Source organism: Rattus rattus, chromosome 10, assembly GCF_011064425.1.
Source record: "Rattus rattus isolate New Zealand chromosome 10, Rrattus_CSIRO_v1, whole genome shotgun sequence".
Classification (NCBI taxonomy): Eukaryota; Metazoa; Chordata; class Mammalia; order Rodentia; family Muridae; genus Rattus; species Rattus rattus.
In genome coordinates, this window is record NC_046163.1 from 88,801,182 (window position 1) to 88,873,270 (window position 72,089).

The window sequence follows — 72,089 nt, forward strand, 5'->3', positions numbered from 1 at the left end:
TTCACTTGTGAGCCACTTGCTAACTAATTTCCCTTTCACTTTGCATATTACACCATGAAAATAGAAAGGAGTCTTAAGAGCACTTTAGTCCTGTAATAGAGGATTTAAGCTTGTATAGAAAGGTGTAAATGACACACAACGATATAATGCTTGAAAACCAAGTATACCTGTTTTCTCACAAGCAAGGGAAGTGAAGATAAGTTTTCTTTTCGAAACAAACCAGTGAATAATAAACAAAATAGCAGGGTTTATGCCTTCTGGACAGACTACACAAGGAAAAAACAACCAACAATGATCCATTGAGAACTGTATACTTTTACACATTGGTAAGGACAGATGCACACAGCTAGTCATGCAATTTATAAATATACTAAACAGAAAAAGAATGTTTGTGTTGTTTCTCTGTTCATAAGTACCAGCAATAAAATAATTAAAAAAAAAATTAAAGTACACACCTATATGTCATTACAGGTATGACAAGGAGCACCCAAAGCTGCATTTACATTTACATTTACAGGCCCAGAAAATGATTCTTGTTTTTAGAAAATTGTGCAATTTAAAAATCTACTGATTTTGTTTGTGCCATAATACAACAGGACTTGTCTCTGACTTCTAGGCCTGGCCAGCAAACCAGGATTTCAATAATCACAGTTTGTAAGTATCATACAATACTGATTCCACCTCCAGAAAATGTGAGGGTCATCTTGTTGTAGAGGGGCCAATGGGATTGGTTGATTTCCTTTAATCAGAGCTTTTCAGTTCCTTGTCACAAGTTATGATAGCTGGATTCAATTCCATTTGAATGTGATGAACTACATGAAACATGAGGCCTATGCTTAACATTCTGAAACCAAAAGACAAAATATCTACTAACATTGTTCTGCAATGATGTTTTTCATTCCCCTCACTGTGGTACCCAAGTAAGAATTCAGAAGCTGAATCAGAAGCAGTCCAACTGAAGATGTCATCAGATAGTTGTATAAGAAACATCAGTAATCAAAAGCACTGCATTCTGAAGCCCCAAAAGTATGAGAGTCAGCTGGGCCAGAGCCACCACCTTCAGGCTGTTTCCTCCCTCCTTGATGTGAATGACAACACTCAGTTTGTAGCCAGTTTGGACCCTGGCAGTCACTTTCAGATCACATAAAGATTATGTTGAGGAAGCCTAGCCCCACGAGCCCATCCCTAGTATGAAGATGTACAAGTAGCCAGCCACTGCATTAATTATGATATAACCCCTACATCAAGGGAAGGAGATTATGAGGAAGCCCATGACAAAGAACAGGACACTGAGCAGCTGAGCAATAAGACCTGGCAGTTAACAATGGGTTGGGGCCAAGGAAGCCAAGCACAGGGTGACCAGCATGCACACCAGCATGAGACTCCAGTAGGTGCCAGAGGCAGCAGCAGTGCCAGTTTCTGACCTTAGCCACCCGGAACACCAGACAGCTGCAGCTTCCAGAACAACCACCAGCACCCCAGCTGGCAAGTTGAAGACTGCAGGCAGAACTTGGTGGTCCAGATAGGCACCTAGCAGAAGCTAGAACTCCATTATTTATCACACTCCGTTATGTTCCTTTCATCCCTCCTTTAGAACACCTGACCATGCTTCTTTAATAATGTAATTGATGTGGTAAAAATAAGTTATTCACGACAATGTGTTTAAAATACACATTCTCAGGAAAATGAATATAAAATAGCATCTAAAACAAGAATCTACCTATTTAGAGAATGATCTATATATACCAAAATTTTCCTTTAAAGGACTGGAGATGGCAATTATTCACTTAAAATATTAGGAAAAATTTTATCTTTCATATATTTTATTATCAATTATGGATATAAATCCATGTTCATATCCACAAATGTGTACAAATGAACTATGGAAAGACTAAGAGATGTGCAATTTATTGTATTTTTGTCTCCCATTCCATCAAAGATCATATATATAATATGAAGAATAGTTAAAAACTGTGGAGATGCACCTTTTTACAGCTAATAAGTATGGCCTCTGAGTCTCTGAATGCATCAAACCCTGCTTCAGGAATAAAATACTTATTAAAAATATGCATCCATTACTTTAAGGAGTGATGAATGTCCCTGATTTTTAAACTCAAGTTAATGTTAAAAATGATCATTTCTCATGTTTGCATTTCTTTGCACTTCTGAGAAGCAGCTGCTGCCATAAGCAGAAATGCTAATATTCTATGAGAACAGCTGTTGTTACAGTATTTTGGACTAACCACTTTTTGGAAGTGTAAGTCTTGCTATAAGGGTCAAATTTTGTCTTAGAATTCTCTCAATTTCACAAACTTAAAATGTTTGAGTATTTAAGATGAAATTGTGACAAGCAACCTCAGCTTGATTATTTCTCTGAACTTAAACTATTCTTTAATTTTTCTGGTCTATTATATACCTCCACTGATAATGAATTAACATCATGTTCTAAAACAGAAGTCATGAAGATATCTAATATGCAGAAAATAAAAATTCCAAAATTGAAAAGGAGAAACCTTAGTAAAGGAAAATGCACCACTCCATTTTATTATTGTTAAAGTTCTGACTTACTTTTGATTATGTATATATTATTCAAACACATTTAACCTGCAATGTAAATGAAGTGTGTTTAAATTTCACCAAAAATAGATTTGTAAAACACGCAGAGGAAACCACCATATAACACAGCAGGTAACAATAGACATAAAAAAAATAAATGCATTAATATCACTAGCTACATGTGTACTGGTTTATGAGATTTTAATATGGCTTTGTAGGTGTCAGTGAATGCGTGGCTTTGCTTTTGGTGTTAATGCACATTTACCAACAAGGCCCAAGAGAATAACATGTGTTGCGGTCAATAAAGCTGAATGAAGTTGGATATAGGCATGAAGATACATAGTTGAGATTTTACCTAGCTGGTTTCAGTTTTGCTTTAGTCTAGTATTCCTTACTATGATTCTTTGGAACGGTATTATATATCCTTCAATGTTGTAGGAATGTGCTCTGCTCTTTGATCTTGATTTTATAGGGGATTACAATAAAGAAAGTATATGAATCTCAGAAGAGACTTTGAGCTTTGGACTTTTAAACATTGTTGAGACTGTGAAGGACTACAGTGAATTTTGAAATTGGACTTAATATGTTTTGCACTTTGCTATAGCTACATAATTCACCATAGAATCAAGGGCTTGATCATATCTAAGGAAACCCGGGTGTAGAATGTTTGGTCCATGGGAAGTGGCAATGTTTGATGGTTTGACCTTGTTGAAACAGGTGTGGCCTTGTTGGAAGAAGTGTACAAGTGTTAGAGTTAGAGATAGAGTTAGAGTTAGCATTAGGGTTAGGGTTAAAGTTAAGGTTACACTTAGGCTCAGGGGTAAGGTTAGGGTCATGTTACGATTAAGGCTTGGGATAGGTTAGGTCTGGGTCATGGTTATGGTCAAGGTCAGGGTACAGGTTAGTGTTATCTTGGGCTCCTCCTTGTTACCAACAAGGAGGTTATCATACACTACTGGCTTCTCAAACTTCTTGAGGTATCTAAGGCAACTTCGACTTGAAATCTTCTTGTTCTAATATCTAAGATCCTCCATGATCTCTTTGGCTTCTCCAAATGTCTTAGGTCATTTAGCAACTCTGCCCTTGTCACTCTCTAGGCTCCGCTTAACTCCATTGCTGCTGCTCCCTTGGTGGTCATGCACGGGGACCGTTGTCTCCAATAATTTGTGATCTTCTGCAGCTAGACTTTACCTATAGCCTCTTATAGTATCTCGTCATCTTCTTCAGTCCTGCACTATCATGTGCTACAGTGGTTATACCTTCTCCAATGGCATTTTTTGGCCTCTCACGTGCCATGTTTTATCTGTTCACCATATTACTTTTATGACATCAAAAATAGTATAACCTGGGTAATTATTTTATATTACCAAGTCTGGCTATAGGCATGAAGTCTATCTCTGTACACAGCTTCGTTGTATATTCATAAAACACTTTCCAGAGGTTTTCAGCTCACAGTGAGTTTCATCTCTTCTTAATTACCTATTAATTTTCAGCTCGAGCTAACCAAGATCAATTGTTCCAGTAGCCTCTTCTATTCTTGAGGATAAAGCCAGTGCTACATGGCAGAAGCTGTAGAATTCTGCTACTTTTTGGGGCTGAACCATGCCCTCCTTGTTTTACTATATTATTACCAGGTTTGGGTTGTCCAACTCCTTTACTGCCTATGCTACACTTTGCCCAGAACTTCTTCTGTGCTAGGCTTACCTTGAATTCAGAGACCTCCTTCCTTTGTCTTTTAGGATTAAAACTATGTATCACCACACATGGACCTAAGTTTTTCTTCAATTCCTTTTCACAAGATTCTTATAAGCATGGTCACTATGTTTCAAGATCTGAATCACAGGTGTGGCCTCTATTTCTGAATTGTAGTTCATTTCTAATACAGTCAATTTGACCATTTACAATAGACATCAAAATTTATTCCTTGTCAACTTGACTCACAAGCATATTTTCTTATATCTAAAGAAAAAGAATAACCCAGTTATAACAGTGCCTAATATGCCTAACATAGTGACTATCCCTCATTCAATTGCAAATAAATAAACAATAAACATAGCTAGATGGACTTAACCCTGAGGTCACCACCCCCTTAATATGTTTATTTTCTTTAACACAGCATTTAGCTCCATTCTACTACCTGGTGCCCATGTATTACTTGAGCCTTACATTTGCTATATTTCCTTTATGATCTTTCTAAGAGTGAACCACAGGACAATCTCTAAAATATGTAGTTTGTAGCAATATTTTGTCAATGCTATTAAGTTGAATTCTTTTACCTTAGCTTCAGGCAGATACATTGGTCAAATGCAAAATGACCCAACTTTCTTCAACCAGGTATCATATCAATGTTCTCTAGGCAACTTACTAAAGGTTTTGTCCTCTGACACCTCTTGAGCCATGCCCCCAGCATTCAAATTACTCACAGCACTAGGGTCTTCCATGCTTCTTCTGTAATGGCTTATAAAGCCCCACTTAAAGCATCCTACTTCTTTTCAAAGTTCCCAAACCCCCATTCCTCCAAACATAAGAATTTTTAAGCCTGCCACAATATTCCAGTCACTGGTAATAATTTCTGTATTAGTCAAGGTTCTATTGCTATGAAGAGACCTCATGACCAAGGCAAGTCTTGTAATGGCAAATATTTAATTGGGGCTGGCTTTCAGTTTCAGAGTTTCAGTCCATTATTTATCATCATGGAAGGAAGCATGGCAGCCTGCAAGCAGACACGGTACTGGAGAAAAAGTATCTGAAAGTAGCCAAGAGGGAAAGAGTTCCACACTAGGTGGAGCTTGAGCCAAGGAGTCCTAAAAGCTCACATACATAGTGAAGCATTTCCAAAAAAAAAAAAAAAAAAAAAAATCCACACCTACTCCAACATGGCTACAATTTCTCATAGTACCACTTCCCATGGGTCACACATGTTCAAACCAGCATACAAAATATTGACTAAATTCCTACTATACTTTTGACTAGTTGGAAAGTGTCTTTAATACTCCGCAAAAGAAAAAGAAACAAAGCTGTTTCTGTGTTGCTTGACTTTATCTCTTAATAGGAAGGGGGATTTCATAAATATTAAGTAAAACAATTAAGTAATTACCTCTGCAATGATAGATGACTCAAGAATGCAGAGCAGAAATTACTAGAAACTCATTAATATAAGTAGATCCACAAAACAACACTATGATGTTTTGTGCTGACTCAGTCCCAAATCACAAGATTCTGCAAAATTGATGCCAGGATTCAGTTACAAGCACTTACTCAAAGCACAGAGGTACCCAGAGTACCTGTTGTCAAATAATGTTTTAATACTCTGTTTTTTGAGTGTATTAAAAGCTTCATGACTATATTTATTAGCATGGAAAAAAACGGTTAATTTGAATGTACATTATCAGAGCTGATTTACATTTGCCACCATGCCTCTGCCTTCTCCTGAATTTTCTTGTTTTGTATTCATTTTGTTTTGTTTTTTAATAATTTATTTAGATGTTTTTGTATTGCTGTGATCAAGTGCCTTACAGAATCTATTCAAGGATAAAGTTGCATAGAAGGAAAGCATGGCAAGGAAGCCATCAATGATAGTGAGAGAGTGAGACAGACGTATCCACAGGGGAATTGGACAAAAAAATAGGGGTAGAGAAAGAAGGGTTGGATTTGAACATTCAAAGGTCCACAATTAGTGACTTGTGTCCTCCAACTGGGACTTACTTAAAGATGAAACCACCTTTGCAAATACTGCCAACAGGCTGAAAATTAGCTCTCACAAAGTGGATTTCAGGGTAAACATTCCAGGTTCAGAACATTATTGGTATCAATTCAAGACTTACGTGTAGTTACTACATTCCTTCATAATACTTATATGTAATTGAAGGTATTGCCTTAAATAGAGACCATATCAGAATTATCTCAATTTAAAGTACAAAGACATTATCAAAAATTATAATATTATAATAAAAATTGAGGAAGATCTCAGAAGATGGAAAGGTCTCCCATGCTCATGGATTGTCAGTATCACTATAGTAAAAATGATCCACTTAACAAAAACAATCTACAGATTCAATGCAATCCCCATGAAAATTCCATGTCTATTCTTCATACAGTTAGAAAGAACAATTTGCAAATGCATTTAGAATAACAAATAACCAAGGATATTGAAAAATATACTTAAAAATAAAAGAAATTCTGGGAGAAATCACCATCCTTGCCCTCAGCCTTTATTACAGAGAAATAGTGATAAAAACTATATAGTATTGGAACAAAGAGAGGCAGGTAGATAATGGAATAAAATTGAAGAACCAGAAATGGATCAAAGACCCATATAAAACCAGATACACTCACACTAATAGAAAACAAGTGGGGAATAGCCTCGAACCCATGGGCACTGGTGAAATTATCCTGAACAAAACACCAGTGGCTTATGCTCTAAGATCAACAATTGACAAATAGGACCATATAGCTTCTGTAAGGGAAAGGACATTATCATTAGGAAAAAGTGGCAACATACAGACTGGGAAAAGTTCTTTCCCATTCATACATCCAATAAAGAGCTAATATCCAAAAAATACAAAGAACTCAAGAAGTTAGACTCCAGAGAATCAAATAACCTTATTAAAATGGGGTACAGAGCTAAACAAAGAATTATCCATTGAGGAATATCAAATGGTTGAAAAGTACCTAAAGAAATGTTCAACATCCTTAGTCATCAGGGTAACGCAAATCAAAACAACCCTGAGATTTCACCTCACACCAGTCAGAATGTCTAAGATCAAAATTATTGGGAGCAATGCCTTTGAAACCCTCTATTATTGATGTTAATATTATGGTTAATGTTAAATATGACTGGATTGATGGAAAATATTTTTCTAGCCAACTGCAGAAGATTAATACACATCTAGTGGTCAGGATGAATAATGATATGATAAAGTTCTGACCTTGCTGAGAAATACATCTGATGTCAAGTTGCCCAATGTGACGACCTTTCTGAAAAACCAACATCATGCTGACTAAAAGATACGACAAACCTGTGACCTTTCTAAAATCCTGTTGATGTCAGCCGTTTGTATGACCACAAGAACTGTGTCCTTGGCCTGCATAAATGTTTCACACTTTTCTCCTCCCTCTGTTACATTTGTTATGGTATAAATTCAGCCTTGGGAAAAAATAAAATTGTCGCTTTGATCAGACTCTTTTCTTGGTGCCCTTCTTCGTGTCTCTTGTCCCCCATTCTCTTCCAGGTACCCTCTGTACCCTCCCTGACAAAAAATCTCAGGTGACAACAGGTGCTGGCAAGAATGTGTAAAAACAGGAACACTCCTCCAATGTCGATGGGATTAGAAGCTGGTACAACCACTCTAGAATTCAGTCTGGAGTTTCCTCAGAAAATTGGACATTGTAGTACATGATGATCCAGTTATAACACTCCTGGGCATATACCCAAATGATGTGCCAACATATATAACAAAGACACATGCTCCACTATGTTCATAGCAACCTTATTTATAATAACACGAAGCTTAAAAGAACCCAGATGCCCTTTAACAGAAAAATGGGTACAGAAAATGTGTCACATCTATACAGTGGAGTATTACATAGCTATCAAAAACAATGACTTCACAAAATTCATAGCCAAATGATTTCAACTAGAGAATTCCATCCTAAGTAAGGCAACACAATCAGGAGAGAACACATATGGTATGCACTTACTGATAAGTGGGTATTAGCCCAAATGTTCAAATTACCCAAGATGTAACCCACAGACCACATGAAGCTTAAAAGGCAGATGTTTCAGTCCTTCTTAAAAGGGGGAACAAAAATATTAATGGGAGAGAACATGGAGACAAAGTCTGGAGGAGAGACTGTAGGAATGGCCATTCAGATCCTGCTCCACAGGCATTCTAGACTATATATATATATATATATATATATATATATATATATATATATATATAGAGAGAGAGAGAGAGAGAATCACCAAAACTACATAATATTGATGAAGCCAAGAAGTGCATGCTGACAGGAGCCTGATATAGCTGTCTCCTGAGAGGCTCTGCCAGAGCACATCAAAAACAGATGTGAATCCTATCAGGAAACCATTGAACTGAAAATGGAGTCCCTATGGGAAGAATTAGAGAAAGGTTTGAAGGAGCTGAAGGGTTTGCAACCCTATAAGAACAATACCGACCAAACAGAATTCCCAGGGACTAAGCCACTACCTAAACACTGCCCATGGGCAGAACCATAACTCCACCTGCACATGCAACAGAGGATGGCCTTGTTTGGCACCAATGGGTGGAGAATCCCTTTGTCCTGCCAAGGCTGGACCCCCAGTGTAGGGGAATGTTGGGGTAGGGGCAGGAACAGGAGGTGGTTAGGAAAGGGCAATACCCTTATGAAAAAAGGGGAGAGGGATGGGATAGGGGGCTTATGGCCAGGGAAACAGGAAAGGGAATAACATTTGAAATGTAAATAAAAATACCTAATAAAAATAAACAAAACCACATGATCATTTCATTAGACGCTGAGAAAGCATTTGACAAAATTCAACACCCCTTCATGATAAAAGTCCTGGAAAGAATAGGAATTCAAGGCCCATACCTAAACATAGTAAAAGCCATATACAGCAAACCAGTTGCTAACATTAAACTAAATGGAGAGAAACTTGAAGCAATCCCACTAAAATCAGGGACTAAACAAGGCTGCCCACTCTCTCCCTACTTATTCAATATAGTTCTTGAAGTTCTAGCCAGAGTAATCAGACAACAAAAGGAGGTCAAGGGGATACAGATCGGAAAAGAAGAAGTCAAAATATCACTATTTGCAGATGATATGATAGTATATTTAAGTGATCCCAAAAGTTCCACCAGAGAACTACTAAAGCTGATAAACAACTTCAGCAAAGTGGCTGGGTATAAAATTAACTCAAATAAACCAGTAGCCTTCCTCTACACAAAAGAGAAACAAGCCGAGAAAGAAATTAGGGAAACAACATTCTTCATAATAGACCCAAATAATATAAAGTACCTCAGTGTGACTTAAACCAAGCAAGTAAAAGATCTGTACAATAAAAACTTCAAGACTCTGAAGAAAGAAATTGAAGAAGACCTCAGAAGATAGAAAGATCTCCCATGCTCATGGATTGGCAGGATTAATATAGTAAAAATGGCCATTTTACCAAAAGCGATCTACAGATTCAATACAATCCCCATCAAAATACCAATCCAATTCTTCAAAGAGTTAGACAGAACAATTTGCAAATTCATCTGGAAGAACAAAAAACCCAGGATAGCTAAAACTATTCTCAACAATAAATGGACTTCAGGGGTAATCACTATGCCTGAACTGAAGCAATATTACAGAGCAATAGTGATAAAAACTGCATGGTATTGGTACAGAGACAGACAGATAGACCAATGGAACAGAATTGAAGACCCAGAAATGAACCCACACAAATATGGGCATCCGATTTTTGACAAAGGAGCCAAAACCATTCAATGGAAAAAAGATAGCATTTTCAGCAAATGGTGCTGGTTCAACTGGAGGTCAACTAGTAGAAGAATGCAAATCGATCCATGCTTATCACCCTGTACAAAGCTTAAGTCCAAGTGGATCAAGGACCTCCACATCAAACCAGAAACACTCAAACTAATAGAAGAAAAACTAGGGCAGCATCTCGAACACATGGGCACTGGAAAAATTTTCCTGAACAAAACACCAATGGATTATGCTCTAAGATCAAGAATCGACGAATGGAATCTCGGGGTTGGGGATTTAGCTCAGTGATAGAGCACTTACCTGGCAATCGCAAGGCCCTGGGTTCGGTCCCCTGCTCCGAAAAAAAGAAAAAAGAGAAAAAAAAAAGAAGAAAGAATCGAAAAATGGAATCTCATAAAACTGTAAAGCTTCTGTAAGGCAAAGGACACTGTGGTTAGGACAAAACGACAACCAACAGATTGGGAAAAGATCTTTACCAATCCTACAACAGATAGAGGCCTTATATCCAAAATATACAAAGACCTCAAGAAGTTAGACCGCAAGGAGACAAATAACCCTATTAAAAAATGGGGTTCAGAGCTAAACAAAGAATTCACAGCTGAGGAATGCTGAATGGCTGAGAAACATCTAAAGAAATGTTCAACATCTTTAGTCATAAGGGAAATGCAAATCAAAACAACCCTGAGATATCACCTCACACCAGTGAGAATGGCTAAGATCAAAAACTCAGGTGACAATAAATGCTGGCGAGGATGTGGAGAAAGAGGAACACTCCTCCATTGTTGGTGGGATTGCAGACTGGTAAAACCATTCTGGAAATCAGTCTGGAGATTCCTCAGAAAATTGGACATTGAACTACCTGAGGATCCAGCTATACCTCTCTTGGGCATATACCCAAAAGATGCCCCAAGATATAAAAAAGACACGTGCTCCACTATGTTCATAGCAGCCTTATTTATAATAGCCAGAAGCTGAAAAGAACCCAGATGCCCTTCAACAGAGGAATGGATACAGAAAATGTGGTACATCTACACAATTGAATATTACTCAGATATCAAAAACAATGCCTTTATGAAATTCATAGACAAATGGTTGGAACTGGAAAATATCATCCTGAGTGAGGTAACCCAATCACAGAAAAACACACATGGTATGCACACATTGATAAGTGGCTATTAGCCCAAATGCTTGAATTACCCTAGATGCATAGAACACATGAAACTCAAGACGGATGATCAAAATGTGAATGCCTCACTCCTTCTTTAAAAGGGGAACAATACCCTTGGCAGGGAAGAGAGAGGCAAAGTTTAGAACAGAGACAGAAGGAACACCCATTCAGAGCCTGCCCCACATGTGGCCCTTACATATAAAGCCACCCAATTAGACAAGATGGATGAAGCAAAGAAGTGCAGGCCAACAGGAGCTGGATGTAGATCTCTCCTGAGAGACACAGCCAGAATACAGCAAACGCAGAGGCGAATGCCAGCAGCAAACCACTGAACTGAGAATAGGATCCCCGTTGGAGGAATCAGAGAAAGTACTGGAAGAACTTGAAGGGGCTCGTGACCCCTTATGAACTACAATGCCAAGCAACTAGAGCTTCCAGGGACTAAGCCACTACCTAAAGACTATACATGGACTGACCCTGGACTCTGACCTCATAGGTAGCAATTAATATCCTAGTAAGATCACCAGTGGAATGGGAAGCCCTTGGTCCTGCTAAGACTAAACCCCCAGTGAAAGTGATTGTTGGGGGGAGGGTGGGGAGGGGAACACCCATAAAGAAGGGGAGGGGGAGGGATTATGGGGATGTTTGCCCGGAAACCGGGAAAGGGAATAACATTCGAAATGTAAATAAGAAATACTCAAGTTAATAAAAAAAATAAAATATAAAAAAATAAAATAAATAAATATAATAAATAAGATCTGAGTTCGATCTCTGTCTTCTCAGCTGTTGTTTAAATCTTATGCACCTCGTTTTTTTCCATCTTAAGTCAGAGTTAAAATTATGTATCCATTAAAGGCAATACTGAGAATAATAATAGTAGTAGTAGCAGCAGCAGCAGCAGTAGTAGTAGTAGTAGTTGTAGTAGTAGTAGTAGTAGTAGTAAAAGAATAATAATAGCAATAATAATAATAAACCTTAGTTTAAACAGCCTTGTAATACAACATTTAATGCTCCACAGTCCCTAGGATAATCAGACTGTGGATCAACACTGAGTTTAGCAGACAGAATGTCAATCACACAGCCCTTCCAGTGTGGAGCTTCCTAAGTGATGGTGGTGAAAGTCGGATCGAAAGAACTTGAAAGAAACTGTAGGCCATAAAAGCTGTCTAATCTTCAAAACATGGGGGAGGGGGAAGGAGAGAGATATGTGGTATTTGGAGGGTGCAACAGAGTCAAGTGAATTTCTCAAGTGAATCAGTAAAGAAGGCTTGTGTAGGAGAGCTTGAGATGTACCCTTAGTACAAAGCATGGGTTGAGAAGCTGCAGACCCTTGCTTGATGGGTGTTTGATTTGTTATCAACATTCTATCATTATCACAAACCTTAGATTTCAGATTTAACATGTCCATATTAACTGAGTACTATTTGTGTTTTAAGGTACTGTATTTTTTTCCTAAGAAAAGAAATGATATAAATCTAATTGACAATGCTATAATATTTTATAGGAACCATATTCTTTGCATAATTTTTGTTCATACATTGAAAATATAAATATACAAACTTACAGTATTATCTATAATGAATCAACTGCAATATTTTTTATCATGAATAACTAGATTTATAATATGCTAATTATAAAAACTATGATCATTATAATACCATTACTTTTAAATTTTCTGTGAATAAAGGACAGTAATGACACGTTAGCTATCATAATGATTATTTTATTAATGTAGGTGCCCTTCCTTTTGGAGCCTAGATATTCAGAATTGAGAGTTCATCTTGGAGGATATTTTTCCTTTAATGAATATGAAGTGGCCTTCCTTATCTTTTTTGATAACTTTTGGTTGAAAGTCAATTTTACTTTATATTAGAATGGCTACTCCATCTTGTTTCTTGGGACCATTTGCTTGAAAATTGATTTTCAGCCTTGTACTCTGAGGTAGTGTCTGTTTTTTTTCACTGAGGTGTATTTTCTATAACCAGCAAAATGCTGAGTCCTCTTTATGTATCCAGTCTGTTAGTCTATGACTGTTTATTGGGGAACTGAGACCATTGATGTTGAGAGATACTAGGGACCAATGAATGTTGTTTCCTGTTATTTTTATTGTTAGAACCAGAATTGTTTGTGTTGCTATCTTCTTTGGGTTTATTTCAAGAAGATTACTTTCTTGCTTTTTCTCAGGTGTAGGTTCCCACCTTGTTTTGGAGTTTTTTGTGTATTTTTCTTTGTAAGACTGCATTTTGGAAAGGTATTGTGTAAATTTGATTTTGTTATGCAATATCTTGGTTCTCCTTCTGTGTTGAGAGTTTTGCTGGATGTAATATCTTGAAATGACATCTACTGAGGATTTTCTAGCTTTCATAGTCTCTGTAGAGAAGACTGGTGTGGTTCTGATAAGTCTGCCTTAATGTGTTTCTTGACATTTTTTTCCCTTACTGCTTTTAATAGTCTCTGTTTGTTTTGTGCATTTGTTGTTTGGACCATTATGTTAAGGGAAAATTTTCTTTTCTGGTCCAATCTTTTGGGAGTTCTGTAGGCTTTTTGTATATTCATGGGAATCTCTTTCATAGGGTTAGGGAAGTTTTCTTCTATAATTTTGCTGAAGATATTTATTGGCCCTTTAAGTTGTGTGTCTTCGTTCTCTTCTATTCCTATTATCCTTAGACTTGATCTTCTCCTTGTGCCCTGGATTTCCTGGATATTTTGTGTTAGGAGCTTTTTGTGTCTGCATTTTCTTTGGTGGTTGTCTCAATATTTTCTATGATCTCTTCTGCTCCAGAGATTCTCTCTTTTATCTCTTGCATTCTATTGGTAATTCTTGAGTTTATGACTCCTGATTTCTTTCATAGGTTTTGCATCTCTAGGGTTGTCTCCCTTTTCAATTTCTTGTTTCTATTTGAATTTTTAGATCATGGATGGCTTTATTCAATTTCTTCACCCATTTGATTGTGTTTTTATTTAATTCTTAAAAGATACTGTGTTTCCTCTTTAAGGACTTCTACCTGTTTACCTTTGTTATCTTGTATTTCTTTAAGGGAGTTAAATATGTCCTTCTCAGAGTCCTCTAACATCATCATGACTTGTGATTTTAAATCAAAATCTTGTTTTTCTGGTACGTTGGGATCTCCAGGGCTTTTTGTAGTGGAGGATCTGAGTTCTGATGATGCTAAGTGGCCTTGGATTCTGTTGCTTAGGTTCTTGCCCTTGCCTCTGGCCATCTGCTTATCTCTGGTGTTAGCTGATCTCTACACCTCTGACAGAGCCTTGACCCTCCTGTAAGCCTGTTTGTCAGCACTACTGGGACATCAGCTTTCTCGCAGTGGGATCTGGGTATAGAAAGCTGTGGCATAGAATTAGCTTTCAGCACAGGCAGAAACTGGAAGGGTCCTGGCCCACTCTATTCCTCCATTCCTGTGTCCTGAAGGCTCCAGACTGGTTACTTGGAGAAGAAGTGGTGGTTTCATCTGTGATCTCAGGTGTGTCAACACTCTAGGAGACCACCTTTGTCAAAGCGAGATCTGGGTACAGAAAGCTGTGGCACAGAGTCTGCCTGAGCATAGGGAGAAACAGGAAGGCTCTTCCATCACCCCACCACCCCCAGCTTCCTAATAAATTCTTTAATATGTATGTTCCTTTACCCATACTAGACAGGGTTGGGGGGACAGATACATACAAATAAAAAATTGCTATTAAAAGAAAACGAAACCATAGCAAAATAAATATAAATTCTTAAAACATGACAAACACATATCACATCAATACTTGGGAGATGCTGGAAGATCATAAGGAAAAGGTTAGTCTTAGCTATAGATAGAAATTGCCTCTAGAGTATAATTGATACTCTCTCTCAAAAACAAAAGGAAAGAATTACAATTAAAAACACACTAGAGTATTTTTCTGTACTGCTTTTAAAATTTATTTGTGAAGTGTATTAGCTATCAGATCCTGAAAACAAAGTAGCTTACAAAGTTTTCAAATGACCATGTATACTTTTTCATGTAGAGGAAACAATCAAAACTATTGATTGCTATCTATTTCTGTACATAAAAATGATCTATCTCAACATAATTCAATACTATTCTAGACCACAACTATGTCAATCAATATTTTCTCCTTTGTAGAACCTTGATCTCTCCTTATATTTATTGCATGCTCACTTATTTCATAGGTTTAAACTATTTCACCTTATTGGTTTTCAATCTGTGGATTTCAGCATCTTTGCGGGTCATGCAAGGTATTTTGAATAGCAGATATTCACATATGGTTAATAGCAATAGCAAAATCACAGTTATGAAGTAGCAACAAAATACTTTTAATATTTGGGGTCACTACACCATGAGAAACTGGATTTTAGGGTTGAGAACCACTCATTTAGAAAGTTCCTTTTCATAACATAATCTCATGTTATGACATGGCATTAAAAGTTTGTTTGCTCATTTTCTTATTTTTCTCTCATAGAATACATAGCAACTGTAGATTCTCCTCCCTACACACCTCGTTTTTCTGTCTATAACCACTACCATGTCACTTCTTCCTCAGATCCACTCTTCTTTCAATTACCTACAGAACAGAGCAGACCTGCCAAGGAAAATGACTAAACAGAGCACAACAGTGTAAAGTAAGATTAGGCAATTAGCCTCATATGTAGGCTGGAAGGGGCAACACAGTAGGATCAAAAAGATCCTAAGAACAGGCAAAAATGTCAGACTCCCCAATCCAATTGTTATGAGTCCCATAATCCAAAGATGAACAATAATTTTGTGTAATGAAATATGGGAGAGGCTGGGGATTTAGCTCAGTGGTAGAGCGCGCTTACCTAGGAAGCGCAAGGCCCTGGGTTCGGTCCCAACCTCAAAAAAAAAAAAAAAAAAAAAAAAAAAAATATGGGAGAGATGTTTGGCTCCATGATAGGATTGATTATTCTAGAGAGAAAAATCAGTGCACCAACCAAAATGTTTAATTTTAGAAAGGACTTAGTGCAGACTAAGGATATATGATTGCCATTTCTTTCTATGTGAGTAGCTACAGTCTCTGCTTAGTTGATTCTTTGGGTCATATTCTCCTGACTTTTTAGTGTCTTTGGCTTCTACAATTCTTCCTTGTCAGCGCTTAAAGCATAGGCTTAAAACCAAAATGATAAGAGAATAAAATGTCCTTTATATGAAATTTAGACTAGGACTATATGAGTAAGAATTGAGAAAGAATATTCATTTCATCTTACAGCAGTGGTACCATACTAGAGAGATTACACAGATGATACATTAATTCTACTTTGTTACTATTGGAATTCACTTCTTTGTACATTTTCTCCTTCGTCATTTATTATTGGATATTTTATTTACATTTCGATTGTTATCCCCTTTCCTGGTTTCACCTTCAGAAACCCCTTATCTCATCAAGCCTCCCACTAATTCTATGAGTTTCCCCCCCCAAAGCACTCCTACCTCAATGCCCTGGCATTTCCCTACACTGGGATAAGGAGCCTTCACAGGACCAAGTGCCTCTCCTCCCACTGATGCCAGATACGGCCATCCTCTGCTACATATGGAGCTGGAGCCATGGGTTCCTACATGTATATTCTTTGGTTGGTGGTTTAGCTCTGTGAGCTCTGGGAGTGTCTGGTTGGATGATACTCTTCTTCTTCCTATGTAGTTGCAAAAACCGTTTGCTCCTCAGTCTGTCCCCTAAGTAACTCTTCTATTGTGGCCCTTGTGCTCTGTCTGATGGATGGTTGCATGCATCCACATCTATATATTGGTCAGTCTCTGGCAGAGACTCTCATGAGACAGCTAGAGCAGGCTCCTGTAAGCAAGCAGTTCTTGGCATTGGAAATAGTGTTTGGGTTTGGTGGCTGCATATGGAATGGATCCATATGTGGGGCAGTCTCTTGATGGCCCGTCCTATAGTCCATGCTGCACATTTTGTCTCCATATTTCATTTAGACAGGAACAATTCTGATTTAAAATTTTGGAGAAAAGTAGGTGGCCCCAGTGCCCAACCAGGGACCTTGCCTAACCTCTGGATATGGTCTCTATAGGATCTCCCTCCTGTTGTTGGGCATTTCAGCTGATCTCTTCCCCATTGGGTCTTACGGGCCTCTTGCTTTTCTGGCATTTGGGACTTGCATATGGCTACCGCGTTTCTAATCCCCCATTGCTACACACGTTTACTGAAACTTCTGACACTGTATATCATCTCCTTCTCCTCCAATACCAGATCCTGCCCCTCTTTCCCCCTAATCCTCCGCCCTTCCTCCAAAATCCCTCCCACCCTCTACCTCATATGAGAATTTTGTTCCCCCTTCTAAGAATGACTGAAACATCTACACTTTGGTATTTTTAATTCTTGAGCTTCATATGGTCTGTGAATAGTATTCGAGGGCATTCGAGGTTTGAGGCTAATATCCTCTTATCAGGCAGTGCATACCATGTATGCATACCACATTTTTTAAATTTACATTTCAAATGTTCTCCCCTTTCCAGGTTTCCCCTCCAGCAAACCCCTATCCAATCCCCCATCCCTCACCCCCATCCTCCTACTTCTATGAGGGTGTTCCCCAACATACCCGTCCACTCCCTACTTGCTCCCCACCCTGGTATTACTCTACACTGGGGCATCAAGTCTTCACAGGACAAAAGGGCCTCTCTTTCAATTGATGCCCCAAAAGGTCATCCTTTATTACACATGCAGCTAGAGCCACGGGTCACTACATGTGTACACTTTGGTTGGTGGTTTAGTCCCTCGAAGCTCTGGGCTATCTGGTTGGCTAATGTTTTCCCTATGTAGTTGCAATCCCCCTCAGCTTCTTCTGCCCTTTGTCTAACTCCTTGGTTGGGGACTCCTATCTTAGTCCAATGGTTGGCTGCCATCATCCACCTCTGCATTTTTCAGGCTCTAGCAGAGCCTTTAAAGTGACAGGTATATTAGACTCCTATCACCATGCATTTCTTGGCATCCGCAATAGTTTCTGTGTTTGGTTTACAGTATATAGGTAGATCCCTAGCTGAGGCAGTCTCTGAATGGCCTTTCCTTCAGTCTCTGCTCCATATTTTGTCTTCTTCTTTTCTCCTGCAGGTATTTTGTTTCCCCTTCAAAGTAGGACTGAAGCATGCACACTTTGGTCTTTCTTCTTTTTGAGCTTCACATGGGCTGTGGATTGGGTCATGGGTATTACAAGCATTGGGACTAATATCTACTTATCAGTGAGTGTATACCATGTGTGCTCTTTGTGTTTGGGTTGCATCACTCAGGATGATATTTTCTAATTCCATCCACTTGCCAAACAATGTTGTGAAGTCATTGTTTTGAACACCTGAGTAGTACTCCAGTGTGTAAATGTACTATATTTTCTCTATCCCATTCCTCTACTTAGGAACATCTGGGTTTTTCTAGCTTCTGACTATTATAAGTAAGGCTGCTATGAACACAGTGGAGCATGTGTCCTTGCTATATGTAGGATCATCATTTGGGTATATGCCCAGGAGTGGTATAGCTGGATTCTCAGGTAGTACTATGTCCAATTTTCTGAGGAACCACCAGACTGATTTCCTGAGTGGTTGTACCAGCTTGCAATCCTATTAACAATGGAGGAGTGTTCCTCTTTCTTAACATCCTCGCCAGCATCTGCTCTCACCTGAGTTTTTGATCCTCGCTATCCTGACTGGTATGAGGTGAAATCTCAGGGTCGTTTTGATTTGTATTTCGCTGGTGACTAAGGATTTTAAAACATTTCTTTATTATTTCTTGGCCATTCAATTTTCCTCAGTTGAAAATTCCTTGTTTAGCCCTCTGTCCCTTTTTAAAATACAGTTATTTAGTTCTCTGAAGTTTAACTTTTTGAATACTTTGTATATATTGGATATTATCCCTCTCTTGCATGTAGGTGTGGTAAAGATCATTTACCAATATGTGAGTTGCCAGTTTGTCCTATTTAGAGTGTCCTTCGCCTTGAATAAGCTTCTTAATTTTATAAGGTCCCATTCGATAATTTTTGATCATGGAGATTGAGCCATTGTTTTTGTATTCAGGAAATTTCCCCAGTGCCAAGGCTTTCCAGGTTCCTTTCCACTTTCTCTTCCATTAGATTCACTATATTTTACTTTATGTGGAGGTCCTTGATCAACTTGGACTTCAGATGTTCACAAGGATAAAAGAATATATTGATTTGCATTTTTCTACATGTTGACCACCAATTGAATTGCAAACATTTGTTGAAAACGAAATCTTTTTTCTACTGGATGATTTTGGCACTTTTATCAATGATCAAGTGACCATAGATGTGTGGGTTTATTTCTGGGTCTTCAACTCTATTCAATTTGTCTACCTGCATGTCTCTGTACAAATGCCATACAGTTTTTATCGCTATTGTTCTGTATGTGTGTTTGTATGTATCTTCTGTAAGGCAGTTTGACATCACGGATGGTGTTTCTGTGTTTATGTATCCAGTCTGTCATTCAGTATGTTTATATTCAGGAATTGAGTCCATTGATATTAAGAGATATTAAGCAAAAGTGATTCTTGCTTTCTGTTATTTTTGTTGTTAGAGGTGAAATTATGTTTATGTGGCTATCTTAATTTGGGTTTCTTGAAAGAAAATTACTTTCTTGCTTTTTCTAGGATGTAGTTTTCCTCCTTCTGTTGGTGGTTTCTATCTATTATTCTTTGTGGGCCTGGAATTGGGAAAAGTTAATGAGTAAATTTGGTATTGTCATGAAAAAGCTTGGTTTCTTCATCTATGTTAATTGAGAGTTTTTCTTGGTCTAGTAGCCTGGACTGGCATTTTTATTCGTTTCAGGTCATTTTGACATCTGCCCAGAAAGACTTCACTTTTATTATCAATTATTTTTCTCATAAAAATATAGTTTCAGATCATCCCCAGGCAAGCCAAGACTACATACAACATATAGTTTCAAAAGTAGGAAAAGTAACTTCATTTAGATTATGACAATTCAACAATAATAATAGTATTAAAATGTTTCTCATCTCAAGAAATTAATTATGAAGTTCAAATGTACTCTCTGTTACATGTACAGATGGTTCAATTAAAAAAATAAATGTGTTTCTTAATAAAAATCTAGAATATCCTAAATATGTTTCATAACTTTAATTTTATTTCAGGGCCAAGAAATATACTGTCTTTTCAGCAAACTATATTAATGCTGCAGTTATAAGGGTATCCTTCAGTGCATGTGGGAAGTGATGTTATTTGTGATATATCATTTGCACATTCAAATATGTTGAAGAGGGATGTTGTTACACTTAATTGTAGTGAGCTGTATGAGTGATGTTTGACTCTTTACTAGTATTGATGGATCTAGGAAGAAAATTCAGTGCATCAAACAATCATCCATAAAAGCTGTATGTGTCAAGGGACTGAATATTGACTGTTCAAAGTGCTTTATGATAGCAACAGTAGTGTAGTTGGTTGCATTGGCATTAAGGAGAAACTGTTATATTTGTACTTCGTCAAAATACATAGTTCAAGGATATTAGTTTTTATACTTTAACATAGCTTCAAAATGAATAAATTGTGATTGTTTTGCAGAGTGTATTTTTCTTGTTTAAGTATCTGCCATAGATAACATTGTTGACCTTGAATGTCATTTGCAATGATATAATAGGTTTTGCTTGTCTCTTTACTTCTTTGTATTTAATTATCATATGAAATAAGTTATATCGCTATTGTTTTTGTAAAATAGAGATTGCACAAACTTTTTCAGCATAGTATCACTATATTCAATGCTCCTCTTTTGCCAGGAACTTTAATTTCAACGAAATGAATATGTAGAATTTTATGCTGAAAGGGAGGATAATTCAAGTATATTCTCTCTTTCTTAAAGCAGATTTAGAATAAAATTTGATTATGTAACTAAAGGCATGAAATGGATTTTATTTTAACTTGTTAAGAGAATTGTAGAATTTCTTATTTCAATGGCTTGGTGTACTGTGAATGGATTTAAGCTAATGCATATCTGTTTTCACATTGGGACAGCAATTATTTTTAGATATAAATGTTATGGGAAGTGTTTATATATGTGTTGGGAAAATATTTACTCAAGTGAATGAACATGCTATCAAACATTCAACATTTTGAAAAAATAATAAAAAGCCCACAACCTTTGTAGGCATTGTATTTATAAAATTGATGTTATAATGATGAATATGGAGATGACAAAGTCATATTTGTGTGTGTTTGTAAATACATGTATATATTTATATAGTCCTATTCTCAGCTTTCAAATCTAGAGGACAATCTCTGGAAAACCGTTGCCACATTTATCAGGGCATTGAGTATGGAATCTTTAGTTATCCTCTTCTCTCCCAATTTCAATTGTACAGACATATTCAGAGGATTGTAGCAGAACACATAATATGGCCTATCTTTCATCTCTGGTGTCATTCCCAGTACCCATAAATTTTACCCAGGACCTCCAGTGATCATACCCAATAAAGCCTCTGAAGCATTGCCTGCCAGAAAACTCACATTCACCACAGTCTAATAAAACAAAAGATAACAATAATGACAACAGCAACAACAACAACAACAACAACAATACCAACAAAATATAGAAAAAACAATCAAGCAACAATGAAAAGACTAAATAACAGCACCTAGAATTATGGTAATCCCAAATCCAGAGGCTGAGATCTGCAGAAAAATTATAATCAATATTAGCAAAACCAAAATGTTTCCTCAAGCATCCAGCAATGTTATCGTAGTAGAACTCAAGAAATGCAATAGAGTTGAAGCATAAGTAAAGGACTTCAGGAGAGTTATTATGAATATGTTTGGTGTCCTTAAAGAGGATATAAATAAAACCATTAATGAAATCTATGAGAAGCAGAAACAAAATACCAAAAGTATTTTAGTCTTGAAAGTAGAAATCAAATCAGTAAATAAAACTCAACAAGAGAAACTGGAAAGACTACTGTAGAAATCTGAACTGTAAATACAGAAGTAAACCTAACCAACAGAATACAAGAGATGGGAAATAGATTCTCAGACATTCAAGATGAGACAGAAGAAATCAATAACTTTATCAAAGAAAATAATAAATCTTAAAACATCCAGATATAAAACATACTAAAAATCTGGAATACAATGAGAATATTGAATATGTGAATAATAGACATACAAGAAGGTGACTAAACAAGATTACAGCACAATAATATTTTAAGAGTAATCAAAGAAGAAAATTTTCTAACCTAACGTTGAAGGCAGCTTTCAAGGTGGAAAATGCATGTCAAAGGAAAAATGGGTTGGATCATAAAAGAAATTCTTCATGTCATAAAAGAAACACTAAATAAACAGAAAAAACCCAAATAATACTGAAATCTGCAAGAAAAAAGAGGCAAATAATATATAAATATCTATTAGATACTAAAAAATGTACTAGAATAGTCCCTGCATTTTGAATGAAGTTTCTAAAAGCCAGAATGGCCAGAAGGAATTTTAACAAATTCTCGGAGAACACAGATGCTAGCCTAGATATTTATTCCCAGAAAAACTTTCAATCACAATAGATGGAGAAAGAAAGACATTCTTCAGTAAAACCAAATTCAAGCAGTAACTATGTACAAGTAAAGCTTTAAAAGGTGCAAAAAAAAAAAAAAAAAAAAAACAAAAAACTTCAATTTATGTAAGGTAACCACATCCAAGAATATACAAAGATTAAATAATCACAAACTAGAAACATAATACGAATCACAAAAGTAAAATAAAATGATTCAACAAACGCTGCTCAATAATACCACTATACATTAATAGTTTCAAATTCCATTTCTGATAAAAATAAAAATAAAAGGCTCAGAAGAACAGTAATGGATATAAGAACCAAACCATTTATGAATTTTCCACCTAATAATATTTTTACTTAAAACCAAAACTAATCAGAGAAGATAAGGAAGAATACTATACAAAGATTAAAGGAAAAATGTACCAATGCAAAAAAGTAAGATATTGCAATTCTAAATACCTTTGAACCAAATAGAAGTCTCCAAAGTTCATGAAGCAAACAAACAAACATACAAAAACAGAACAAAAAAAGAAAACCACTAACACAAGTTAAATAATATATTTGTCCTCACATGTTAATAGTGAGTGACTTCAGTGCTTCAAGAATCAATAGAATAGTCATCAAGATAAAGACAATACAGAAAAATCTGTATAAATAAATATATATGTGTATATTCCATACATATTCCAAATATATTTATATTTTTATACATATTCCAAACACAAAAGAATAATATTCCTTCTCAGGAGCTCATGAAATTTTCTCAAATTTGATCACATAATTAGACACAAATGGAGTCTCAACAAACTTTAAAAAATAAGAATAGTATTCTTCATTCTGTTTGATGATGAAATAACAACTAAAAAGTGTACATGGCAAGAATTAATCAAATACAGGAAAAAAAGAAATAAGCAAAATAAAAACCAAAATCAATGAAAAACTACTGGTACTTTAAGAAATCATTATTATAAAAAATTTCTTAGCCAAATTAACAAATGCAAAGAAGATTCTAATTAAAAGATAAATCAGACAACAAATGGGCAAAATAAAGACATCCAGAAAATATTATGGCAGGTTAAAAACTTGGACTTTGATGTATTAGAATATCTAAAAAGGGATAATGTTCTTGATATATGCCACTTACCAATGTGAAATCATATTTAGAAAAGTGATTGAAACAGACCTATAATCCCTAGCAAAATTGGAATTATAATTAAAAACTATGGAAACCAAAGAAAACAAACACAATAAAATAAAAATGTAGATATTTTAGTGCAAAATTCTAGCAGACTTTCAAAGAAGAATTGTTCCACAAATTATAAAGAGCATTGTTGACTACTTTTACAAGGTGAAAATAACTTTATATCTTGACCACATAATATCTCAACAAAGCGAATTCCAGAACAATTTTCCTTGTGAGAAGGAGTCAGAAGGAATATAACAATCAAAGAAGATGGAGAGACCCAAGGAAGGAAACAAGGACTTCCAAACTCAGCAAGACCTACAGATATATAAACACATAACGACTGACTGTGGTAGCATACACAGGGCCAACAAAAGTGTGTGTGTGTGTGTGTGTGTGTGTGTGTGTGTGTGTGTGTGTGTGTGTGTGTGTATCCTGCCCATCCGGCACATATGAATATGTATGCCCCTGCTTCTTTATGCAATACATGTACCTTTCTTTGTCTCTAATTCTTCTGGTTTTTACTTTTTATTAATTAATTTATTTATTTGGTTTATTTTATTCTAGAGTTTTTCTTGTTTTATTTTACTTTATTTTATTTTATATTAAGACTATTCTTATATACCTATTAGTTTTATAAAGAGAAAGAAGATTTAGGGAAAAGGGGGAAGATTTCATATGCGATAAGACAGGGAAAATTGTAATCAGAATATAATGCATGAAAAATGCTATTTTCTTTTTCTTGGTTATTTTATTAATTTACACTTCAAATGTTATCCCTCTTCCCACTTAAACACCATATCCCCTCTTTAAACATCTTATATCCTCACCCATTCTCCCTGTTTCTATAAGGGCGTTCCCTTACCCACACAACCCCTCCCACAACATCATCCCAGCATTCCCCTACTCTGGGTCTTTGAGCCAGACAAAAAGGATCTCCCATCATTGATGCCCAATGAAGTTATCCTCTGCTACATATGTAACTGGAGCCATTAGTCCCTGGATACTTTGGGCAGGGTAAATCTGGCTGGTTTACACTGTTGTAATTTATGTAGGGTTGGTAACACTTTCAGCTCCTTCAGTCCTTCCTCCAAGAAGTACTGCAGAGCAATAATGTTAAAAAACAAAATCAAAAACAAAAAACAAAAACTTATGGTATTGGTATAGGGTCAGGCAGTAGATCAATGGAATAGAATTGTAGTTCCAGAAATAGACCCACATATCTGTAGTCACTTGCTCTTTGATAAAGAAGCCAAAACAACCCAGTGGAAAAAAGAGAATTTTCAACAAATGGGGCTGGTTCACTGGAGGCCAGCATGGAAATTCATATCAGTCCATTCTTATCTTCTTGTACAAAACTCATTTCCAAGTCAATCAAGGACCTCCACATAAAACAAGATACACTGAATCTAAGAGAGGAGAGCATGGGAAAGAATCTGGAGCTTGTTGGCAAAGGGGAAAGTTTCCTGAACAGAACATCAATGATTCATGCTCTAAGATCAACAATTGACAAATGGAACCTCATAAAATTGCAAAGTTTCTGTAAGGAAAAAGACACTGTCAATAGGAAAAAACAACAAGTCACAGATTGGAAAAAGATCTTTACCAGTCTTACTTCTGATAGAGGGCTAATATCTAACATAAATATAAGTCAAGAAGTTGGAGTCCGGAGAACCAAATAACCCTATTAAAAATGGGTACAGAGCTAAACAAAGAATTCTCAACTGAGGAATCTCCATCCTCTCGGTGGAGAACTACCTAAAAAACTGCTCAAAATCCTTAGTCATCAGGGAAATGCAAATCAAAACAACCCTGAGATTCCACCTCATACCATTCAGAATGACCAAGATCAAAAACTCAGGTGACAGCAGATTCTGGCAATAATGTGGAGAAAGAGACATACCCCTCAATTTTTGGAGGGATTGCAAGTTGCTACAACCACTCTGGAAATCATTTTGGTGTTTCCTCAGAAAATTGGACAAACTACTACATGTAGACCTAGCTATACTATGCCTGAGAACATATGCAAATGATGCTCTAACATATAACAAGGACACATGTTCCCCTATGCTCACAGAAAACTTATTTATAATAGCTAGAGATTAGAAACAACCCAGATTTCCCTCAACAGAGATATGGTTCCAGAAAATGTGGTACCACTTACACAAAGGAGTACAACTAAGTTAGTAAAAACAATGACTTCATGAAATTCACAGCAAAGGAATGGAACTAGAAAATACCATTGTGAGTTGGATAACCTAGTCACAAAAGAACAGGGATAGTATGTACTCCCTCTGAAGTACATACTCAGATTACTCATGATATTACTCACAGATCATATGAAACCCAAGAAGAAGGAAGACCAAAATGTGGAAAGTTCAAATTTACTCAGAAGGGAGAAGAAAATAATCATAGCGTATAGAGTGAGAGAGGGATCTTGGTGGGAGAGTGAATGGGGAGGGAAAAGTGGGAGGTAAGATCAGGTATGGGAGGAGACAGGTCAGGATTGAAGTGTGTAGCAGTGAGAGATGGGCTATGACATATCCACTAAAAAGTTCCAGATGCTACAGATGCAAATTTCCCTGGACCCAGCAGGAATGACATCAGCCAAAATCCCCAACAAAACTGAGAGAAAACCTGTAAAAACCATATCTAGTAGATAGGCACACCTTTGGCTGAGGGATGGAACCACTCAAAAATATTACTTCAGAATTGATACTTTCAAAAGGAAATGCAGGGTCAAAGAGTAGAGCAGAGACTGAAGGAAAGGCCATCCAGAGATTGCCTGACCTATGGGTCCATCCCATATACAGACACCAAACCTAGAAGTTGTTGCTGATGCCAAAAAGCACTTGCTGACAGGAGCCTAGTAGAGCTGTCTGCTGAGAGTCTGGGCTAGAGTTTGACCAATGCCAATGCTGATTCAGGCAGCCAACCATCAGACTAGGCACAGGAACCCCAATGAAGAAAAAATATATTTTACATTCAATAATAGAACAATAAAAATTTTATATACTATGTCTATGTTTTAAACTGTATAGGACATTTCAGTTTGACACAGAAAATATTAAGGATTCTTTTTTATAGTTGGATTCATTTTTTTATGGTATTTATAGTTAGCCCATAATGAATATACTAAATGTGACATTTCATTTCTATTTACCAGCATTGATGTTGATATTTTTAAAGACTGTTCTCCTGTCTTCTGCTAATCCTCCGTGTCCTTACCTGTGGCATGCTTTTTATTATGCATTTGAGACTTTAGTACAGATAATTATACATAATTGTTCTAGTCATCTGCTGGCATTTGTCCTCACTTAATGTTATGTTTCTGTACACATAAGTTTTTGATTTTTGCAAGTCCCCTATAATCATCCAACAATTACAGTTGATATATGGTTTCACTTGTATGTAAAATGTCATATTATCATATTTTGTGTGTTTTCACTCTATGATTTTGTTAAAAATGCCATTATTCTTTGCATACTAAAAATCAAGTTCTATGGTCTTTCTGTACCATTTTTCTGTTAATATCATGTGGTCTTAAGAGTATAGAATATTTATATTTTTACATTGAAATCTGAAAATTATATTTTCCCTGTATGTCTATAAGCATACTCAACTTCTGCTTTTAATATTGTATTTATTTACTTCTCTAAAGGGACACAAAGAAACAGTCTGTATTAATTACAGTGAATAATATAAAATTTAATATCATAGTATGAATCAGTGGTTCACAACCTTCCTATTTCAGTGACCTTTTAATACAGTTCTTCATGTTGTGATGATCTTCAATCATTAAATATATTGTTATTATTTGGTCTCTTGCAATGTATTGTGATGCTATATTTCATAAGTGAAGATTTTGTTCCTCATGAGTGAATTCTCAGTTTTATCTGCTTTTGTTGTGCAAATATTGTTTATTAGTTTAAAATGATTGGCTAAATAAAAATTGCCACAGCCCATTAGTGGAGGGATTAATGGTAGATCTAAATTGGTTTGAATTACCTGGTTGGGAATTGCAGAAATAGGAAAAAAAGATGAGCAAGATAGGGCAAGCCCCAATGAGAGAAGATGGACAATGAGCACATAGACAATAAAAACAGGAGAGTCAGCAATTATTAAGGGTACATCCTTAGGACAGTAGTGAGTCTCAGAGTAAGAAAAGAAGATCAGGGGTTACCCCCAGTGACAATCTGAGTCTAATTAATATGTAAGCTATACAGGGATAATTTTAAATTGTGTCAACTTCATATTTGTAATTTTACCTCCATTATGAATCATAATTCAATTATCTGATATACTGAATACTGATACATGATTCACAAATAGGTCTACAGCCGTAGGTTGAGAATCACTGACATTCATTGTTAACTCTTCTTTCAAATTTCTAAGTCTAATCCAGACCTTCTGTTCCTTCAAACGTTAGAAACCATGTTAGTTTATACACAAATACAAGATATAGAACCATATGCTTTTCTTTTGAGATTTTAAGAAACAGATAAGAAATTTCTATATCACCCAACATTAACACACTGTATCTTTCCTGCTGAGGTGCTTACTGCCCACTAACAAAGCCAGGGAACATTGAAACGAGACTCTTCATGCTGTTTCTTAGCATTTCTGAGACATTAAATATTTGTCTCTGTAATAGCATTTGACTTTACTGAATTTTGCTTATTAATGCCAGTGTTTGATAATATGTGAAAGTATTTTATATAAATTGTGACAATTTCATAAATCAGTATAAGGCACTTGTTTATATCTGCCTCTACCTGTTCCCTTCTAACCCCACATACTTCTAAAATTCATGTGTTCTAATATATAATATGCAAATACATATTTATATGCAAATATACACAAAAATACACAGATATTTGTATCTTACAGAGTCAATTTAATGTACATATGGATACAGGTATAGGGATAACCATTGCTGGGTCATCAAAGGCTATGTTCCTGAAGAAACTGTTACCCTTTTCTCATTAGACTTGACCTGCATGTTACTCCTCAAGTAGAGGAAGGGTTTTGTTGATCCCTATTCATATTAAAATTGGAATGTTGCTCAGTATGTATGTATGCAGGTATGAGACAAGAAATTGTCACTATTAAAGTTTTTGAGTGTAAGATGTTTACTATGTCTGGCAAACACTTTTGGCAGGAGTATTCATGCTTCTCTCTCTAATAGCTATATTCCCTGATATTTGCTGAGCTTTGGGGGTTTAAATTGTATTATAGATGTCTCATTTGTAGCTACATCACACAGATTGTTATATATATAATACATTTTGATCAATTTGGGGCTATGTATAATAACCTTATTGTTCTGTACAGCATTTGATGAGAGCTGAATTTGGAATTTATATATCGGTTTAAAGAAAATTATTTAACGGGTGATAAGATACTATACCTGATTAGCAAAATGGTAACAGTGGGTCCTTTTGTGGACTGTGACATCCAACAACAAATTTCTGTTTAGTTAAGGGTGTCATGAAGGAGTTTGAAAAACGGTGATACTAAAACACAGGTACTTTGATTCATCCATCCCCCACTAGGTATATAGCAGGGACTGGAATAAAAAAGGTGAGTACCCTCCTCCCTGACCTTTGGTGTCAGCCCAGAAAACCAAGCTTCTACACATTGAGATAAGGTGGTCTTATCTTTTCCTATACTCTTCCTTTTTTGGATATAGTTTACTTTCCTTGTCTTTATGGGAAATGCTTCATCACATTTAAAAAAAAAAAAAAAGCTAAATTCCTTATAATAAAATTCATCAGAAAACCTCATGGTATAAGACTCGAGAAAAGCCCACTGAGTCTTGCATCTGACATGTCCCGCTCACAGAGACACAGAGATGGAGATCGATGTAATAAAAAAGAGATTTTACTAGTCCAGTGCACTCAGGTAGTTCTGCAATCAGGGGAGAGGTGACCCCCAGGAACAAAGGCACACACTTTTTATACCATTTTAGGGGTATAAATTACATCAGCAAGGTTACAGTTTAAACTTATTGGCTAAGCATATTGACCTTTAAAACTATTGGTTGCTAAGTATGACATACATTCAAGCTCCAGCAGGGAAATATCTTTGGCCCTGTAGAGAGGGTAGTGGGGGATCCCATCCCTATTGCAGTTGTGATACTTCTAGAATGGGGTGTTTACTCAGCAAATTCTTTTTTTTTTTAATTTATTTTTATTATTATTAACTTGAGTATTTCTTATATACATTTCGAGTGTTATTCCCTTTCCCGGTTTCCGGGCAAACATCCCCCCCCCCTCCCCTTCCTTATGGGTGTTCCCCTCCCCACCCTCCCCCCATTGCCGCCCTCCCCCCAACAGTCTAGTTCACTGGGGGTTCAGTCTTAGCAGGACCCAGGGCTTCCCCTTCCACTGGTGCTCTTACTAGGATATCCATTGCTACCTACGAGGTCAGAGTCCAGGGTCAGTCCATGTATAGTCTTTGGGTAGTGGCTTAGTCCCTGGAAGCTCTGTTTGGTTGGCATTGCTGTACATATGGGGTCTCGAGCTCCTTCAAGCTCTTCCAGTTCTTTCTCTGATTCCTTCAACAGGGGTCCTGTTCTCAGTTCAGTGGTTTCCTGCTGGCATACGCCTCTGTATTTGCTGTATTCTGGTTGTGTCTCTCAGGAGCGATCTGCATTCACATTTTGATCATCCTTCCTGAGTTTCATTTGTTCTAGGCATCTAGGGTAATTCAAGCATTTGGGCTAATAGCCACTTATCAATGAGTACATACCATGTATGTCTTTCTGTGATTGGGTTAGCTCACTCAGGATGATATTTTCCAGTTCCAACCATTTGCCTACGAATTTCATAAAGTCGTTGTTTTTGATAGCTGAGTAATATTGCATTGTGTAGATGTACCACATTTTCTGTATCCATTCCTCTGTTGAAGGGCATCTGGGTTCTTTCCAGCTTCTGGCTATTATAAATAAGGCTGCGATGAACAGAGTGGAGCATGTGTCTTTTTTATATGTTGGGGCATCTTTTGGGTATATGCCCAGGAGAGGTATAGCTGGATCCTCAGGCAGTTCAATGTCCAATTTTCTGAGGAACCTCCAGACTGATTTCCAGAATGGTTGTACCAGTCTGCAATCCCACCAACAATGGAGGAGTGTTCCTCTTTCTCCACATCCTCGCCAGCATTTGCTGTCACCTGAGTTTTTGATCTTAGCCATTCTCACTGTTGTGAGGTGAAATCTCAGGGTTGTTTTGATTTGCATTTCCCTTATGACTAACGATGTTGAACATTTCTTTAGGTGTTTCTCAGCCATTCGGCATTCCTCAGCTGTGAATTCTTTGTTTAGCTCTGAACCCCATTTTTTAATAGGGTTATTTGTCTCCCTGCTGTCTAACTTCTTGAGTACTTTGTATATTTTGGATATAAGCCCTCTATCTGTTGTAGGATTGGTAAAGATCTTTTCCCAATCTGTTGGTTGCCATTTTGTCCTAACCACAGTGTCCTTTGCCTTACAGAAGCTTTGCAGTTTTATGAGATCCCATTTGTCGATTCTTGATCTTAGAGCATAAGCCATGGGTGTTTTGTTCAGGAAATTTTTTCCAGTGCCCATGTGTTCCAAATGCTTCCCTAGTTTTTCTGCTATTAGTTTGAATGTATCTGGTTTGATGTGGAGGTCCTTGATCCACTTGGACTTAAGCTTTGTACAGGGTGATAAGCATGGATCGATCTGCATTCTTCTACATGCTGACCTCCAGTTGAACCAGCACCATTTGCTGAAAATGCTATCTTTTTTTCCATTGGATGGTTTTGGCTCCTTTGTCAAAAAATCAAGTGCCCATAGGTGTGTGGGTTCATTTCTGGGTCTTCAATTCTGTTCCATTGGTCTATCTGTCTGTCTCTGTACCAATACCATGCAGTTTTTATCACTATTGCTCTGTAATACTGCTTGAGTTCTGGGATAGTGATTCCCCCTGAAGTCCTTTTATTGTTGAGGATAGTTTTAGCTATCCTGGGTTTTTTGTTATTCCAGATGAATTTGCAAATTGTTCTGTCTAACTCTTTGAAGAATTGGATTGGTATTTTGATGGGGATTGCATTGAATCTGTAGATCGCTTTTGGCAGAATGGCCATTTTTACTATATTAATCCTGCCAATCCATGAGCATGGGAGATCTTTCCATCTTCTGAGGTCTTCTTCAATTTCTTTCTTCAGAGTCTTGAAGTTCTTGTTGTACAAATCTTTTACTTGCTTGGTTAAAGTCACACCAAGGTACTTTATATTATTTGGATCTATTATGAAGGGTGTCGTTTCCCTAATTTCTTTCTCGACTTGTTTCTCTTTTGTGTAGAGGAAGGCTACTGATTTATTTGAGTTAATTTTATACCCAGCCACTTTGCTGAAGTTGTTTTTCAGCCTTAGTAGTTCTCTGGTGGAACTTTTGGGATCACTTAAATATACTATCATATCATCTGCAAATAGTGATATTTTGACTTCTTCTTTTCCGATCTGTATCCCCTTGACATCCTTTTGTTGTCTGATTGCTCTGGCTAGAACTTCAAGAACTATATTGAATAAGTAGGGAGAGAGTGGGTAGCCTTGTCTAGTCCCTACTCAGCAAATTCTTATGGAGCTCCCAGGCAGGAAGTTACCAACACCTGATGTTTTCTAATACAGCTTTTGTCTGCTTGGTCCCCATATTCCAAATTCCTCCCTTTTCCTTGGGAATATCTCAATCCAGAGATCATTTGTTATCCTGCTATACCTCATCTTGATTTAACTCTAGATATTGCTGTCTCAACATCAAAATCTGTACTATACTAATATGTTCCCTAATAAATGAAGGCAAGTGATTTAAAATGCAAGGTCTAAAAGTCAGCATAAGTACTAAAACCACTAAAGGCCCCGTGATGGTGGAAATCAAAGTAGTGAACCAGGGGGAAGAGTTGAACCATAATTCAAACCACCCCTGGTTCTGCGGTCTTCCTCTCTTTCTTTTTGCCAGCCCTTTTCTAAACCTTGGCATAGAATCTTTGACCACTCTTGAATAAACATAAAACAATAACATTCTTCCCTAAGTGCAGCACAAAGAACTCCTTGTTGGAGAAACAGGAGATAAAGGCCTCTCCTAGTTTGAAGTACTACCTCTGACAAGGAGGTTAAAGGATTCTTGAAGTTTTGAGATAGAATTTTCCAATTCTTGTATACCTGCATCTGCAGCATCCTGCAAGTCTTTAAAATTTTGATCTTGTATGACCAAGGCAGAGGGTCTCAGGAGAGCAAGTGTGTAGGGGTTCTCTCTTGGCCCTTGTCAGGCTGTCATCCCAATGGGATAAAAGATCTCCATAAGGGTGGTAGATAAGTCTGGGGATTAGCTGTACCAGGACACAGAAGTCTTGGGTATCTCTCAAGACTTGAAGGTTGACACAAAGGGTGAGTCCAGAGGAATAGGCCCACCATCCTTTCATAGGTGGGAAGAGGTATCCTCCACCAGGGGGGATAGATAAAGATTGGTTACAGAGGAATTTCTGTGAGGGGGAATTTTTCCCACACATAATCCCGACCCAGTGACTGCAGAAAGAGTAAGTTTGACATTTTTTTGCTGTTGCCACTTACACTGGTTGAACTCCTTTGTTTGATTGACAGTTTCTATAAATGCTATGCCTTCATAATAAGGGGGAAGGGCACACCACAACATAGCCATCATGATTCTGTAGCTTTTGGATTGGTAACATTAAGAATTTTAAAAGCCTCTTTAACTAAATTAAAGAGATAGAAACCTTCTCCCAGAGGTTCAATGGTGGGAGCCACGGGTGACATGCCCATGGTGGGTATGATCTTTCTTGATGGCCTTGAAGTGAAAGGTAGAAGTTTTAAGGTTGCCCTCCTAGACAAAAGTTTAGAGCAGAAGAAACAAACTGGTCGCTCCCTGGAACTGCAATTACACCAGCCGGTTCGGCAACTCTGTCCTAGGAACTAACTGACCATAAAGTTAGATTAAAATCTTAAAGAACAATCTTGGGAAACAGGAAGCTTCTCCCAGGAATTGGCTGGCCATAAAGTTAAACAATCTTGAGAAACAGGAAGCTTCTTCTTGTGATTTTTCACTGGAATTCTCGACATTTTCCAATGACACCCTCCCTACCCCTCTGGGTTGTGGTTTCTTCCTTTAAATATCTCTTTTCCTAGCCACTCAGGATCGAACTCCTCTGCCCCTGTGTGGGATATGAGTCTCAACCCCAGTGCACTGGTTCCTGTCAATGAACCTCATGTGATTACAGCAAGGGCAGTTTCTCATGAGTTCTCCGGTGGTCGCATCATCCCAAGACTTGAGTGAGGGTCTCCCCGCTCTGGGAGTCTTTCAGAAGGAGTGGAGGATTTCTGAGGTCTTATAAGTGGGTTGGGACCAAGGGAGGCATAAAGGGTCTCTATCTGTAATTTAATGGTGAATATTAACCCCTCATCGGGTCCTCCATTATGGATCCTGAGGCCCCATGTATATCTTTTTAACCAATCTGTAGCCTTTTTTCCCTTTTCAGTGAATGTGACCCAGAGAGGGTGACACCAATTCCATTTACACTCTTCTATATAGGGATCCCCTCCCCCATAATTCCCATGGAAATAGTGGTTACTCTGATGTAATCCTAACTTGAGGTAGGATTCCAATATACCTGTCCCATTGTCTCACACCCCTAACTTTTACAATAAAATTCGAGCTTACCCCTACACTTAGGATTAAGGGATCTATCCCAATGGAACCCGGGACAAACATAAAAGTCGTGTTTGAAGTAATCTTCTCCAGTGGGCATGACAAAGCCTCCTCCATGCACGTCCTCTGATCTGCCATTCTGAAGGACAGGTAAGGAGGACCTTCTGAAGATCTGAGTATCCCTCTAGGTCCCAACCAGTGGCCCCAACAGCCAGTTTGTAGATGTCAGGGAATAAGTCCAGTCACCGTTGGATGGGAGTGGTGACCTTGGATGTGCTCCACACTATGTCTCTCACGTCATTTATCACCATCCAGGTTAAGTTACGTGGTTTGTGAGGGCTGGCATTGGTTGGGCCCAAGCAAAAGGGACTAAGATACAGTATCATCGTCAGGAAGAGAAACCTCATCCTCAGTTCTACTGTTGACTTTTAATTTTTAAGGATCTTCAGTTATCTGGACCCACCTGCTGAGTTGAACTTTGTTTTCTCCTTCTGCTGAAGTAGCAGGCTTCATGTGAGGTGTGTGGATCCAGGCAGCTATTCCATATACCTTGACGGCTGTCAGGGTGGTCAGCAACACTAGGGGTGGTCCTTTCCAGTGAGGTTCCAGTGTTTGGAATCAGTGTTGCCGCAGGTGGACTGAGTCTCTAACTTAGAACCAATGGGATGTCTCGGGGGTCTCTGGCTTATAGGCGGTTGTCAGCTGTGACTACACCTCCTTCTGTATCACCTGAAACTCTTTTAACCTGGCATTTAAATCCTTGTTACTGTGACAGGTTGGCTCAATAATGTCCCCTAGCAGGGTCAGGGGTGCTAGGATCCTATACAGTATCTCGAAAGGAGTCAAACTGAAGTGGGAAGGGGTGTTTCTGACCCTGAACAAGGCCAGGGGAAGGAGCACCGCCCAGTCCACACCAGTCTCTATGGTTAATTTAGTTAAGCTTTCTTTTAGAGTTCTATTGATCCTCTCTACCTGTCCTGAGCTCTTAGGTCTATAAATATAATGAAGTTTCCAATCAACCTCTAAATACTTGGCTACTCCCTGACTTACCTTGGCAACGAAGGCAGGGCCATTGTTGCACCAATTACTTTAGGCACTCCAAATCAGGGGAAAATTTCTTCTAGTATCTTCTTGACCACCACTGTTGTAATCTCTTGCCTGGTAGGGAAAGCTTCTACCCATCCTGAGAAGGTATCTATGAAAACCAGAAGATATTTGTAGCCGTACTTGCCTGGTTTGATCTCTGTGAAGTCTACCTCCCAGTAGACTCCTGGCTGGTCCCCTCAGTATCTTTTATTTGGGCCAGTTCTGTTTCTGCAAGCATTGACCTTTTGGCAGGGTACACAATTGTGAACCACTTGCTCTACCAGATATTTCAGTCCTAGAATATAATATCTAGATCTCAAGGCTGTTTGAGTTAACTTGCTTACCCATAGATAAGTCCACTGATGCACCTCCTTTATCATTTCTTTTGCCTGTTCTCGTGGCAGTATCTTCTTACCTGATGGGGTCACCCAGACCCTCTTCTTCTGATCAAAACAATTTTCATGGTCTCCTGAAATGACTGCCAGATCCTCAGTGGAATACTGAAATCTAGGTTCAGGCAACTACGGTTCTTTGACTACCATCACTGGAGTTGGTCTGGAGGCTGCCGCCTTAGCTTTTTATCTGCCAAATTATTTCCTTGAGCTATAAAGGAATCACCCTTCTGGTGGCCTAGACAGTGGATAATACTTACTTTTGTTGGTTTGGACAAAGCCTCTAGTAACACCAGAATCTCAGACTTGTTCTTGATTTCCTTTCATCCTGAGGTCAGTAGTCCCCCTGTCAGTAGATGGCATCATGGACATGAGCTGTGGCAAAGGCATACATACTATCTGTGTAGCTGTTGATCTTTTTGCCTTCTCCTAGTTCTAGAGCTTTAGTGAAAGCAATGAGCTCAGCTTTCTGAGCAGTGGTGCCTTCTGGCAAAGTTTGTGCCCATATAACCTGCTGCCCATCATCACAGCCATACCTGCTCTTCTCTGCCCTTCTTCTAGGTAACTACTCCTATCTGTGAACAAAATTTCTTCTGCACCAGCCAAGGGCTGGTCAGACAGGTCCTTGCCCGAACCATGTGCTTCAGCAAACACTTGCTGACAATTGTGGATGGGAGGCTCGTGGTCGGATCCAGGAGAAGGATGGCTGGATTTAGGCCTGTAGGGGTTGTGAACATGATTCTGTCAGAGTTGAGCAGTAAAATCTGATAATGAGTCATTCTGGCATTTTTGAACCAACGACTGGCAGACTATACTCTCCAGGGCGTGTGGGGCTGATATTACCAGGTCTTGTCCCAAAGTCAGTTTATCAGCATCATTGACCAGCACTGTGACTGCGGCTACGATCCTCAGGCAGGCCACCCAGAGGCCAAAGAGTCTAATTTTTTGAAAAGTACACCACTGGCCTCTTCCAAGGTCCCAGTTTTTGAGTCAGAACCCCTTGGCTCTGCCCTTATTTTCTGTCACATATAGGTGGACCGGCTTAGTCACATCAGGAAGCCCCAGTGCCAGGACTGACATGAGACTATTTTCATAGCGTCAAAAGCTCTTTGTTCCTTTTCACCCCATACAAACGGTCGTTTATTCTTCTTGAGAGGTAGAGAGGGACTGTCATCTTGGCCAACATGGGTATCCATAGGTGACAGAAGTCTGCTGTACACAGGAATTCTCGAACCTGTTTCTGACTCGTGGGCGGTGGGATATGAAACACAGTTTTCTTTCTGTCATCAGAGAGCCATCTTTTCTTCTCCTTGATCAGGCACCCCAGATAACTGACCTTTTCGCGGCATATTTGGGCTTTCTTTGCTGAAGCATGATACCCCAACTCCCCCAGTTCTGTGAAAAGACGTTTAGTCCCTTCCAAGCATAGTTCTTTGCTGGTCGCAGCCAAAAGGAGGTCATCTAAAAACTGCAGGAGGGATGCCTCAGTATTGGATCCTCAGGAGGTGGCTAAGTCTTGGTGTAGAGCCTCACCAAAAATAGTGGGGGAGTCTTGAAGTCCTGAGGTAAATGGGTCCATGGGAGCTGACCTGTGATGCCTGACTCTGGATCCTTCCACTCAAAGGCAAAGCACTCTTGGCTCTTAGGGGCCAGGGATAGACAGAAGAAGGCATCTTTGAGGTTCAGGACAGTATACCAGGTCCCTGAGGGAGGCAAGGAACGCAACAGGTTATATCGGTTAGTGAGCGTAGGGTGGAGGTTGGGCACTCGCTTGTTCACTTCTCGGAGATCCTGGACAGGTTGGTAATCATTGGACCCACACCTTCGTATTGGGAGGAGAGGAGTTTTCCATGTGGACTGGAATTTCCACAGGCTCCCTAATTAGAGGAAGCGCAGGATATCGGACTGAATTCCATCTCCGGCTTCTTTAGACATTGAATACTGACAGACGGTGACTGAACTGGCCTGAGCGTTTAGGTCCACATGGACCGGAGGCTGATTCTTAGCTTTTCCCATTTCTGCTGTCTCAGCCCAAGCCTGTGGGAATTTCTGTAACCACCAGTCTATATCTTCAATCCTAGGCACCTGATAAGATAGCTTCTGTCTGCTTGGTCCCCACATTCCACAATGGACCCTCAGACCCACTTGTTTCCCTCCTCACTCTTCTCCCCTTGCCTGCATGCCACAGGACAACTTTACAAAGGCATGTGGATCACCATGCCAACTCCTTTGCTTTTCCAGTTCTCCCTTGCTACCTCAGCAGAAGCTGAAAGAGCACTGGTAAGGCCCCACTCTTCAGAAACTTACAACTAAACTCAAAAGACACCTCATAATCTCTTGGCTTCCTTCAGACAACCCAAAAATGGAGACCAATCCATCCACAGCCCATCATACAAAACACCACAGCCAATCATTCTGCTGAGTTACCCTGCCATCTGGCTCTCAGGTTCCATCCCCAGCTCCACACTGGTAGGGCACCACCTGGTGCTTATGCCTGTGTCTCCCTCCCTATCTATTTTCCAGGATAGTTGAACCCCTTCTCGTGCCACATGCAGGACTATTGCAGTGTACCTCCAGGGAGTAATATGCGACCAGAGCACACATGGGAAGGAGAGGGACATGCTGGACAGACAGGATTGTGTGGAGAAATGGAATGGACGACTGGAAGTTGCAAAGCAGTTTCCTCACCCAGGCCAGGTTTATAAATGGAAAAAATCTGTCAAATGGATGGCTTAACCAGATGCCTACCATTGGGCAGACTGCATATGTTAGACAACACAGAGAAGAATGATGGGGTGATGTTTTGTGGAAAGTGGAAACCAAGCAGACAAAAGCTATCTTAGAAAATATCAGGTGACTGGGACTTCCCTATGAGGAGCTCCAAAAGAATTTGCTGAGTAAACACCCTATTCAAGAAGTGTCACAATCACAGCAATGTATGGATCCCCCACCAACCCCTCTGCATTGCCAAAAATATCTCCCTGCCAGGAGTCACCTCCCTAATGGAGTTTGAATGTTTGTCATACTTACTAGCCAATAGATTTAAAGGTCAATATGTTTACCCAATAAGTTTTTTTTTTTTATTAACTTGAATATTTCTTATATACATTTCGAGTGTTATTCCCTTTCTCGGTTTCCGGGCAAACATCCCCTTCCCCTCTCCCCTTCCTTATGGGTGCTCCCCTCCCCAACCTCCCCCCATTGCCGACCTCCCACCAACAGTCTAGCTCACTGGGAGTTCAGTCTTAGCAGGACCCAGGGCTTCCCCTTCCACTGTTGCTCTTACTAGGATATTCATTGCTACCTATGAGGTCAGAGTCCAGGGTCAGTCCATGTATAGCCTTTAGGTAGTGGCTTAGTCCCTGGAAGCTCTGGTTGCTTGGCATTGTTGTACATATGGGGTCTCGAGCCCCTTCAAGCTCTTCCAGTTCTTTCTCTGATTCCTCCAACGGGGGTCCTATTCTCAGTTCAGTGTTTTGCTGCTGGCATTCGCCTCTGTATTTGCTGTATTCTGGCTGTGTCTCTCAGGAGCGATCTACATCCAGCTCCTGTCGGTCTGTACTTCTTTGCTTCATCCATCTTGTCTAATTGGGTGGCTGTATATGTATGGGCCACATGTGTGGCAGGCTCTGAATGGGTGTTCCTTCAGTCTCTGTTTTAATCTTTGCCTCTCTCTTCCCTGCCAAGGGTATTCTTGTTCCCCTTTTAAAGAATGAGTGAAGCATTCACATTTTGATCATCCGTCTTGAGTTTCATTTGTTCTAGGCATCTAGGGTAATTCAAGCATTTGGGATAATAGCCACTTATCAATGAGGGCATAACATATATGTCTTTCTGTGATTGGGTTAGCTCACTCAGGATGATATTTTCCAGTTCCAACCATTTGCCTACGAATTTCATAAAGTCGTTGTTTTTGATAGCTGAGTAATATTCCATTGTGTAGATGTACCACATTTTCTGTATCCATTCCTCTGTTGAAGGGCATCTGGGTTCTTTCCAGCTTCTGGCTGTTATAAATAAGGCTGCGATGAACAGAGTGGAGCACGTGTCTTTTTTATATGTTGGGGCATCTTTTGGGTATATGCCCAAGAGAGGTATAGCTGGATCCTCAGGCAGTTCAATGTCCAATTTTCTGAGGAACCTCCAGACTGATTTCCAGAATGGTTGTACCAGTCTGCAACCCCACCAACAGTGGAGGAGTGTTCCTCTTTCTCCGCATCCTCGCCAGCATTTGCTGTCACCTGAGTTTTTGATCTTAGCCATTCTCACTGTTGTGAGGTGAAATCTCAGGGTTGTTTTGATTTGCATTTCCCTGATGACTAAAGATGTTGAACATTTCTTTAGGTGTTTCTCAACCATTCGGCATTCCTCAGCTGTGAATTCTTTGTTTAGCTCTGAACCCCATTTTTTAATAGGGTTATTTGTCTCCCTCTTGGTCTAACTTTTGAGTTCTTCGTATATTTTGGATATAAGGCCTCTATCTGTTGTAGGATTGGTAAAGATCTTTTCCCAATCTGTTGGTTGCCGTTTTGTCCTAACCACAGTGTCCTTTGCCTTACAGAAGCTTTGTAGTTTTAGGAGATCCCATTTGTTGATTCTTGATCTTAGAACATAAGCCATTGTTGTTTTGTTCAGGAAATTTTTTCCAGTGCCCATGTGTTCCAGATGCTTCTCTAGTTTTTCTTCTATTAGTTTGAGTGTGTCTGGTTTGATGTGGAGGTCCTTGATCCACTTGGACTTAAGCTTTGTACAGGGTGATAAGCATGGATCGATCTGCATTCTTCTACATGTTGACCTCCAGTTGAACCAGCACCATTTGCTGAAAATGCTATCTTTTTCCATTGGATGGATTTGGCTCCTTTGTCAAAATCAAGTGACCATAGGTGTGTGGGTTCATTTCTGGGTCTTCAATTCTGTTCCATTGGTCTATCTGTCTGTCTCTGTACCAATACCATGCAGTTTTATCACTATTGCTCTGTAATACTGCTTGAGTTCAGGGATAGTGATTCCCCTGAAGTCCTTTTATTGTTGAGGATAGTTTTAGCTATACCGGTTTTTGTTATTCCAGATGAATTTGTAAATTGTTCTGTCTAACTCTTTGAAGAATTGGATAGGTATTTTGATGTGGATTGCATTGAATCTGTAGATCGCTTTTGGTAAAATGGCTATTTTTACTATATTAATCCTGCCAATCCATGAGCATGGGAGATCTTTCCATCTTCTGAGGTCTTCTTCAATATCTTTCTTCAGAGGCTTGAAGTTCTTATTGTGCAGATGTTTTACTTGCTTGGTTATAGTCACTCAGAGGTACTTTATATTAATTGGGTCTATTATGAAGGGTGTCGTTTCCCTAATTTCTTTCTCGGTTTACCGGGAGTCCCACACCCGCGGATCCCGGCCTGCAGCAGCTCTCTGCTCCCAGACCCCGTGGGAGAGAGACCTCACCGCCTGGTCAGGTGGGCACTCCTGAGGTTGCAGAGCAGAAGAGACCACCAACACTGCCCACCCCTGCCCACATCCCTGGCCCAAGAGGAAACTGTATAAGGCCTCTGGGTTCCCGTGGGAGAGGGCCCAGGAGCGGCAGGACCCCTGCCTGAGACACCGCCGGAACCTGAAGGAAACAGACCGGATAAACAGTTCTCTGCACCCAAATCCCGTGGGAGGGAGAGCTAACCCTTCAGAGAGGCAGACACGCCTGCGAAACCAGAAGAGACTGCACTCTGCACACATTACTGATTCCAGAGGAAAACACCAAACTCCATCTGGAACCCTGGTGCACAGAGGCTCCTGGAAAGGGAGGCGCAGATCTTCCTGGTTGCTGCCACTGCGGAGAGCCCATGGGCAGCACCCTGCGAGCGAACTTGAGCCTCGGGACCACAGGTAAGACCAACTTTTCTGCTGCAAGTGACCTGCCTGGTGAACTCAAGACACAGGTCCACAGGAACAGCTGAAGACCTGTAGAGAGGAAAAACTACCCAATAAGTTTAAACTGTAACTTTGCTGATGTAATTTGTACTACTGAAAGGTATAAAAAGTGTGTGTTCCTGGGGGTCGCCTCTGCCCCGATTGCAGAATGACCTGAGTGCACTGGATGAGTAAACCTCTTGTTTATTACCTTGATCTCTGTCTCTGTTTCTCTATGAGTGGGAAATTCCAAATGCAGGACTCAGAGGGCTTTTCCTGAGTCTTACAGTTTCACTTCTACAGTTTGAGATGTCATAGTTTCAGATGATTCAGCCTGCCCAAATCTAGAATTCCCAAGCTTCTTTATCTGAATTTTCTTTAAATTTTTTTTTCTAATAACTAAGATAACTAGGAGAATGTTCATGTTTTTAGCCCATGATTATTTTTCAGGCCTCTAATTTGACATAAATATAATGTGCCTATTGCCTTTAAAAATTCATTTATGCTCCAGAGAATCATTTAGGATCCACCCCATAAAGGTCAAATTTACTACATCAAAAACTAATTTTGAATCTTCAATTAATAAAAATAAAACTATTACTTAAACCAGTTTATGTTTCAAAGATAAGAAATTACTGCTTATTTCAAATACATAATTAACTTGGTCTTTCCTTTCTCAGCTATCTTAAACAGATGAGAGAGATAAATGATTGTTAGCCCTTCCCTCTGCTTTTCTTACTGAAATACAGATAACTTCCCACATAAAGAATGCCAAATCAGAACTAAGAGTCCTCTAGCAGTTATCTCATTGCCTTTTTCTTAGGCCTTACCATCAGATCTCAGATGTGCTGCCAATCAAACTGTTACAGGCTTAACATGAACATTATCCCTTTGTTCTTTTAGTTTAAAACAAAACATAATAATCCCCTGTGCAGACATCCCCTGTGAGGGTTCTGCCTCATTCATGTTGTGACTCTTCCACAGGTTTGTCTACCACAAAAAAAAAAAAAAAAAAAAAAGGAAGGCAGCACTGTTGCTTCAGGCTAGACAAAGAGAGAAGAGATGTTTCTTTGCTGGCAGGAATTGGACACACCATTTTCTTTTTTTCTTCGATCTGCTAGGGTCATGCCAGCTGCTTTTGTCCAGACATACTATATGACTGACTGGAGATTTCTGAGTCAAGCCATAGCAAGTGATGGCATCCTTGAGTCCATCCAGTGTCAGATAAACTCTCTTTCTGGAGCCATGCTCCAAAACAGGAGACCACTAGTCCTAATGACTGCTAAACATGGGAGACTTACATAATATTGAGAAAAAAATTAAGTCTATGTAAATATATCAAATGTTGTTTAAGATCAATTTTAATACCCCCAAAAACTCTGTACACACTTGCTCTTGAGATTCCAAATCACTTAGCAATTAAGTTGGTTGAATGATCTCTTGTCTTTCTGGCTCCCAACATTCTTTAGATCTCTGTTTTATGCTGTTTCATTTTGAAGTTTATACGTGACCTCACCCAATTCGTAAACAGCAGATTGCTGTTGTTCAGTACTAAAATGTCCCCAACATAGAGGCTGAGGAATATTGATGACATATCTCAATTTTAAAAAAAAGAAAAAGAAACAGGTAGAGAAGTTGAACCTCACTACTAAGGTTGTATCTATCATATTTGGACAGTTTCCCAGAGTTGTGGAGAAAATGGAGGACTAGCTTTTCTTAGCAGCGCTTCTTCCTCTATCCCTGATCATGGGGACCCAAAATCTAATTTCCTACCTAAAGAATGCCACATAATCCTTGGTATAAGTAATTACAGGTTCAACATCCTAGAATTCCTCTTCATGAAAATAAGGTAGCCCCAGAACCATATGCCTCATCCAGTGAAATTTCACTCTATGAAGATTCTCTTTCTATAAGATTCAAACTTAAGGACAAAGGCCACCTTAGGGAAACACCAGGTGACTGAGACTTTAACACACTGTCCAAAGAATTTAGGATAACTCGCTGTTCCTGGAAAGGAGCTAACCACACTTAGCAGTCCCCCATCCATGTGAATGAGCTAACTATGAAAAGGGAAGGGACTTTAAATCTCTTGCTTGATTGCATTGCTCCCCATCTCTATGGTTTCATGAGTGAGACCTCCTGGATGTAGGGCTGATAGTGAAAGAATAAAAAAATTCAGCTAAGAAGTCAGAAGTTTAAAAAAGCCCCAAATACCTCAAATTCCAGACCCTGCCCTCTACCTGTACTAGATGACCATAAAGTTAGATTAAAATCTTAGAGAATAATCTTGAGAAACAGGAAGCTCCTCCCAGGACTGATGGACCATACAGTTTAACAATCTTGAGAAACAGGAAGCTCCTCCTTGTGATTTTTTCATTAGTATTCTCGACACTTTCCAATGACACCATCCCTGCCCCATCTGGTTTGGGTTTCTCCCTTTAAATACCCTTTCTTCCAGCCTTCCGGGGTCGAACTCCACTGCCCCGAGTGGGATATGAGTCTCGACCCCAGTGCACTGGTTCCTATCAATAAACCTCATATTTATTACAGCAAGGACGGTCTCGTGTGAGTTCTTGGGGGGTCGCATCATCCTGAGACTTGAGTGAGGGTCTCCCCGCTCCAGGGGTATTTCATTTGGGGGCTTGTCCGGGATCAGCGACCACCCTCATCTCCGAAGACCCACTTGGAGGTGAGATAGTATCTGTGTCTTTGTCTGTGTCCTTGTGTTTTGTGCCGGCTAAAGTCTGGGTCTGTATTTGCTACTCTGGGTCTGTATTTGCTCGAGAGTTCTGGAGTTCTGGTTTTGCAGTTGCTCCAGTCTCAGGCTGAGAAGGGAGGCTCATGTCTCAGGAGAGACGCAAGTGTGAGCAGTAGACATGCCAGAGGCTCACCAATTGTGCTGCCGTTGGAGACATTCCAGGAGGTCTGGGAGAACCCCAGGGATGCCTGGTAGATTCCCGTCTGGGTGCCAGTGAGGATTCGGTGATTCCCCTGGACTGGAGAAGAGACCCGTCCTCCCAGCCTTCTGGGTGCTGGTGAGGATTCAGTGATTCTCCTGGATTGGAGAAGAGACCTGTCCTCCCAGCTGTCTGTATTTCTAGAGTGGTCTTTGTCTGTGTGTTTTAGGTCTTCGTTTCGTGTTACTTGTGACTTTGACGATGGGATTCATGAGTTTGACTTTAGACCACTGGACTGCTAGAGCACACAATTTGTACCGTGGCAGACTTTTTGCTCCTTGGAGTAGCCAGCGTTTGCTATTGGCTGGCCTCTAGAAGGCACCTTTGACTTAACCATTATTTTTGATCTGCTGTCATTCATCTGTCTGTGGTTGAGAAGGAAGAGTGATGTGGAATCCACTCTCCTTCATCCATCGTTGTAAACTCCCTTCTAAATTTGTTCAGTTTTGTGGTGATCTCGCGGCAGCTGCTTGTTGTTTGTTTTTCTGCGCACTTCTATTTTTTGTCTGTTAATCTTCTGATTGTCTTTCTGTGGGACTGAATGCTATTTGTCCTGTTCGGGGGACCACTATTTTCTGGACTATTGTTTTCTCACCATTCCACTTGAGATGCTTGTTAGTAGCTATTACAGGACATACAGAATCCTACTAGAGGACAGAAAAAAATGTTCCAGACACGAATAGAAGGCCCTCACTTCTGCCTGTTGACTTCAATAGGCCTGAAGGTAGTGAGCGCCAGGTCTACCATCAGATCCAATGGTGGGTCTCTGAGGGACTGAAAAAATGCCCCACCAATTTGACTAAAGTAAGGAAAAGATATGAGGGAAAAGTTGCAGAAACTTGAAGGGTTAAGCTAAGTCACTGAGAGAGTTATCTTAAGTTGCAGTGAAAATAAGGTTGATGTGTAGTTCAGGGTCTGTGCACAAAAGTGGACAGCACCTAATAGCTGTAGAAGAAGATGCAGATAGAGAGACTGAAAAAAGAAAGAAAGAAAGAAAGAGGACAAAAAGAACTGAAAGTTAGGGAAGAAAAGAGACGAAAAGAAGAGGAAGCTAGAGAGCTAAAGAGAGATAAAAGACAAGAGAGGAACGTATACTGGCCACAGTAGTTAGGGAACTTAGGAAGACAGTACCTGGCAACAGAAGAGAATTCCTGGCTAAAGATCAGTGTGCCTAATGCAAAGAAAAAGGAAACTGGGTCAGGGACTGCCCCAGAAAGAACAAGAGGGTCCACTGGAGAGCCTCTCAGTCCTAGAGTGCTGGCTATGCACAGAGATAGAAGGGAAGCCCACCCAGTTGTATTGTGGATACAGGGACCCAATGCTCTGTGCTCCTATGCTCCAGTGGGCCAGTGTCCAAAGACCTTGGGTACAAGGGGCTACTGGCAACAAACAATACTTATGGACTACACGAAGAACAGTGGACTTTGGCGTGGGCCGGGTAACCCACTAGTTCATGGTCATCCCTGACTGCCCCTATCCCTTGCTCATGAGAAATTTGCTCTCCAAAATGGCTTGCGTGGGCTGAAATGGCTGGGTGAGGCCATGTGTATGCATATCTGCAGACTGTGAATATGGAGCTTAAGACCTGTCTCAGTGCACCAGTACCTGATGCTGGGATATGTGTGGCTTAGTGCTGTTGTGCCTGGAACGCATCACTCATGCCAGCCGGGCACTAACAATTATCACCCAATCCAGGACTATCTGATGTTTTGCCTCTGAATAGAACGCCCCAAAAAATGGGACTACTGGTCAGCTGCCATGGACTAGATTCTCCACCAGATGGGGGCAATTTGTTCACCTTGCTGCCCAATCCTGACTTGGAGCCACCGTAGCATGAGTGTCAAGTACTGGCAGAAGCCCATGGGTGGAGGAAAGACCTCTTCGATTGGCTGATTGACCCCTGAAAGCCGAGGCTACCTTGTCTACAGATGTGAACAGTTCTCTTCATGAAGGTCAGAGATAAGTGGGTGCTGCCATGGTGGAAAACACAATGTCATCTGGAATGGTTGAACCCCAACCCCCCAGCACATCAGTGCCACAGATGTCTTTCCCATCTCTTGGATGCCCTGATGAAGCCAGCAACTGAGAGTATTATTCATTGCCCAGGACATCAGGAAGGAAGAGATTCAGTTGCATGCGGCAGTAACAAAGCAGATAAAGTGGCTCATGAAATAGCTATGCAGGAGCCTATCCTGGTTACAGGCCTGCAAGAGACAGCCATTGGGAACTGGGATTTGACTAAGGGATGGCCTCACTTAGAATGTACAACAGAAGAAAAGGCCCAAATTGCTTAAACGAAAAAAAAGACAAGGAAACACTTCAGGGAAAAATATATTCCACAGAGAACAAACAAAAGACTCACTTTGCCAAATACAGAAATGGACTCACTTAGATAAGAAGCTTGTCCAAATAGTTAAGATGTATGTAATAGACTTTATGATTCTAGCCAGAGAGGCAGTAAAAATTATAAGGTATGTCAGTAAGTGAATGCTTAGCAAGCAAATAGGGCAAAAAGACGTAGAGAGTTTGGTGAAAAGTCGAAGTGAACTTCACTGAGATAAAACCAGGAAAATATGATCACAAGTATCTCCTAGTGCTTGTAGATACCTTTTCAGGAATAGATAGAAGCTTTCCTCACCAAGCAAGAGACAGCCTCTGTGGTCATCAAGATGATACTGGAAGAAATCTTCCCCAGGTCTGGAGTGCCCAAGGTAATCTGGTCAGACAATGGCCCTACGTTCGATGCCAAGGTAAGCCAGGGTGTGGCCAAGTATTTAGAAGTCTATTGGAAATTACGTTGTATTTACAGACCTCAAAGTTCAGGATAGGTAGAGTAAATAAATAAAACTATAAAAGAGACCCTGACCAAATTGACCATGGAGACTGGCGCAGACTGGGTGGCACTCCTTCCCTCTTGCTCTCTTCAGAGCAAGAAATATCCCTTCCAGATTCAGCTTTACCCCCTTGAGATCTTACATGGGGCCTCAGCTCCTCTGACTGTATTAGATGATGTTACTGAACCAACATGTCATAGTAATAATGATTTGTATGCCAGGCTAAAAGACCTACAGGTGATACAGAAAGAAATCTGCTCACAGCTGGCAGCAGCCTATGCCCCGGGGACCTCTGAGACATCTCATCAGTTGCAGGTCAGAGACTGCAGCTACATACAACGACATGGAGCCCATACACTCGAGCCTCGCTGGAAAGGACCATACCTGGTGCTGCTGACCACCCTGAGAGCCATCAAGTCTAAGTCCTCAACAGCTGAGTACTTGCTCTTGGGGCTGAGAGCTGGGACGTAGAGGGAAACTCAGATCTTCATAAAGCTCCCTAGACTTGCACATCAGATAGTGGATACATCAGAGACGTGACTGGGAGGTTGCTATAATTCTCACTTGAGGATTGTGCTTTAGAAACAAGAATTTCATGTTTGCCCTGGGTTCCATCAGGATAGGTGTGGGGATAGGCTTGATTTCTATTGCAAATGATGTAACATTGCATATGTTAGTACTCCTAACACTTCTTGGGACTGTTCCTCAGGGATCACAACCTGTATAAATTTAGAAGTTATAAAAGACAGTCATGACCTTGGTGTATATGTTCAGATAGTGTCCAGATTGGAATCCTGATGCTAAAGACTTAGTAAGACACAAAAGAGAGTTGAGAATTACTTAGGGCTATCATAAGAGTTGAGAATTATTTAAGGCTATCTAGGTGCTGCAAGGGCAGCAGAAGGACATCTGCTATTTCCCTGCAATGCAAGGCTTATACAGAATTCAGAACTGTCATTGACTCAGATATAAAAAAAGTGAAACAGACTTTTTAGCTGACCTCCTAGAATAACTAACCTCCCTCTCAGAGGTAATCCTTCAGAATAGGAGAAGAGTAGACCTGCTATTCCTTAAAGCAGGAGTCTGTGTGCTACACTGAAAGAAGAATGTTGCTTCTATGCAGACCATTCAGGAGTAATTAAAGACTCCATGAATAAACTTATAGAAAGGTTAGACAAAAGACAGAGAGACAGAGAAGCACATCAGGGATGGTTTGAGTGTTGGTTTAGTAGGTCTCCTTGGATGACTACTCTGATATCTTAACTTATGGGACCCTTCTTAGTTTTGCTTCTGCTTCTGATTATAGGTCCATGTGTGTTAAAGAAACTAGTTGCCTTCATTAGAGAATGAGTGAGTACAGTTCAGATTTGGATGTTATGCCAACAGTATGCTTTAGGAGGACAAAAATGTCAATATTATAAAGATACTAAAATTTAGTTCTATGATTAGAACTAGCCACTAGAAGAAGTAGGGAATGAAAGAATAAAAAATGCAGCTAAGAAGTCAGAAGTTTATAAAAGCCCCAAATACCTCAAATTCCAGACCCTGCCCTCTACCTATACTAGATGACCATAAAGTTAGATTAAAATCTTAGAGAATAATCTTGAGAAACAGGAAGCTCCTCCCAGGAACTAGTGGACAATAAACTTTAACAATCTTGAGAAACAGGAAGCTCCTCCTTGTGATTTATCATTCGTATTCTCGACACTTTCCAATGACACCATCCCTATCCCCTCGGGTTGTGGTTTCTCCCTTTAAATACACTTTCTCCTAGCCTTTCGGGGTCGAACTCCACTGCCCCTGCGTGGGGTATGAGTCTCGACCCCAGGGCCTGGTTCCTATCAATAAACATGTTTATTACAGGAAGGACTGTCTCATGTGAGTTCTTGGGGGATCACATCATCCCGAGACTGGAGTGAGGGTCTCCACACTCCGGGGGTCTTTCAATCCCTTGTATTCTCTTGGTGATGCTTGAATCTATGTCTCCTGACCTCTTTCCTAGATTTTCTTTCTCCAGGGTTGTATCGCTTTGTGCTTTCTTTATTGATTCTATTTCCATCTTTAGGTCCTGGATGTTTTTGTTCATTTCCGTTATCTGTTGGTCGTGTTTTACTGTAACTCTATATGGGATTTTTGTATTTTTTTCTTTAAGGGCTTCTACTTGTTTCCCTGGGTTCTCCTGTATTTTTCAAGGGTGTTATTTATGTCCTTCTTAAAGTCCTCTATCTTCATCATGAGATGTGATATTCAATCAAAATCTTGCTTTGCCAGTGTGTTGTGATATCCAGTATTTGTTGTGGTGGGAGTACTGGGTTCAGATTGTAAGGCTCAAAGTGAGTCTTAACTACCAGAGAGAACCCCCAACTGAGACCCAAGAACAGAGTTCAATGCAAATGCAAGAGGTTTCTTTTCCAGACATCGGGGTCCACCTTTCATCATCCCCTTATGGTGAGTGACTGGAAGGTGACCCCAAATGTCTATAAAAAGCAGTTTTTATACTTTGTAGGGGTACAGGTTACATCAGCAAGGTTACAGTTTAAACTTATTGGCTAAACATATTGATCTTGAATCTGTTGGGCAACAAGCATATGGCACGCATTAGAACTCTATCTGGGAGCAGAGGGTCAGGTGACTATTGTCAATAGTCTTCAGAGTTTCAAGAATGGCCTGCTCCTCCTGAGAACTGTGGGTGGAGAATGGAATTTGGCCTTATCTTGACCTGAGACAGCGGGTGTAAAGCTAACAAAAGCCCTTAGGTTCCTCATAACCTATCTATTTTCTCCTGACCGAGTTTCCTAATAGCTCTTATGCTTCAGTAAAAACTGGGGTCCTTCATGATGATGCCAAGTAGTCTTAGTTTCTGTTGCTTATGCTCCTGTGCTTGCTTCTTGTCATCTTGTTATCTCTGATGTTAGTTCGTTCTGCTGTGTCTGACTGGACCTTGTCTCTTCTGTGGGCTTAGGAGTGAGAGGGCTCCTTGCAGACCAGCTTTCTGTAGGAAGGTTTTGTGACTGAGGGCTGTGGAACCATCCTGGCTCTGGTTTTTTGTCAATGAGGGTGCTGAGGGTACCTGGAAGAGAATGGGGGACAAGAGACGTGAAGAATGAAGCCAAGACAATTTTGATTTTGATCAGGGCCGGCAATTTTATTTTTTCCCAAGGCTGAATTTATACCATAACAGGGGTAACAGAGAGAGAGGGGAAGTGGGAAACATTTACACAGGCCAAAGTCACAGTATTCGTGTGGTCAGCTGATGTCAACAGGGTGTTGGTTTTTTCAGAAAGATTATAGGTCATCACATTGGACATCTTGATGTCAGATGTGTTTCTCAGCAATGTCAGAACTTTATCATATCATTATTCATCCTGACCACCAGATTTGTATTAGTCTTCTGCAGCTGGCTGGGGATTTTCCATGAACCCAGTCATACTTAACTCTAACCATAATATTAACATCAATAATGGAGGGTTTTAAGAGTCACTCCCAATAGTTCCTGATGGAGACTGGAAGGGCCCAGTCCCAGGTTGCCCTGTGGCTACTGAGCCCTGAGGATTTCTGGTGGGTCTTTCCTTGGACAATCAATGGGTAGATACAGGTGTCTCACCTGTGGGCTGAGGGCTTAGTATAGAGGGTGCTTTTGGCAGACAAGCTCTCTATATACAGAACTTGTGTCCTATAGGTTTGGAACTCTCCTAGCTCTGGGCACAGATGGGGACGAGAAGGTGTGTTCTTTCCTGATGAAGACACTTTCTTATGCACTTTCAGCATTCCTTTGCTGTCTATAGTTCTTTGTGTATGATTGAGGACTCCAGTGTTGGCATTTAGCATATCTATTATTTTTATGCATGTTAAAATCATGATTTTTTTTAAAAGTAGCAGTATACAGGAATATAGGTTGGAAAGGCAATGTGAAAGTATTGTAATTATATTATTTAAGAAATAAATTAATATAGAGTCAAATCAATAAATAAAGAGAAAATTCATATAAAAATGAAGTATTTTTTAAGTAATAAATAACTGAAAAGAAAGGTTATTTGGCTAGTCTAATCTCTTAGCTAATTTAATATTTATAACATTATTTCTCTTTTTAAATAATATTTTGGTGGGAATAGGCATGGTATAGGAGTTCAATCATTTAATTTATTAAATCCAACTGTAGAGAGCTTTTTGGTGCCACTTGCTTAGCTTCTAGACACTTGGCAGGAATCTGACCTTATTTATTGGGACAAAAGAAAGAAGCCCAGGGCAGCAATGTAGCTTTGGGTTTGGGCTCAGGAAATGGACCTTGATTAAGAACATTTACATTTGAGTTAATGCAAAGCTCAGTATAAGCTCAGTGGAAGCACGTGTGTCAGTCCTTTCTTCTTAGTCATCCACACTAATCCCCAGAATGGTGTTTACAGGATTTTATCACCTTGTTTGTTCTTTACTCAGAAATGATCTCATCATTCTTCGTGTAATTAAAGTAATATAAAAGCAGACTGGAAACTACAACATCTGCTTCAGTCTCAGAACTGGCTGGAGTCATGTTCAGTGTTGTCTAATTGTCTTTTTGCTTTAAAATCCTCGCCCCTGCCCTGGTGCACCTGTTGACTGACTGAGCTGGCTCAGTCACCCAACACACTAATTTAGCAATATTTAAAGTAGCACCCCTGTGCAAGTTATTTGTTCTCAATATTTGTGTTTGTGATTTAATAAAGTTGTATAAAGTGTGTGACTTTTCACTCTTCTCTGTCTTGTGTAGGAGTGAGGCATGTGGGTGTATGACAGGTGTTAGATTGAAAGACCCCCGGAGCAGGGAGACCCTCAATCAAGTCTCGGGATGATGCGATCCCCCAAGAACTCACATGAGACAGTCCTTGCTGTAATAAACATGAGGTTTATTGATAGGAACCAGTGCACTGGGGTCGAGACTCATATCCCACACAGGGGCAGTGGAGTTCGACCCCGAAAGGCTGGGAGAAAGGGTTATTAAAGGGAGAAACCACAACCCGAGGGGGCAGGGATGGTATCATTGGAAAGTGTCGAGAATACTAATGATAAATCACAAGGAGGAGCTTCCTGTTTCTCAAGATTGTTAAAGTTTATTGTCCACTAGTTCCTGGGAGGAGCTTCCTGTTTCTCAAGATTATTCTCTAAGATTGTAATCTAACTTTATGGTCATCTAGTACAGGTAGAGGGCAGGGTCTGGAATTTGAGGTATTTGGGGCTTTTATAAACTTCTGACTTCTTAGCTGCATTTTTTATTCTTTCAAGATTACTGTGAGCTTCAGAAGACAGTCTTACTTTCTGATTCATCTGAGTCTGCGCAAAATTTTCTCATTGTTGTGTGCTCCTTCCTAAGTTAGCTGGCCAGTGAGTATGGTTTTTCTTTTTCTTCTCATCCTATTTGACTACTGAAACCCTTGGATTCAAATGCATGCATTGACTCCACATTATATGGAGGTCCTGTAAATTGGAACTCAGGTAACCACGTTTACAAGGCAAGTGATTTACCCACTGAACCATGTCTTTGACCCATGATTAATTTTTAAAGAAGTACCAAAATGATAAATATTTGCATAAATAATGGTAAGCCATTGAATGTCTCATGTGAATTATGTTGTGTGTAATGCAATTTTTCAAGTTACATTCTGAATAATAATTAGGGATTTAATAATTAAATTCTACTGGAGGGCAGATAGCATGTGAATATAATACTATTGTTTCAAAGTAATTTCTGTTCCAATAAATTTTTATTTATAAAAAGTCTCACAGTTAACATTAGCACATGGTTTTAGCTGCACCAGCATATTGTATTTCCCCTCTCTTCATTCATCTTCTCTTCCTCTTTCTCCTCTTCTTCTCACTCTTTCTCTTCTTTCTAATTTTCTGCTTCTTCCTCCTTTCATCCTACTTTCTGTCACTCACCTTTAACTTTCTTTTTGTTCCTTTCTGAATTAATCACCTCTTGTTCTTCTTTTATGGTTCTTAATATTTTAATTATGGAGAGAATAGCTACACTAGATTTGCAGTTTCATGGTGGGGATTTAATAATCTGAATGATTCATGTAAATTTAGCATGGCTGGCCTAGAACTGAATGTAAAAAAAAAATATCATTTTACTCATATGGTATACTTTAGCTTCTCTTTCTTGATTTCCTGGAATTTGATACATTGATGTATGAATTTGACCTGGAGTTATGAGAAGGAGCTGTGGCAGATGGCTTTAAATTCTCGCCCAAAAATAGCCCTGTAACCTATTTATTTATTTGGTTACTTAGCTAATTTTACAAATCTTCTATGATCAAACTGAGCCTTTAAACAAAGCATACATTTTCTATTTGCATAGAATAAAGTTACTTCAGAAACTCCTAAGAGAATTTTATAAAATCATTAACTTAAAAACCACATTTTTCAGCAAGAAATATTGCAGCCAATTTTATGCATGCATGGTAAACACCCTACAGTTTTTATTCTTAATTTTATTTATTATTTGTGGTAAATTCTGTTTCCTTGGATATTTTTGCTGAAGTTGTCAAATATTTAAGTCTTTTCTTTATGAGAAAACTGTTATCTCTTTGTTGTAGTTCACAAAGGGAATTCAAAGGCAATGTTTTATTCATTTTTCAAAGTCAGAGTTCCATGGAATCTCCAAGGTTTCTCTTTTCTTCTTCTAGCAGATAGTACAATGGCATACTTGTGAGAACCTCCTCCTTTTGCATCATTCATCCTCCATTCCTAACCCTCTCCCTCAAACTGCTTTCTTTTTAGAGATCTATATTCCAAATGGGATTTCAAACTGACAGCAAGACAAAGACAAAAACATTGCTTCAAGATGTTTTCTACTTCAAAGTGATCTTTAGTGACAACCTTTCTTCTCTTAGAAAGAAAAAAAAATATGACAAAGGTAAAGGTCATTACTAAACATTTAAAGGCACCGGATTCTCCTGGGAGTGAATTTAACCTGATCCAATTTTACTTTAGAATATGATCACTAGATCATACTGTGTAACAATTAGCCCTGGCACATTCATAATTATATCAATAAGAATATACTTTATTTAAACTAAATGTATTTACATGACTCTGGACAAATAACTAATTTGCATTTTACTTAAATTAGTATAAGCAACTTGTTCTCAGAGTTCAGGATATTTCCATGAAATAGTGTTTTGATATTTGATTTTATGGATATAGAAAACAAGTTTACAGTAAAGAATAAACCATTTTGTTTACATGGTGAAGACATGGGACTGAGAGACTTTCTATCTTCATTTTTATTTAGGAAAAATATTTTTGGGGAAAAAAAGAAGGTGTAACTGAGAAATACAAACATTATCAGCACCCTATTTTACCTCCTTTTTCTCTCCTTTTTTCTGATCGCAGTACTCATAGCCTAACTTTGGGGTTATTTGGAAGAACTGCCATCCTTGGAATAACCACAAAGTGAATAAATTATGTGGCTCAAACACATTGTTTCATGATAATTTTTTATTGTAGACTAATATTTATTTCCTACTTTATAAACATATAGACCCTACTTGTTAAATTTGTTTTCTTCAGTGGTACTAACTTAAAAATCAAGCAATGTACAGTTTCAAATGAAATACTCAATTATTGAGTTAAATGAAAATTTATAGCTGGCAAAGTACAAAGAAACTTTTATTCTACCTCTTATTTTTTGCTGTCTAACTTAAAAATGATGACATTTAGCTCTCAGAATAATTGCAAAGTAGAACACCTTACAGAGTCTGGAAAAAGAGTAATCCTTCAATGTCAGAGAGTCTTATTAGTATATATCATAAATTATATATTTATGAATGAAACAAAGCCTGAAACAAGTGGGTCAGCCAGCATCCTGATCCAGCAGTTTGCCTGGGAGAGAAGATCTTTTTGAAGGTTGATGATGTCAGTGTTACAAATCTTCAGTGTTACAGCTCTTTAGGATGCCATGCAATGAAACAACTCTCTTAGACAATGTTCAACAAAACAGCTTTTGCACATGTACATTGTAGAGGGCCGCAATAACATGCGCCACCACTAGATGGCGCTGGCTTCCACTGCGCCCCACGTGGAAGGCCAAGTCAGTCAAGATGGTGCCAGCCTTCGCCGCACCAGCTGGCCCCCCCCTCTCAGGAAGTTAACTGTGCGCATGTGCAAGAGTGCCTTCCTGCCAGGTCTTTGCCCATTCCGGGGCGTGCCTGATGAGGTCATGAGTAAGCAACCAATCAGGTGTGGATGCCTGCCTGAGGGTTAAATAGGCGCGCCTGGCCGGTGCGCGGGGCTTCTCCATGAGATAGGAATAAAGTATCACTCATAGCAAGAATTTCTATGTCTCGCTTGCTTCTTGCCGGTGGAAAGTCGCGAGTGGGACAGTACATTATTTACAGTGTATCAAATAATACACACACACACACACACACACACACACACACAAACACACACACACACACAAGCCTTGGAGAGTGGAAATGTAGGACCCAACTGAAAGAGCCCCGGATCGGGGAGACCTTCACTCAAGTCTCGGGATGATGCGACCCCCCCAAGAACTCACGTGAGTCTGTCCTTGCTGTAATAAACATGAGGTTTATTAATAGGAACCAGTGCACTGGGGTCAAGACTCGTATCCCACGCAGGGGCAGTGGAGTTCGACCCCCAGTAACTAAGACAAGGGGAATTTAAAGGAAGAAACCTCAACCCCAGCGGGTAGGGAGGGCATCATTGGAAAATGTCGAGAATACCAGTGAAAAATCACAAGGAGGAGCTTCCTGTTTCTCAAGATTGTTTACATTATGGTCCATCAGTTCCTGGAAGAAGCTTCCTGCTTCTCAAGATTATTCTCGAAGATTTTAATCTAACTTTATGGTCAGCTAGTACAGGTAGAGGGCAGTGTCTGGAATTTGAGGTATTTAGGGCTTTTTTAAACTTCTGACTTCTTAGCTGTATTTTTTATTCTTTCATTCCCTACTTCTTCTAGTGGCTAGTTCTAATCATAGAACTAAATTTTAGTATCTTTATAATATTGGTTTTCTTGTCCTCCTAAAGCATGATACTGTTGGCATAACATCAAAATCTGAACTGTACTCACTCTTTCTCTAATGAAGGCAACTAGTTTCTTTAACACACATGGACCTATAATCATAAGCAGAAGCAGAAGCAAAACTAAGAAGGGTCTCATAAGTTAAGATATCAGAGTAGTCATCCAAGGAGATCTACTAAACCAGCTCTCAAACCATCCCTGATGCGCTTCTCTGTCTCTCTGTCTTTTGTCTAACCTTTCTCTAAGTTTATTCCTGGAGTCATTAATTACTCCTGAATGGTCTGCGTAGAAGCAACATTCTTCTTTCAGTGTAGCACACAGACTCCTTCTTTAAGGAATATCAGGTCTACTCTTCTCCTATTCTGAAGGACTACCTCTGAGAGGGAGGTTAGGTATTCTTGGAGGTCAGCTAAAACCTTCACTCTTTTTATATCTGAGAGAATGGCAGTTCTGCCTTCTGTATAAGCCTTGCATTGCAGGGAAACAGCAGATGTCCTTGTGCTGCCCTTGCAGCACCTAGATAGCCTTAAGAATTCTCAACTCTTAAGATAGCCCTAAGTAATTCTCAACTCCCTTTCTCCTTTTGTGTGTGTGTGTGTGTGTGTGTGTGTGTGTGTGTGTGTGTGTGTGTCTTACTAAGTCTTCAGCATCAGGATTCCAATCTGGACCCTATCTGAACCTATACACCAAGGTCATGACTGTCTTTTAGAACTTCTGAACTTATACAGATTGTGATCCCTGAGGCACAGTCCCAAGAAGTGATAGGAGTACTAATGTATGAAATGTTACATCATTTGCAATAGAAATCAAGCCTATCCCCACACCTATCCTGATGGAACCCAGGGCAAACATGAAATTCTTGTTTCTAAAGCACAATCCTCAAGTGAGCATTATAGCAACCTCCCAGTCACGTCTCTGATGTATCCACTTATCTGATGTGCAGGTCTAGGGAGCTTTTTGAAGTGTCCCTCTAGGTTCCAGCTCTCAGCCCCAACAGCTAGTACGTGGCTGGTGAGGGCTGAGACTTGATGGCTCTCAGGGTGGTAAGCAGCACCAGGTATGGTCCTTTCCAGCGAGGCTCGAGTGTATGGGCTCCATGTCGTTGTATGTAGCTGCAGTCTCTGATCTGGAACTAATGAGATGTCTCGGAGGTCCGTGCGGCATAGGCTGCTGTCAGCTGTGAGCAGATTTCTTTCTGTATCATCTGTAGGTCTTTTAGCCTGGCATACAAATCATTATTACTATGACATGTTGGTTCAGTAACATCATCTAATACAGTCAGAGGAGCTGAGGCCCCATGTAAGATCTCAAGGGGGTAAAGCTGAATCTGGAAGGGATATTTCTTGCTCTGAAGAGAGCAAGAGGGAAGGAGTGCCACCCAGTCTGCGCCAGTCTCCATGGTCAAATTGGTCAGGGTCTCTTTTATAGTTTTATTTATTTACTCTACCTGTCCTGAACTTTGAGGTCTGTAAATACAACGTAATTTCCAATAGACTTCTAAATACTTGGCCACACCCTGGCTTACCTTGGCATCGAAAGTAGGGCCATTTTCTGACCAGATTACCTTGGGCACTCCAGACCTGGGGAAGATTTCTTCCAGTATCTTCTTGATGACCACAGAGGCTGTCTCTTGCTTGGTGAGGAAAGCTTCTATCTATTCCTGAAAAGGTATCTACAAGCACTAGGAGATACTTGTGATCATATTTTCCTGGTTTTATCTCAGTGAAGTTCACTTCGACTTTTCACCAAACTCTCTACGTCTTTTTGCCCTATTTGCTTGCTAAGCATTCACTTACTGACATACCTTATAATTTTTACTGCCTCTCTGGCTAGAATCATAAAGTCTATTACATACATCTTAACTATTTGGACAAGCTTCTTATCTAAGTGAGTCCATTTCTGTATTTGGCAAAGTGAGTCTTTTGTTTGTTCTCTGTGGAATATATTTTTCCCTGAAGTGTTTCCTTGTCTTTTTTTTCGTTTAAGCAATTTGGGCCTTTTCTTCTGTTGTACATTCTAAGTGAGGCCATCCCTTAGTCAAATCCCAGTTCCCAATGGCTGTCTCTTGCAGGCCTGTAACCAGGATAGGCTCCTGCAGAGCCATTTCCAAAGCCACTTTATCTGCCCCATGCCACTGAATCTCTTCCTTCCTGATGTCCTGGGCAATGAATAATACTCTCAGTTGCTGGCTTCATCAGGGCATCCAAGAGATGGGAAAGACCTCTGTGGCGCTGAGGTGCTAGGGGGTTGGGGTTCAGCCATTCCAGATGACATTGTGTTTTCCACCATGGCAGCACCCACTTATCTCTGACCTTCATGAAGAGAACTGTTCCTGTCTGTAGACAAGGTAGCCTTGGCTTTCAGCAGGGGTCAATCAGCCAGTCGCAGAGGTCTTTCCTACACCCATGTGGGCTTCTGCCAGTACTTGACACCCATGCTATGGTGGCTCCAAGTCAGGATTGGGCAGCAAGGTGACCAGATTGCCCCCATCCGGTGGAGAATCTAGTCCATGTCATCTGACCAGTGGTCCCATCTTTCGGGAGATTCTATTCAAAGGCAAAACATCAGCCACTCTATCACAGTTTAAGTCCTGGATTGGGTGGTAATTGTTAGTGCCCAGCTGGCAGGAATGATGTGTTCCAGGCACAACAGCACTAAGCCACACATCTCCCAGCATCAGGTACTGGTGCACTGAGACAGGTCTTAAGCTCCACATACACAGTCTGCAGATATGCATACACATTGCTTCACCCAGCCATTTCAGCCCACGCAAGCCATTTTGGAGAGCAAATTTCTCATGAGCAAGGGATAGGGGCAGTCAGGGATGACCATGAACTAGTGGGTTACCCAGCCCCCGCAGAGGTCCACTGTTCTTCGTGTAGTCCATAAGTATTGTTTGTTGCCAGTAGCCTCCTGTACCCAAGGTCTTTGGACACTGGCCCACTGGAGCATAGGAGCACAGAGCATTGGGTCCCTGTATCCAAAAAACAACTGGGTGGGCTTCCCTTCTATCTCTGTGCATAGCCAGCACTCTAGGACTGAGAGGCTCTCCAGTGGACCCTCTTGTTCTTTCTGGGGCAGTCCCTGACCCAGTGTCCTTTTTCTTTGCATTAGGCACACTGATCTTTAGCCAGGAATTCTCTTCTGTTGCCAGGTACTGTCTTCCTAGGTTCCCTAACTACTGTGGCCAGTATACATTCCTCTCTTGTCTTTTATCTCTCTTTAGCTCTCTAGCTTCCTCTTCTTTTTGTCTCTTTTCTTCCCTAACTTTCTGCTCCTTTGTCCTCTTTCTTTCTTTCTTTCTTTCTTTCTTTCTTTCTTTCTTTCTTTCTCTCTTCTCTCTTCCTTTCTGTCTTTCTTTCTTTCAGTCTCTCTGCCAGCATCTTCTTCTATAGCTATTAGGTGCTGTCCACTTTTGTGCACAGACCCTGAACCACACATCAACCTTATTTTCTCTGCAACTTATGGTAACTCTCTTAGCGACTTAGCTTAACCTTCAAGTTTCTGCAACTTTTTCTTCATATCTTTTCCTTACTTTAGCCAAATTGATGGGGCGTTTTTTTAGCCCCTCAGAGACCCACCATTGCATTCTGACGGTAGACCTGGCGCTCTCTAGCTTCAGGCATATTGAAGTCAACAGGCAGAAATGAGGGCCTTCCATTCGTGTCTGGAACATTTTTTCTGGCCTCTAGTAGGATTCTGTATTTACCGTAACAGCTACTAACAAGCATCTCAAGTGGGATGGCGAGAAAACAATAGTCCAGAAAGTAGAGGTCCGCCGAACAGGACAAATAGCATTCAGTCACACAGAAAGACAATCAAATGATTAACAGACAAAAAATAGAAGTGCGCAGAAAAACAAACAACAAGAGGCCGCCGCGTGATCACCACAAAACTGAACTAATTTAGAAGGGAGCTTACAACGATGGATGAAGCAGAGCGGATTCCACATCACTCTTCCTTCTCAACCACAGACAGATGAATGACAGCAGATCAAAAATAATGGTTAAGTCAAAGGTGCCTTCTAGAGGCCAGCCAATAGCAAACGCTGGCCACTCCAAGGAGCAAAAAGTCTGCCGCGGTACAAATTGTGTGCTCTAGCAGTCCAGTGGTCTAAAGTCAAACTCATGAGTCCCATCGTCAAAGTCACAAGTAACACAAAACAAAGACCTAAAACACACAGACAAAGACCACTCTAGAAATACAGACAGCTGGGAGGACGGGTCTCTTCTCCAATCCAGGAGAATCACCGAATCCTCACTGGCACCCAGACGGGAATCTACCAGGCATCCCTGGGGTTCTCCCAGACCTCCTGGGATGTCTCCCAAGGCAGCACAATCGGTGAGCCCCTGGCATGTCTACTGCTCACACTCGCGCCTCTCCTGAGACAGGAGCCTCCCTTCTCAGCCCGAGATGGGAGCGAATGCAAAACCAGAACTCCAGAACTCTCGAGCAAATACAGACCCAGAGTAGCAAATAAAGACCCAGAGTAGCAAATAAAGACCCAGAGTTTAGCCGGCACAAAACATAAGGACACAGACAAAGACACAGATGCTATCTCACCTCCAAGTGGGTCGTCGGAGACAAGGGTGGTCGTTGATCCTTGATGAGCCCCCAAATGAAAGACCCCTGGAGCAGGGAGACCTCACTCTAGTCTTGGGATGATGCGACCCCCCCAAGAACTCACGTGAGTCTGTCCTTGCTGTAATAAACATGAGGTTTATTGATAGGAACCAGTGCACTGGGGTCGAGACTCGTATCCCACGCAGGGGCAGTGGAGTTCGACCCCCAGTAACTAAGACATGGGGAATTTAAAGGAAGAAACCTCAACCCCAGCAGGTAGGGAGGGCATCATTGGAAAATGTCGAGAATACCAGTGAAAAATCACAAGGGGGAGCTTCCTGTTTCTCAAGATTGTTTACTTTATGGTCCATCAGTTCCTGGAAGAAGCTTCCTGCTTCTCAAGATTATTCTCGAAGATTTTAATCTAACTTTATGGTCAGGTAGTACAGGTAGAGGGCAGGGTCTCGAATTTGAGGTATTTGGGGCTTTTTTAAACTTCTGACTTCTTAGCTGAATTTTTTATTCTTTTAGGATAAAAGAGAACATCACACATACAGAAGATTCTACAGAAAACATTGACACAACCATAAAAGAAATTGCAGAAAGCTAAAAGTTCCTAACCCAAAGCATCTAGGAAATCAAAGAAACATTCAGAAGACCAAACCTAAGGTATAGAAGAAAACAAAGTTTCCCAATTTGAAGAGCCACTAAATATCTTCAACAGAATTATAGAAGAACACGTACCTAACCTAAAGAAAGATATGCCCATGAACATATAAGCCTACAGAACTTTAAAGAGACCAGAAAAGAAATCCCTCCTGTTATACAAAAGTCAGAACACTAAGTGCACACACAAAAAGAGAGAATATTAAAAGCAGTAAGGGAAAAAGGTCAAGTAACAAATAAAGTCAGACCTAAAGAACTACACCAGACTCTGAGAACCAGGGGCTATAAAAGGCAGAAGAACCTGGACATTTACAGACTCTAAGAGAACAAAAATGGCAGCCAAGATTACCATATCCAGCAAAATTTCAATTACTATCGCTTCTGTCTCTGACCCGCAGAAAAGAGCAATGACACAGTGTTCTTCTCAAAGCAGTTTATTCAGGAACCTTTCTTTCTGCATGCAAGCAGCAATCTCTCTTTTCCTTTTTTCTCTCCCCCCTCCCAGCCCCGAAGCACACTCCCTTATATTTTCCCTCAACTCTGCCTCCTCAATCCAGACTTCGTAATCTCAGTTCATAGGTCCATGTCACATGGCCTGATCTTGTGTCAAGGTGCACCTGCGCAGCTCTCACAATGGACGTGGCTAGTTTCAGGTGTGTGAGGAAGTCAGATGCTAGTCATGAGACTTAGCTGCAGTCCCGGGCACCATCGTGGGACTGCCGACACACCCGCTCCCCACAAATTACCATAGATGGAGAAACAAAAATATTCCAGGACAAAACTAAATTTACACAATATCTTTCAACAAATCCAGCAGATGGAAAATTGGAACAGAAGAAGAGAAATTACACCCTAGAAAAAGCAAGAAAGTAATTTTTTTGCAAGAAACCCAAAAGAAGATAGCCACACAAATATAAATCCACGTCTAACAACAAAAATAACAGGAAGCAGTCGCTATTCCTTAATATCTCTTAGCATCAATGAGGTCAATTCCCCAATAAAAGGATATAGACCAACAGACTGCATACACAAAGAGGACCCAGCCTTTCACTACATATAAGAAACACACATCAGTGAAAACAATATATCGTACCTAAGATATAATACTGGGGATTTTTTTTTCTAAGAAAATTGGCCCCAAGAAATAAGACTAGAGTAGCTATTCTAATATCAAATAAAATCAGCTTTCAACTAAGAATTATCAAAAAAATAAGGAAGGATGTCGGACCCTCCTGGGCCCTGTCAGTGTTTGCCCCCTGCTGAGCCTTCCTGATGCATGAGGAAGTGTTTTGTTCCTAACAAAAAATATCCTGATCTTTCTGTCTTTCTGTTTTGTCTGAGACCTAACAACCCAGTGGTAACATTATCAGGTCAGTTCTTGTTTTTTTGTTTTTGTTTTTGTTTTTTAGTTGTTGTTGTTTTATTTATTTTTTGTTTTCTTTTGTTTTGTTACTGAGGGACTAAACCTGTTGTTACACTATGCTTCCAGGAATATTCCACCTGGTGAATTTGGGGTATATATGAAACTCAGTAAAGTTTTGGTCTTCTCATAATATGAATTACCTGAGTATGTGTTTTCTCTTAAACCTCTCAGGCCTATGCCCAGTTTTTGGTACTGTGACAATGTGGGCACTGTCAGAAGGATACTTTATACTCATCAAAGTAAAAATCTACAAAGACAAACTCCCAATGCTGAGTATCTACGCTCCAAGTGTTGTAAGACTGGAAAAGTCCCCCAGCCCTACATTTAGGATGTCCCACTCACAGAGACACAGAGACCGATGCAATGAGTAAGAGATTAATTGATTCAGTGCACTGGTGTCCTTCTACAATCAAGGCAGAGGCCACCCCAAAGAACAAAGGCACTCGTTTTACTTTTTCAGGGTATAGGCTTTAGGTTACAGGATGAGTTGATTATTTCTTATTGCTGGGGCTTTTTACCTTTTGAATTCATTGGTGGCCAAATATTGTCCTTTGAATTCATTGGAAGCTCTTGGTGGGGAAACATCTCTAGTATGCAGAAGGTTGGGTGGAAGGTCCTGACCTTACTCTGGTTGGGACACTTCTTGAATAGAGTGTTTACTCAGAAAATTCTTGTGAAATACCCCGGCCTCAACTTTACCAGAAAGTCCTAGTCACCTGATGTTTTCTGAGATACTTTTGTGTGCTTGGTTCCCACATCCACAATACAAGGGCATCTACATTCATGAAAGAAACTTTAGTAAAGCTGAAAGCATACATTGTATCACACACAATAATAATAGGAGACTTCAACACACAATTTAAACAATGGACAAATCATGGGCACAGAAACTAAATGGAGACACAGTGAAACTAGCAGAAGTTATGAATCAAGTGGATTTAACAGATATGTATAAAACATTTCATCCAAATATATATATTTGGATATACCTTCTCAGCACCTCATGGTACTTTCTCAAAAAATGACCATGTCATTGGTCATAAAACAGACCTCAATAGATACAATGTGCTTGAAATAATCCTATGCATTCTATAAGATCAACATGGACTAAGACTGGGTTTCAATATAAAAACAAAACAAAACAACAACAACAAAAAACAAAACAAACAAAAAAAAAACATCCGAAAGCTCACATATGTATAGAGGCTACATAATGCTATAGTCAATGACAACTTGGTCAAGGAAGAAATATGAAAAGAAATTAAATACTGTTATAATTCACTATAAATTAAGGCATAAAATACCTGAATTTATGGGATACAATGAAAACAGAGATAAGAGTAAAACTCTAGAGATTAGTGGCATTGTTGAAATTCATTCACAAGCCTATTTTGTTTGACACTTGATACTGTTGTATATTAAAGTTATGTAACACTGTTATGTTTTATGCATTCTATTTATGAATACAACCATGGAAATTTAAAAAAAAAAGAGGTAAAACTGATAGCTCTGAGTGCTTCAAAAAAGTAATTGGAGAGAACATACACTAAGATCTTGACAGTACACCTGAAAGGTCTAGATCAAAAAGAAGCAAATTCAGCCAAATGGAGTAGATGACATGAAATAAACTCAGAGTTGAAGTTAACCAAGTAGAAACAAAAAGAATTATACAAAGATTCAGCTAAATCAGAAACTTGTTCTTTGAAAAAATCAACAGGGTAGAGAAAATCAACAGGATAACAAAAGGGCAGAGAGACAGAATCCAAATCAAAAAATTCAAAAATGAAACAGAAGACAAAACAACAGAAGTTGAGGAAATTCAAAAATTATCAGATCCTACTACAAAAGGCTATATTCAATGAAATTGGAAAATCTGGATGAAATGGACAATATTCTAGACAAATACCAGGTACCAAAGTTAAATCAGGCACAGATTAACTATCTAAACAACCCCATAACTCCTAAAGAAATAAAAGCAGTTATTAAAAGTCTTCCAACCAAAAAAAAGCCCAGAACCAGATGTGTTTAGTGCAGAATTCTATCAGACCTTCATAGAAGACCTCATAGCAAAACTGTCCTAATTATTACACAAAATAGAAACAGACAAAGCACTACCTAATTCCTTCTATGAAGCCACAATTATGCTTATATCTAAACCACACAAAGACACAACAAAGAGATCTTAAGACCAATTTCCCTTAGGAATATTGACACAAAAATATTCAATGAAATTCTCACAAACTGAATCCAAGAACACATCAAAATGATCATCTATCATGATCAAGTAGGCTTCATCCCAGGGATGCATGGATGATTCAATATATGGAAATCCATCAACATAATCCACTATGTAAGCAAACACAAAGAAAAAAAAAAGTGATCATTTCATTAGATACCGAGAAAGCATTTGACACAATTCAAAAACCCTTCATGATAAAAGTCCTGGAAAGATCAGGAATTCAAGGCCCATACCTAAAACTATTAAAAGCAATATACAGCACACCAGTAGCTAACATTAAACAAATCGAAAAAAACATTGAAGCAATGCTACTAAAATCAGGGACTATATAAGGCTGACTATTCTCTCCATACTTATTCAACATAGTACTTGATATCCTAGCCACAGCAATCAGAGAACAAAAGGAGGTAAAAGGATACAATCTGGAAAGGAAAAAGTCAAAATATGAGTATTTGTACATGATGTGATAGTATACTTCATTGACCCCAAACATTTCACCATAGAACTACTAAGCCTGATAATTAAATTCAGCAATGTGTCTGGGTATAAAATTAACTCAAACAAATCAGTAGTCTTTCTTTACTCAAAAGATAAATAGGCTGAGAAATAAATTAAGGAAATGACACCCTTCACAGTAGTCCCAAATAATATAAAATACCACTGTGTGACTCTGACCAAGCAAGTGAAAGATCTGAATAGCAAGAACATTAAGTCTCTGAAGACAAAATTTTAAGAAGATCTCACAGGATGGAAAGATCTCCTGTCCTCATGGATTGGCAGGATTAATATTGTAAAGATGGCCATCTTAGCAAAACCAATTTACAGAGTCAATGCAATCCCTATCAAAATTCCAACTCAATTCTTGATAGAATTAGATTGAGCAATTTTCAAATACATTTGAAATAAAAATAACCTCAGGTAGTGAAAAACTATCCTCATCAACAAATGAACTTCTAGGGGAAATACCATCCCTGACCTCAAGTTGTGATACAGATCAATCATGATAAAGCCTGTCTGGTTATTGGTACAGACAGGGAGGTAGATCAATGAAATAGAATTAAAGACTCAGAAATGAACACACACACCTGTAGTCACCTGATATTTGATAAAAAAGCTAAAACTATCTAGTGAAAATTATAGCATTTTCAACAAATGATGCTGGTTCAATTATAGGTGACCATGTAGAAGAATGTAAATCAATACATTTTTATAGACAAAACTGAATTCCAAGAGGATCATGATCCTCTACATTAAACCAGATATACTCAAACTAATAGTAGAAAAAGTGGGGAAGAGTCTTGATCACATGGGCATTGGGGAAAATTTCCTGAGCAGAACACCAATGGCTTATGCTCTAAGATCAAGAACCAACAAATGAGACCTCATATTATTGCAAATCTTCTGTAAGGCAAAGGGCACTGTCATTAGAACAGAATGGCAACCAATAAATTTGAAAAAAACAAAAAGCAATATACTTCACTATCCTACATTTGATAGAGGTGTAATATTCAATATATACAAAGAACTCAAGAAGTTAGACTCCAGAAAGTCCAATAACCCTATTAAAACATGGAGTAAACAGCTGAACAAAGAATTATCAACTGTGGAATATGGAATGTCTGATAAGCTCCTAAGGAAATGTTCATTAACCTTAGTCATCAGGGAAATGCTAATCAAAATAACATAGATTCCACCTCAAACCAGTCAGAATGGCTAAGATTAAAAAAAAAAAGAAACAAACAAAAAACAAACAATCAAACAAACAAACAAACAAAAAAACTCAGGTGACAGCCAATTCTGGTCAGGTTGTTGAGCAAAAAAAATTACTCCTTCATTGTTGGTTGGATTGCAAACTGGTACAAATATCTGGAAATCAGTCTGGAGGTTCCTCAGAAAGTTGGACATAGTATTACCTAAGGACCCAGCTATACCACTCTTAGGTATATACCCTAAAGATGCTCCAACATATAAGAACACATGCTCCACTATGGTCATAGCAGCCTTCTTTATAATAGCCAGAAGCTGGAAATAATCCATATGTCCTTCAACAGAGGAATGGATAAAAAAAATGGGGTATATTTGCACAATGGAGTACTACTCGGCTATTAAAAAAATCACTTTATGAAATTCAAAGGCAAGTGGATGGAACTACAAAATATCATTCCGAGTGAGATAACCCAAACAAAACAAAACAAAACCCCAACAACAACAACAACAAACAACAACAACAACAAAACCACACACACACGGTATGCATTCACTGATAAGTGGATATTAACCCAAAAGCTCAGAACACCAAGATACAATTCACAGACCATATGAAGAAGGATGACCAAAGTGTGGATGTTTCAGTCCTTCTTAGAAGGGGAACAATAATATTTATAGGAGGAAATATGGAGATAAAGTTTGGAGCAGAGACTGAACGAAAGGCCATCCAACAACTGCCCAACCTGGGCATCCAGCCCATACAAATATCGCCACCAAACCCAGACAATATTGCTGATGCCAAGAAGTGCATGCTGACAGGAGCCCGATATAGCTGCCTCATGAAAGGCATGTCTCCCGAGCATGACAAATACAGAGCGGATGCTGGCATGCAAACATTGAGTTGAGAATGCTCTTCCCAATGGAGGAATTAGAGAAAGGATTGAAGGAGCAGAGAGAGTTTGCAACCCTCTAAGTACAACAATATCAACCAACCATAGCTCCCAGGGACCAAACCACCATTCAGAGAGTACACATGGACAGACCCATGCCTCCAGCTGCATAGGTAGCAGAGGATGGCTTTGTTGGACATCCATGGGAGGAGAAGTCATTGGTCCTGACAAGTTTCAATGTTCCAATGTATGGGAATGTTAGGATGGGGAGGAGTGACAGGGTGTGTGTGTGGGGGAGCATCCTCTTATAAACATGTGGTAGGAGGTAGCAGTGGGAGAGAAGAGGATGCCACAAGGGCTTATAAGAATAGAAGTCCTATGAAAGGGGATATCAATTGAAATGTTAATAAATAAAGTATCTAATTAAAAAATAAAGGTAAATTCAAAAAATCGTTAAGAGTAATAGTATAATGTTAATTGCATATTTGTCTTCAGGACTGTCCATTTGAAATTGGAAAATCAATTTTGTGTTCTTACCTCTTTTTTTATTGGATCTTTTAAACTTACATTTCAAATGTTATCTCCTTTCCCAGTTTCTCATAATAAGCCCCTATCCCATTTTTTTTTTCCTGGAATGAGTGTCTCTTTGCAACATGCACCTGGGTATTTTGTGAATATAAAAAATAAACAAAAAAACTGAAAACTATTTTTGCAGACTTTTGTTTCATATTATTACTTTTTGTGACATTAAATTATGTGGTATTAATTTTATTTTGTTTTGTTTAATACAAAGAAAGAAAGTATAAAGTAGGATGTGGAAGGAGATGTGGAGGATCTATGAGAAAATAAGGGAAAGAAAAACATAAACGATATATGTGAAGTAGTTGAAAATAAAAAATAAAATCATAAGGCATGGTTTGTAAATAATGTTCATTCATTTGTTTTCTTCAATGATGAGATTGAAGAAAAATATGGGAAACCACGAATTTTGCATATTTTTCATGGGCTGTCATACATGATCTCAGATTTAAATTTTTATTATACTTCATTTTCTCTGTGTGTGTATGTGTGCGTGCATGCATATGTGTGTATAAAGAAACTTTGCAAGAGCTAGTTTCTATTTATATTATATGAGTTCTAAATTATTAACTCAGATCATGTTTTTTATCCAGAAGAATTCACCATCTGAGACATCTCTCTCTTCCCTTTCCATCTTATGTGTTCAAGAACTTTTACACAGATAAGGCTCATCTTATTTTAACATTGGTTTTGAATTTAGTGTAGCATATATTATAATAACCTTGATTTTCATAACAATGTTTGTGAAATTCTACAATTTTATATTGGAATTTTTGAATAGTAAGCCATGTCTGATTTTCATCCTCTGTCAATTTTCCTCAGGCCTTGCATACAAGCTGATTGATCTAATCTCTCTTGAGTATTCACTTTGACCTTACTAAATACTAAGTGTGTATAATAAAAAGGTTATTTTAATTCCTCTTCCATAATTAAGCTCTTGTGTACCCATTATCTGTCAATTTATGCTTACTCTAGTATCATTCGTGGGACTGTTGTTTTATGATTTTTTTTCTACTCCCTTTACTCTATTTGTTTGTTTATTTCTCCCATTTTTTCCCATGTCCCTGGCTCTCTTTCATCTCTGAATTTAGCTATCCTGTGTCACGAATTATAACAGAATTAGAATCCTAATCATGAACAATTTAGGCTCATATTTATGGACATTCAAGATTTAGTGAGTATAAACTTATTCCCTATGAGCTCTTCTCTGAATCTGAAGTTTAGAATGTCATTGTGGTTCAGAGCAGTGTCTCCATCACCCAATATCATGTCCTGGAAATGGAAACTTCCCAAATGTTTTGTCTCACAGTTCATCTATATGAACTGTGTTTTTGAGATTTAGTACAGAGTCAAGAAAAACAGACAATAGCATCCCATTTTTACCTGTACCTCCTTTGTGATCAACAGTTAACCTTCACTATATTCTTTCACAATCTGAAGAACTAAATCATCATCATAAGCATAATTATATTATCATTAATATAACCATTTAAATTTAGCATACAATGCAATGGATTTTATTATGATATGTTTCAAACATTTGATTAATATTCATTGCCCAATAATTTTTCTGTCTTCGGTACCATGTTCTTGTGAGTAGGATACTGAATGTATCACTGTAAGTAACCTTAATATGTCTTGATGCCCCTTTCAGAACTATGGCATCCACATTTAGAAACAAAATTCATTGAATGTCTGGAAATCTCAAGGGATCATCATACAATGAATGAACTTTAGTACCATTTTCTCCAAGTTCTCTACAAATGTGATTTTGTATTTCAAATTCGGGGATTGGTTATATAAAGATTTATACCTCTGTTTTATTTAGCTTATATTTTCTATTATTCCACTTTGTTCCAGAAAAACAACTGAGATAAAATTACTTTAACTTTTACAAGTAAAACTGATATTTCCATTTCTGAGGGTTGGAATTTTTAGCTGTGACTGATGAAACTACCGTACATTTACTATAAAATAGCCCTATTTTAATTTCTATTAATATTTTCCCTTTCTATCTGAACATTTAAATGAATCAAAAATCTTCCTAAGAGTCCTATGTGAGTTAGGAGAAGATCTTATATTGCAAGGGGAAATAGGGTGGTGACAAATCTTGCAATGACAATAGGTCCTGAATTTATTTACAGCAAATTATTACTATATTATTTATTGATTTCAAGCAAATTATGCAAGGATAAGAATCAAATCAAAAAGAGTAAAGGCATTTTATAATTTTCCTCAGTTAAAATCCATTAGTTCTGCCATGGCAATAATACTGAACATTGCATTGCCTTCCTAATGATTTCAAAATAAATAATTATATGAAATTTAGCATAGTAAAGCTGTGACCTGTTGTCTGGAGCAGTAATTCTACTTCTACATCCACTGCTGTTCCTCAGAGAAATTAAAATTTTACTTTTCAATATATAGAACTTTGATGCAACAAAAATTTTGATATACAGTTGGCAATGCATGATGCATGCTTAATTTCTTTAGGCTTTGGGGTGTAAGGTCTATACATAGCTGAGTAATCTGAACATGAAGCAACAAACCTATTTACACGTAGTCTTATCACTGAGGTTTCTGGCAATAGATCTAAACTGCCTTGGGCTTAATGGCTGCGCATTACAGATGAAATGCTCTGGTTTGCAGAAGAATGTCACAGGGGAGTACTATATCTTGCAATAGTATATTACTCTAGGATATACCTATCTTCTTTGGTGCCAAAATAGCCTAAAATAATTTATACATTTCCCAATTGATATACAAACTATGATTTTGGAAAATAGCTAGTGCATTCTTGGTGTCCAGCAATTTACTTGATTTGTTAAAAATGTTCAAGCAGGGAAAGTTGCCAGAATAAGAAAAATGTAGATTCTGCAGTTGTAAACTTTCCTGTTCTCCTTCTGTGTCTGGTATCCTCTGTGTTACACTTTCAAAGTATTTATGGCTTAAAAACTCCACTGTGTATTTCAATATCCTGCTTCTGGTCAACAACTTCTTCTGCATATTAACCACATTCCAATAATTAAAATGATAATAATCAAATAGTTCCGAATTTAAAGAGTTTCTGGGGACTTAAGGGATGACTTTGAGAACCAATACAGTAATGAGGATCAGATTTTATATCTCAGTTCCCATAAGAAAACTGGACACTCTACATATACCATGTATTTCTAATTCCAAGGGATGCATTGATACTGTTTTAGTACACCACTCACTACTTGTGTCC

At 39.1% G+C, this 72,089-nt stretch overlaps 2 pseudogenes; both read right to left on the reverse strand.

Moving 5' to 3' along the window:
• Window positions 1-661: 661 nt before the first annotated feature.
• LOC116910972 lies at window positions 662-35,671 on the reverse strand (annotated as a pseudogene).
• A 1,903-nt stretch (window positions 35,672-37,574) lies between these two features.
• Window positions 37,575-38,197, reverse strand: LOC116910973 (annotated as a pseudogene).
• Between the last annotated feature and the right edge of the window lie 33,892 nt (window positions 38,198-72,089).